The sequence below is a fragment of the Strigops habroptila genome, chromosome 1 (assembly GCF_004027225.2).
Source record: "Strigops habroptila isolate Jane chromosome 1, bStrHab1.2.pri, whole genome shotgun sequence".
Taxonomy (NCBI): Eukaryota; Metazoa; Chordata; class Aves; order Psittaciformes; family Psittacidae; genus Strigops; species Strigops habroptila.
Window position 1 is genome coordinate 54,950,682 of NC_044277.2, and position 72,089 is coordinate 55,022,770.

General features: G+C 36.8%; 1 long non-coding RNA gene across 1 annotated transcript; it reads left to right on the forward strand.

Moving 5' to 3' along the window:
* The first annotated feature begins 17,291 nt into the window (after window positions 1-17,291).
* Window positions 17,292-34,102, forward strand: LOC115613168. The gene is made up of 3 exons (XR_003993295.1): window positions 17,292-17,302; window positions 18,590-18,596; window positions 34,021-34,102. It is a non-coding gene; the product is annotated as an uncharacterized LOC115613168 (long non-coding RNA).
* The last annotated feature ends 37,987 nt before the right edge of the window (window positions 34,103-72,089 follow it).

Here is a 72,089-nt window from a genome sequence, read left to right on the forward strand (position 1 = left end):
GCTCTGCTTTATGACTCTTGCTGAGGAATGAAAATTCACTGTCTCCTAACAACTGTATTTTAGAGAAGGTGCATAATGATTATTAACACTTAAAATTACTGACAATTTACTGCTGAAGACAATTTTGAAACTCCCACGTTAATGCTAATCAAGGGTACAAGTGAGATAGTATGCTTTAATAGTAATACTCAAGGACTGATGCATTTAACTGCCATTAGTGTTAATAGGAGTTATTCACATGAACCCATGCATAGCAAGAAATAAAGTATACATTGTACATGGAAAATTCAGGCTGTCCTATTTAGAGCAAAGAAGATTACTGGGAAACAGCCGATTTGTTACAGGGTGGCAATTCTGGCTTGGGAATCTCTTTTCCAGCTGCAGACTCCCCACTTTTAAAAATATCTGCTGTTGGCTGCTCTCTGCAAAGAGCATCTAAAGATTTTTTACAGGCACTATGATTTATCTGAGTCTGGCTTTTTAGTCAGGAAACAATATTTTTGGTGCCAAAGTGCTGCTGACAAATCTACCTGGTACATTTAGCAGGAGGAATTTCTGCAGCATTGTAGAATTGTGTGGTGTCAGGTTGCTATCTGCATGGTATTAGGGTACATTCAATAAATTAGAAATAAGTTTAAACATTTAAAAAGTTTTGTAAGCATTTTGGGGGGCTAGCATAGAGCCATATTCTTTTAAGGAAGACCATTCTATCATTTTATTCATTTTGATTTACCCAAATCAGTAAAGGCTCACTTTCTGATTTTCACAGCAGAGGTGAAAAAAATCAGTACAGTTTGAGAAATATAAAACACGTTTTAGAATGGAAAGCTACAAATCTAATGCAGATCAAAGATCCTCCTCTTCTTTGCTGCTCAAGTTGTTTAATGAAATTAACAAAGGTGTCAAATGGGGGAAACCAGGCTGCAAGTTTATTATTTGGATTGATGGGTATTACCCATTGCTTCTTATTCAACTGAATTTTCTCCCTTTACGTAAGGCTAATAATACCCCTCTAAAAGCTCTGCTATTTTTGGGAAGAGAAAAAATCCCCCAGAAGAGCATTTCAGAGTGCTTAAACTGGGCTCTGACTCTGAATTGCCATTTTGAGAGTATCTCTATCTTCTCTGCTGACTGCTGATGGAGCCAGTGGAGAGCTAGTGGCCTCCCTAGGCAAAAGTTTATGAAAATACCCTCCTCTGTGTCTTACTGGCTCCCTAAAGGCCTGCACGATACCACCATCCAAGGGAACTAATTTTAAACTGCTCTTGCCTAAAGGCTTCAGATTTTCTATTAAGATTTAGGATTTACCATGCTTGTTCATGTTGGTTTTGCCATTAAAAATATTTCAATGTATTTTTCTTGGAAAATCCAGTTTGCTGTAAGATAGAGCTTTTCTCATGAAAATAAGAGCTCTTGTACTCTGCCAGAAAAATGTTTTTTTTGTTTTAGTGTTTCAGGTAGATGTTAGTACATTCGCTGCACTCTTAGTGATTTAGTTCCAGGTTTGTTAGGAAACATTCTTGGGGTTGAGCATAGGAGAACGTGATACAAATTGTAGCTAGCATTGTTTTACATTACTTTCAGTACAGGGCCCTTGGGAAGTATGTACTAAACAAATACATGACAGGAGCTGTTTCACTGGGTTTGTGTTCTAAAGACAAGGTAAAATAGGAAATTAAGAAGGTAGGATGAAGTAAATGACTAGAGGAAAGCCCCAGCTGATGTAATAGCTCAAATAAATACACCAAAATCAACAACAACCCATGAGGCCTTCAAGAGACCAAATATCTCACTGAAAACTCCATAAATTCTGTTTCTTTCTTTGAAAGCTTCTATTCTGAGCACACTTTCAACCATAGCACTAAAACCATTCTTCACAGCAAAGAGTAATGTCATTTTAGAATCATAGAATCATTTACCTTGGAAAAGACCTTAAAAATCATTGAGTCCAACCTTAAATCAGTGTTTTGATAGACTCTGCCCATTTATCTTTACTAATTTTTCTGGATGAAACTGCCCTGTTTGATACTATTGACCACGAACATTAAACTTTTAAATTATGATTAAGATAATGTTATCTTCTTTGTGACATTGAATATTCTTCTAGCTTCCATTTATTTTTAATTAGGATGCTGACATTTTCCAGTCTGCCAGCCAAATGAACGGCATGAATAACTACTGGTGTGGACATACGAATATTTTGCCTTCTGCTGAGCAAGGCCTAATTTAATCCTTATCATTCAACAAAGGATGAATCAAGACACTTCCATGATGATCAAAAGAATAGTTAGAGAAAGACCTTCCAAATGCACAAATCAGATTTTTTCTGTGTCAGAGTGTCTGTAAGATATTACACCATATTTCATCTGTTCAACCACGTGTTAGTCTGCAGCATTTCTGACTTGTTCAGAGAAGAAACCCAAGTGTATCCAGTCAAATAGGAAATGAATGATTGACTGGAAAATTTTCGGCTATCTGGTAGGATAATAAGTTGTGGTAAACACTTGGTATTGGCTTAATTCTGTTCCCACTCAAACTAGTAAAAAAGTCTTCTGGCTTTTCACCATTGAAATAAGGGTTAAAGCAATGGTAAGACTATTTTGAAAATCCTGTCCTTAACACATAATAAATAATCATTCATTTCTTGCATTCAGTCTGTTTCACTTGGTTATTCACACCTGCCTTTGGTAACACAGTACAATGCAGCTAGCTGGACCAAATACAAAATACCTTTTCCAAGAAGCAGTCAGCATTAGTGATGATTCAGCTGCTATTTCAGGATACATAATACTTGGGTTCTTAGCAACCCAAGTTCTTTGCAATTGGATGTGAAATTTTCATAATTTGTAGACTTCTGTGAATTCAGTTTTGCAAGACATCTTAAAGCACTGACTGGTCTGCAGGTGTGCAGCTTAATTATTGTGGGTATAATGTCCTTAACATATTCTAACTTTGAATGTGTTGAACATTTCAAGAATTCTCCAGTTAATATTTATGTGGCAAGCTGCTAGAGGCTTGGGGAGTCTATTCAAATAAATATCTCAAATCTATCCAAATTCAGAAGTTGCAACAGGAGTACTATAATCAAAAGATCTCTGAAACTCATTAGCCTTCTGCTAGAAAGGAAGTACCACAGAAACAGCATTTCTAATCGTCTTCCATCGCTTCCTAACCACAACGGTTAAGGTACAACAGCACATAAATGGAAGAAACCTTTTCTAACCTTAAAATACTGGTTTTTGTCTGACTCATACACAAAGTATAAATACTCTAATTATACTCTTATTAATACATAAAGTATTAATACTCTACTCTCAAGTATTCCTCTGACCCCAAAATGGTGCCACTGATATATCTTAGAAAATTTCTTCTTTTCACTCAAGTGTATGGGACCTTTACATTTTGAGTGGGAGGTTGCAAATTCTGTTACACAAAGTACCAGCCGATAGTGACAATTTACTCTCAATTATTTTTTCTCTCTATGCCTCTCTGATTCATTATAATGTGTGCATGTCTTCTACACCAGCTAAAAATGGACTATTTTACAATTGTCTTTCAATGAATCTTCCCACATTTAAAACCAAAGAAATAGTATTGTTGCCGTTATGGATGTGACTCATGGGGTCTGTGCAGGAAGGAGATGGCGACATTGCTCCTACAGTGTCTCCCAGTCACTGTGCTAAACTTCCAGGCAGTCAGAAAGGAGAGAATAACAATCTCTTTAGTTCTGTGGCATTGCTTTTACTGCTTATAATGAAAGCTATCTAAAAATAATGACTGGGTGTGCTCAAAGTCAGTTACCTAAATATATATTTAGACTCCTGAAAAACTATTTGTTCTTTGTAGATCCTTACTTTTCAAAGGTATTGTTGTTACAGTCACTTATTATGTATTTAGGATAACTAAATCTCAAGTTTGCATTTGTATACATTGCCTTAATTACTTTCACTAAGTGCAACTGAAGTGGGAGTGCTTTTGTTTGTGTATTGTCTGTATAAATAGGACATGCCAGCGTGCTGTTCCTCAGCACAGGCACAACACAGTGGCTTCCTGCTGCTGTGCGAATACTAAAAAGAAGTCAAAGGAGTTTATTTTTGAAACAAGAGACACTGATCCCGCAATGTCACTATTTTATTACATTGACATGATGTCTGTGTCCTCTTTGCATGACATGCATGTCTACATGTGGGAGTGTGGACAATCAGGTGTCCAGCCTTCCCCTACTCAGAGATAGCTGAATGCAATTCACCTCTGACGTGGACACTGTAGCTGGTAGCACCTCACTCATGACATGCCTTGACCCATCTCTGTAGGCACACATTGAGTAATTGAATGATCTTGTTCCCCTGGAAGACTTAGGTGCAAAAGTTTAACAGCTTGTTCTATCTGTCACTGTCCACAGTATTCTGTTCAACTCAAATAGCAGGGTAGTGTTCTAATTTGCCCAAAACCAGTTGGTCAGAGAAAGCTGCCTTCGTACCTGTGTTTTTTTACAAAAGAACAGACTGCAGGAGTCAAAAGCATGGTTTAGCATTCCACTATACTGGAAGCTGGAACAAAACAAAAGTTCCTTGGTAAAGAGAAATACAACTTAAATTTGGTGTTCTCAGAATTTTGAGTGAGTAAAGGTCTTGTTTGAACAGCTGGGCCAGATGTGACTTGAATTCTATCTACGACCTGTCCATTTCTGAAAATAAAAGTATTTGAGTACTTCAGACTTTTTCACATATCAAAAAGCTATTTTGCTTCATTCTGGAGTATGAACTAATTAAGCTCAGTTTTAGTTCAATTTAGTTTGATAGAAATAGATAAATTACATATTCAACAAGATTTTATTTACTAAAACCCAATTATTGTGAGTGAAAGGAATATGGGGCAACGACTCACTGCATTTACTGCTAGACAAAAATCTCATCATACAATTTAACGTAAAAATCACTGCCTGCTGCCTAGTTGGGATATGAAAAAGCCAATGCACCATTTAGAGCACATCAGAAGCAAAAAGCCAGTATAGCTCAGAAGCTCTGAAAGAAAGAGGAAACTATTTTAGTTGAAGAAATAATCTATATATTTTCATCACATGGAAACTGCAGAGCTTATCAAATTCAAATGTTTTAAATTCTAAATTAGAAAGAGATAGAGTTCAGGCTGATTGTTGACTGCAGGAAATTTTCCAGGCTGTTTTCTGACATGCTAAATATAAAATACATCATGTGAGAAATGTTTGATTCATTCTGAAGCCTGTGATGAATGTTCACCAGGAACCATCGACCACTGCCACATCTCAAGTGGAATCAAATTGGAGATTTCCCAGAGAAAGCACAAATAGACCTCTGAAGTTCAGTGTTTAATCTAAGTTCATTGTGCACCTTTAATCTTGCCTGAACAGATAAAGCAAACTTGTCTTCACAGCTTGGTGAGAAGCGACCACTCACTCATGTTAGCTACACAGTGAGTCTGTAATTGTTAAAATGTAATTGTTGGTAAATAAGGATAGTGGATTGGCAGGAAAGTTGCTTACCTTTTTTATTTTGGGGTTTTTTATGTATTTTTGTTTGGTTGTTTGGTGGGGGTTTTTTTATTCCATTTTTTCATTCATTTTCCACCCTTTTATTTTTCATTCAAAAAAATGGAATAAACCCATCCCAGCCCTCTCCATGTTCAAAAGGCAAGAGGATCCTGTCTCTTGAAAATAGTCTTTGGAAATCTACTTCTTTCCCTGTGCCTTTTTGCAATAGGAATTTCAGATAGAAGTCGAATGTCTGCTGTTGAATGCCAGAATACAACAAATGAAAGGACAGGTGAAAAAGCCCATAAACATACTTTATTTATAGACTGTGTGGCCAGAAAACACACACACAATCTTAAGGTATTAAGAATATTGCATAATACAAAGATAATTGGATTGAAATCCCAAATTAAATGAAAAACCTGTGCTATGAGATTCAAAATGCAGTTTGCATGAAGTTTAAACAACAATAATAGACAAAAGAAACATCTAAATTTGTGATGCTTTTGCAGAAATGTGACCTGGCATTTGAAATAATATTAACTATTAAAAGTTATTCACATCTTATGTTTTTCTTGTTCTTTTGAGAAACTTCTGGGTTTGTTACTGGCTACTGCTCATTTTTTTTTTTTTTTTTTCTGGAACGTCTTTGTGTTTCTTCCAGAAAAACTAAAACATGGGAATTTCAATTTAAAAGGTCAAGACAGTATTTGTTGCCTTTTAACTACAGCTTATTATTATAAATTGTTGCCTAGAAATTAACTGGAAAAAGCCAGGAGGGTATTCTTCATGGCATTATTGCAGGGCGTAGTTTTCAAGCTGTTTACTACAGAGACAACACCACATTACAAGTTCTGTCCACATGTAAGATAGCATGCACTGGGCATAATGATAAGCAGATGGCATTATTTGCAGTGGAAGTAATAGCAACCAGAAGCACTGCTGCCTACATTATTTTGCAAATGCTTTTATATTATGTTGTGTTAAAACGTGGAACTTTGTGTGCTTTCCCAATGAAAGGCATAGGTATTGATAGCAACTGGTGAGAGAGCTTCTGGTGGTAAGTAAGTAAATAGAGAATGGTTATTTGGAAGTAGATGGTATTTAAAAACAACACAACCACAGCCACAGCAGTCACTAACAAAAGATGGAACAAGACAGAACAAATGTTAGTTAAGTATTCCAGGAAATGGAGGGAAGATGAAATTGGATGTTGGTTCTGTCATTAAGGATGTTGTTTCTGAAAGTCTTGATATGAATATGCCATTCAGAAAATCTGAAGCTTCTAACTTTTATTACCAATAATACTGCCTAATTTACCACCACCATCTGCCTGGCAATTATTGCTGGAAGTAGTGCATCCAAGGCGGATAATTTCAGAGAATGACATTATACGATATGAGTGCACTGTGAGATGGAATGTGATAGGGAGATTCTCAGGTTATCAGAGACCTAAGTTGCATATTTTACATACACATATGCACATACAAATATATGCAGGTGTGCATAGGTTCACAGTACATCTCTGTATGGACAGACAAAAAATATTGTGTAATAGTGTAATCTCTGTTAAAAAATAGTGTAACTGAGACTTACACTATTTCATTGTAATTGAGCTTTGCCAGGTTGGTAAATGTTCCCCTCTCAAGTCTTAAATAAAGCTCTGAGTTTGAAAAAAATAAAGTGAACTATTTAGAATATTATTAAAATTATTTCATTTGAAAAGACATCTTGGCATGAACTTGGAGTTATATTTCCTTTAGATATGTGTCCTTATTGCTTTTTGCGCTTAGAGCTAGAGTAAGTTTTTCAGAGTCACCAATACATTGAAAGAAATGGTGCAGAAGGGTCTTTTACATCTGTGGCAAGTCCCAAAGGCATTCAGCCTCCAAAAGCACAAAGGACCATATGCAACAGTGGCAATAGTACCTGCTGGAAGACAGCAGCATGTCCTCCCTCTAGCACTGGCTCGAAACAGCTGGCATGGAAAAGGATGGGCAATGAACACAAGTCAGACTGTTCCCTGCTGTGCTGTAGGGCACAGCTAGCTGCTTTTCTTTCTTCTTATCCCAGCAGTGAAGAACAGAATGTTATGTTAGTGCTGACTGCAATAGGAGGAGAAGTTCAGGCATGGTGAATTCACTGCAACTGCTGGTTGAAAGGACAGAGCTGAGAAGCTACTGTATGTGGTACATACTGCTGTGTTCCAGAAGTGGATATAATCAGAGGACAGGCACCATGCTTTTGGGAACTGAGGCTTTTGGAGTGAAAGGAAGTTTGTGCATCCAGTCAGAGGAATAATAAAATTGTTTCGGAATCAGCTGTGGGAAATGTGCCTTTGTAAACTCTTCTGGTAAAAGCAAACCCAATAGTAATAATAGTAATAATTTAAAAATTATAATAATACATACATGCTTAATTCATTTATAGTATCATGCTTTGGAAACAGTTCCAGAAATTCTTCCACTCAAATGTAATATCCTGGTACCAAAGTAATTCAGTATTCTAATTTATTTTTATCATAGCAAGAGATCTAAGAACATGGAACAGTTACTCAAGTAATGCAGTGTAGGGTGAAGTTGTTGCACTAGATATTTTACAGTCAAAGCAGGTGAAACAGTCAAGAGACAGGAGAAGGAAAGCACTTTCACCTTCATTTCATGAATGGGAAACAGAACCTTTGCCCCAAACCTGGGACTTCCTGATGTCTGCAGTTTGGATTGCAACCTGGAAGGACACCTAAACATGTGCTCAGAGTTATAAGGAAGCTTTCTAGAACCAAAACCAATAGGAACTGCATCCCCAAACATTAGAACCTTTGTTCCCATGAGTTGCTCAAGGAAGCAAAGGGACAAGTTAGAAATTAAACTAGGATCTACCAAGTAGTTTAGCCACAAGATCAACTTCTAAAACCCAATCTCCTTTCTAGGGTTCAGCTAACATTGCTGTGACCGTAAAATGGCTTACACAAATATGGGAGCAATATGTTAGCTGTATTGAGTACTCTTATCTGATTAGCAGTGTCAGCATGGACATCAGCAAAGATAGCATTTCATTCTTCATGTCGACGCTCTGCTGTTCAAAGCTAGACTTTTAGCTGAGCCAGCTAGTGTGAAACTAGCTTGGGTACGTCTGCAGCACACATCTGCCACAGCTTCAGCAGACAGACGCTAAGATCTGGAAAGCAATATCATAGTCAGAAAAGTTATGCTACGAAGAAATACTAACAAAGGTTCTGAGGAAATTTGCAATCATTCATACATCCTAAACTTACATGAAATATTGTCTATGTCTGTGTCTATGTCTGTGTCTATGTGAACTGAAATGTTGCAATCATAAGAATGCTGTAACAGAATGAAGAGAGAGCATTTTTCTTTCTTTTGTGGACTTTTTTTCTTTTATTTGAATAGATGGACTGCTTAATTGTACAGAAGCAACCATGTAAAGCCAAAAGACTGTACTAAAAAATAAAAGTTCCTTTTAAAGTCAAACATCAATGTGTTATACATTTGAGGTACTCTATTTTCATAAACGATCCTGTGTATTTTACACTAACCTAAACATTGCTGTTACATTGAGCCTGAAATCAATGAAGGTGCTTCACTGTAAACAAGGAACAATTTGACCCAGTGAGCACAATTAAGTTTGTTTTAATCTGGAATGTGAACTGAAGTCTGTGTGAAAAATCTTCTCCTCACAAAGCTTCAAACTGCAGTACATCTGTTTCTCTCACCAGCTTACATGAGCCCTGAGTGGCAAAATATTATCTATCAAATAAACAGGAATATTTTTTAACACTTGCTATGCTTCCATGCAATCAGAAAGCTAATACTGTTTTTAACAAATTGATATCTAGCTACTGATCTACACCATGTGATAATGAATAAAATTAAAATAGAAGGTATTAATTCTATTATGCGTCTACATATGTAAGAAATCTACTGCATTGAAGATGTAGCTTTTGTCATACAATTCAGAAAATGTATCGATAATGGCTTTGAACGTAACTGCACATATGTTAGCACATATAACAGTAAGTGAGAAGAACAGAGCAATGCACATAATCCCAAACAGCACCATCATTTTGATTCTTAAAATCTTCTTTCCCTTGGCATGCAATGGTGATACCCAGAAACTTCTTGGTTACCTGTAGGGTTTTTTTTCCACCAATTCTCATGACCTTCAGAGGATCAAGGTTGTACCATATGTTCTTGAAATTTTCACTGCAGTGGTTTTTGCAGTCATAAGTGGAAAATGAATTGAAATGGGTTTTATAGGAGCACGTGGGTTAAAACTGGCTGAAAGACTATAAACAAAAGATTATGATAGTGACTAGGGGAAAAATATCTAGTAGGGTAATGAAGGGTGCAGTTTCAGGATTGTTCCTATTTAACATCTTCATTAGCAATCTGGAAGAAAGAATAAACAGCATGTTAATGAAATGCACAAATGATACTAAATTAGAAAGAGTCACAAATAGTAGTGAGGACAGAAGCATAATGCAAAGGCCCTAGGGAGAAATGTAGGCAGAAAATAACAAAACAAGCCACTATTCAGAAAAAAGGCATACTAGTACATTAAAGTTAGAGCAGAATGAATCAATGTGAGGGAAAATCTGCAGAAGTAGTAACAATAGAAGACAGTTAGTGAGCAACATGTTACATATGTGTTGTAATGTGATATGCTGGCAATAAAAGACAATATACACTGGCCATATATGCAAAGGCATAAAGACACAGACCTAAGAGGCCACAGTTCCTCTAAATGGCTCTCTACTTACTGAAAATGGAATATTCTATATTAATACAGAAAAATATTAATACTGAAGACAACCCCCAAGTCAGCAGAGATATGCTCAGTTGTAGTGGTAGGTGTCTGGGTTAAAAAAAATCTACAAGAAACAACAGGGAGTGATTTATAAATGTATGGAAAACCTCTGATGAGGATGAAGTGGAAAATGGGTTAATAGCAGGAGAAGTAACTAGCAGAGAACAAAGAAATTAAAATATCGCTATTGTTATGGTTTTTGAACAGGACCTAATTTAAGTCTGTATGTCACATGAATAGAGATTTTGTTTTGAACAAGTAAACTGTATCTTTCTTGGCAAGATGGGAGGTTGCGAAGAAGAAGAAGAAAGAACAAACAACAACAAAACCAGTTGTGTCATTGAACTAATTATGCTACATTTGTATTTTGACACTGCATGCATTCCAGTTCTACCCTTGTTTTCCACTGATCATCCAGAATATAGTAAAACTGTAACTGAGCTAAACCATACAGTAAACAGTACAACTAGAATAAAACTTCAATTGAATTAAATTCCCTGATCCTTAGAGAGATGCTGCTTCTACAAAAGGAGATATTGAATAGGTTAATATTCTTCAGTTCATAAAAAATGGGAAAGCATGATTAACATTTATTATAATGCACGTTCATATAAATACGCTCATTAATATGAACAATATGGAAGAGTGAATTATCATTCCTCATTCTTTTTTCTTCTCACAATAAAAGAACGTAAGGGTAGAAAATGAAAAGATCAGCCAGCTGGTGTAAAACAGAAAGAAGTGCTATTCCACACTGTGTATAATTAAACCCCAGAACTCATTACCAAAGGATGAGTGCAAAAGGAGGTCAGAGAGATCACAGAAGATAAGGTTATCAGGGGCCACCAAGAATAAACTTTCACGTTCAACTTGTTTCTCTAAAAGTCCCTAAACTTCAGTTTACCAGAAGCTAGGACTATATGTCAAAGACGGGGGGGTCACTGTTTGCATACTCACTTTCTCACTCTCTTCCATATGTGTTTCTACCAATATATGAGGTATGGTTTAGGCTTACCCAATGAAGCCTTCTTTATGATAAAAGTTACAATAATAATCACAAAAAACCGCAATGAAATACCCCATCTGTGAAGGCAATTTTTTTTTTTTTTAACAAAGGGGCAATAAGAGGATATTTTAAACGCAGATACATATATACACACACACAAAAAAAAAAAAAAAGAAAAACAGCAGAACTAGGAATTATGATTACTTTTTTTGGGGAAAGATCATTATTAGTTGGATGTCATCTTGCCAACAGCTGTTTTGCCATGAGGATCTGCATTATGGTGCCAACACCAAGAAGTCTCTAATGGAACAACTGAGAAACAGTTCACTTTGGAAAATAACCTAACTGGCAAAGCACTTAAAAAAAACCCAGAACAAAACAAAATACTCATTTGTCTTCAGGAGCTTCTCTCCACAGAGGAATGTATATGGACTATAGATTGTTAATAAGAATTTTGTGGCCAACAAAATGTTTTTGTGATTTTTAAGGGTATTGTATAGTGACACATTTGTTAAGTATCTAATCCAGAGTAAAATTATGCTATTTTAAAGAGGTAATATAGAGCTGGACTGTACCAAGAATAGAGTAGTGGGAGGGACCTTGTTTGGCAAAGATGAATCCAGCAGATGTTTTTGGGTGTGCATGATTGCTTCTATAACTTACAGTGGGTTTACTAGATTTATGCATCTGTCTAGCTGCATTGCGGTAGGTGGAGGTGAATATGTCTCACACTGTGCATCAGTGGAAAAGCATAAAACATTGATTGCAGACCTTATATTTAAGGAGCGTTAGACTCCCTTATCCACAACAACTTGTTCAGGTGTTCTTGTACCATCTTCCAATGCTCCACGTGTCGAAAGCTTTGTTAAAAATGTTCAATGTTTTTTGGTAGGTCAAATATATATTTTAGTTGAATATCTATTTCAGTTTTCTTTGCCAGGTGAGGAGAACAATTTTAGGTTTAGAGGTCTTTTATAAGGAAAGAAATAGCAGACATATATAAAAATACATAAAAGGCCTACTTTATCACAATCTAGATTATGTGGTAAGTGTGATCTCACATAGATGATTAAGAAATACATCATAAATCCCAGACTCTAGCTTAATAATAAAAGGTTAGAGACATTACTGGGACATGAGACATGGTTTATTTAATTATTAAACCTATTTGTATTGCCAAGACTTTTGAAAACAAAATGTATTCATAAAATATTTGGGTTTTTTTGAGAGGGTGAACTTGTTTTAGGTGAACTCTGTTAACTTAGTTGAATTGCCTTTTCATAATATTTTCATAACGTATTTAGCTAGGGACCAGTGTAATTATGTTTATTACTCCTATAAAGAATGAAGAATGGTATCTGGGAGAAGAGTCTACAGTCATTTTGTTATCAGATTTACCACAGGTTTTTAGGGGTTATTTATTTCCTTTCATGTACCTGTACAGGTTTTTCCTAAAGGATTTTGGTCCTTGACTAAGAGCATATTTCAGATTGCAAGTATATGATATTGTTTTGTTTACATGAGGAGCAACTCATTTTGATTCCAATCCCAGAAAAAGATCCCCATGACCTTTAGTCGTGGGCTGGAACTTGTCACAAAGACCTACTAATAGAGACAAGACCCATAGACTATAAAAAATGTGCTTATCATTGAAGCCACAGATAGGCATGTTTGGGGAACAGAAGATGCCAAATCATAAGTAAGTAAATTCACCCATTAATTCATAAAATTAAATTGCATTAAATATCATGTTTTTGATCAAGTATAATTGCATCAATTCCCTTCTATTAACTTATCAGCTTTAAAAGTTCATTGAAAGATTACAAAAAAGATGATCCATGTGGACAAGTCCTGCTCTTCATGGTAAGACATTGCAGTTCCGTGTTTTTCTATCATTTTGTGGCTGAACCTCATCACTTTAATTTTCTTTCCAGTTCCTCTGCTCCAAACAGCTTCTGCCATTTCCAGTTCCTCTACTCCAAATTCCTCTTTCTAGGCTTCACCTGACTCCATCTGGGTTCCTCTGGTAGGGGAGGGCTAGAGACAATGGTGCTTGTCTTCACAGAGGAAGCACAAGGCTGGCAGACTTGTAGTTAATGTGACAGATGAATGAAACATACCTTGTCAGCACTGGTGTTGGGAATGGGGAGCTAGAATAACTGTTCTTTGTTTTCTGAGCCCAAATTGGCCCATAATATTTATTCTGTTCATGGCCAGTGGACAGCTCCAACATCTGGCCCAACTAAAAAGAAGTTCTCTAATGTAGTATTCTTTGTTCTCTGTGGCTGAGATTGCTGCAACACACATGCTTCCTTCGCTTAAGCCAATTACTAATACAGTAATAATATTTTCTTGTCACTGATTATTTTTATCTTTTTCTGTATTCAAAACACGTTTCTTGACCAACAAGTCTTGACATCAGCCGTGAAATACCTGTATGCCATAGCAGGTTCTGATTTCTTAGCTTCCTGAAATATTAAAGAATTATGCCAAAAATAGCTGAATGCCTACATACTGCATCTCCATGGCTTTTCCACCCAAGTAAGAAGCAGAAGATTGGCACACTTACATAATCCATATTTATCATTGAGTTGTGATTATTGTAGTACAGTATATGACTTTAAGCATAACAGCCACCACTGTTTTAAAGATAATAACACTCTGGAGTGAATTGATGGTAAACTTAACAGGTAGATGGAAATAAAAAACCCCTGGGAATTAACAGTAGAGGACAGAAGATCAAATTCTTGCTATACTAGCTGTACATCTGTTGATTTTTCTACTGGTGACTAATGTTTTGCTATGATTTCTTGGCGCTTAGCACAGCTCCTCAGGTTATGCCAAGTGCAGTGCTTGATACTTGCCCAGTAAGATCCAAATGGTGCTCAAATATGAATACTTGTATGTGGATTTACATGACATGTAAAACTGTCAATGTAAGTATCATTTTATATTTCAACCATTTCAGCCTGCTTGAGAAATTATATTATGTTTGCTTACTTGTAGTGCTTTTTTTTGTATTGCCACAGTTGTGGAAAGTAGCCATGTTATAAATGAAAATCCCATGGTTTGTGTCCACTTGCTGAGATTGAATTTGCGTATTAAGTTTTACAGTAGCAGAAGATTCAAGACATCACTGTTTCTTAAGGCTCAATAAAGTAGCTGGGCATTTCTTTATTTCCCTTTGGTAAACACATATTGTTCTTGTATCCATACAAGGATTGTCTTTGCTAATTATGCACAGCTATGAATGGGAGGATTGATAAGGACAAGTATTAAAAACACATTATCTTGAAGTTTTGCATATGCTTTGGAAATTTATAGACTACTGCACATGTGAAATTGTAGATTTGTCTTTAGATAGCTTATTAATAAACATAAAGTAGTCCATAGACAAAGAGTAAAGTTTAATAGTTTCCAAGCATTTTAGTTTGTCTGTGGCGATGATATGAGAATATCCTGGGTTCAGCTATAGCAGTCATTTTTCTCCTTCTTAGTAGCTGATGCAGTGCTGTGTTTCTTAACTTTCAGCCTGGGAACAACGCTGGTAACACCGATGTTTTCAGTTGTTGCTAAGAAATGTTTACTCCGACCAAGGACTTTCTCAGTCTCATGCTCTGCCAGGGAGGAGGGGAAGCCGGGAGGAAGCAGAGACAGGACACCTGACCCAAACTAGCCAAAGGGGTATTCCATACCATGGCACGTCATGCCCAGCATATAAACCGGGGGGAGTTACCCGGAAGGCCCAGATTACTGCTCGGGTCGGGCTGGGTATCGGTTGGCGGGTGGTGAGCAATTGTATCCTCTCCCCCTGTTATTTCCCTTATCATTATTATCATTGGTGGTAGCAGTAGTGGTTTTGTACTATACCTTAGTTACTGGACTGCTCTTATCTCAACCCGTGGGAGTTACATTCTTCCGATTCTCCTCCCCATCCCTCCGGGAGAGGGGGGAGGAAGAAGCGGAGGGAGAGTGAGCGAGCGGCTGCATGGTTCCGAGTTATCGACTGGGCTCAAACCACGACAGAGAATATCTGTGAACTTTTAGATATGCCCCCTGCCAGGAAGCAGACACACTAAAGTGTTCAGATAACAGTATCCTATAGCTACGTGTTGTAAGTGTATAAGTGAAAAAACCCACAAGTATATTGTTGCGGGAATAGAAATATATAATATTAATAAATGATATATACATATTACTAATTTGTAGCAAAATTATTCTACCAGTTACCAGTCTTCAGAACTTTAAAAACCCCAAATCACCCTTCTGAATTATATCTAGGCATGTACAGTATTTATTAAAGTTTCATCAAAATTTAGTAAAAAAATAATTATTTCAAGAAGCTTTCTGTTTGAGTAGATGAGGGTTGTTACTCTATATCAACTGAGCTTGAGTCAGCAAGGACTATGCTCATGTAGAGGGCTGTAGCAAAGCAAACATTGCACTGGCTTCAGAGGATGTAAGCACATGCTTTAGAATAAGTATGTTTCAGTACTGACCAAAGTATTGTATTTTCCCTAAAAATAAATTAACTATTTTAAATTTATTAAATGATATAACTACATTGTAAGCTATTTCCTGTTGTGTTCATAGTTTAATGACATCTAATATGGTGCACATATTCAGTTAAAGAAACTGACATTTAACTGATCATATTACACTAAATAATAAATAGTACATTATAGTAAGTTTAGTTTGCAGTCCTGCATAGATACGGTCATATGAGTGGTCATATGGCACTGTGTAATATCAAACAACGTAAGAGTTCATGTTGGTGTGTACACTCGTGAAATAAGTTTCCTTGTTATATACATCTGAAGTGCATAGAGCCAAAAGTAGCTCTCCAGAAAACAAATGGGAAAAAAAAAATCTTTTTCTTTCACTTCCACAACTTCAGAGTTCAGTTTACAAATACAGAATTTTCCTGAACGTAACGTATATTTCCTCTGTTTCTAATGATTTAACATTGCTAAAGACAATTACCAGGATACAGAGACAATCTCTGTTTATTGTTGTATATCTGGGAAATATCCCGCTTATCCTTTTTAAATAATAAATAAAATAGGTATTTAGGAAGAATCCTCTGGGTGACATCCCCTCCTACAGTTCATTTGACCAAATCTTCTTTTCTAGTAGGAAAAAACATCTTTTAATGGTTTCATTAAGAATTACCTGTATGCTAGTGTCCAATCTTCAAATAAGTGTGGTAGCAGTTGGAATTAGATGATCTTTAAGGCCCTTTCTAATCCAAACCATTTTATGATCTATTCTATGATCTAAGTTCATGGAGAAATTGTCAAACACATAATCTAAAAGTTTTTTTCCAAAGACATGAAAAGAGAAATATGAAATAGCCACTCATAGGTATTTTCTATGCAGAAAGACGCAGTTAAGAATGAATGGGAAGATCCTATTCCATGGACCAGAAACACTTATAGCTATTGATTGTGTTGAATACCAATGAATATAAAACTGTAGATTGGGATGCACACAAATGAGAGGTTAATAGATCTTATTTTAAAGACATGAGGGACTCTGATGGGGTAGCAATGAGCAGGTCTGGTTGACCCAGAGAGTGTACCAAGTCCACATGAATGTGAAAGGGTGGATATAGATCATAGCCATAAATAGCTTTGACCAGCTATTTGCTGGGGAAAACACCATAAGAGGGACTGAAGACCCATTTTGTTACTGACGTACAGCTGAGGAGGGAAGAGAGGAGGACTTGGTGCTACTGTCACAATATACCTGGTACTATGTACACACTCATATTTGAGGAGGCTACTCTGTGCTGTGCTCTGTGACTCTCCAGACTAATGGGGAGAGATGGAGGAAGCTGCAATCTCTCTATTTCTCTAGTCGCTTCAGGACAACATGTTGACCTACCTTTAGACTGAACAGAAAGTAATTTTGTGGCTTTAGAGCTTAGAGAAATGCTGGATGAAATTTTGGTGACAAAAGTCCAACTTCTTCCTATTGCTCCAGAGGCACAAATTGTCTCTAAAAGCAAGTACCTGAAGTTTCTTCAAATACTGTGGAAAACCCTAAGCTCAGTGTGTATGGGAAATACACTCACAAAAAACCAATCCAGCTCTGTGGGTTTTTATATAACCAGATAATTGTTATGTTTATTTTTAAAAAGTGCAATATGGTAATTTGGAGGATTTGGTTTAAAAAGAAACACCAAAAATTAAAAACACTAAGGAAAAAAGGAGAAATAAATATAGATTCTTAATAGAGGGCTTTTATTAAAGTTAATGTTGCTGAATCTCAGATCTCACAAACACGTCCATCAGTAAATGTAACAGTAAATGTAACATTAATGAGTTCCTTTACTCTGACTGAGACTGAGGCCTCACTACAGTTATTCCTGTAAATACACTTACGCTGGATGAGGACCCAACCTGTACTAAAGTTATTAAGAAGACCGTTGCTGACAGCAAAACTGCTATAGGCAAAGTGGATTAAAAAAATCTTTCATATGCAATAATTAACATCATCAACACAAAGTAGAATGGATTGAATTATCTGGAACACAACTCTGTAGAGAATTAAAACTCTTTAGAGATAACTTTGAATGGTGGGATCCTTAAAGGATAATTTTCAGCTCACCAAGGACAATTTTCAGCAACACCAAATCCGGTTAATAGAAAATATCACTACAAGGTATCACATGATAACGTGTGATGTGCTACAATGGGAAATGAATTAAATGGTGATTAATTAATTATAAGCATAACAGATGATAGAAATATCTGTAATCAAAAGTGATTACATTATACCAAGATCAAATAACAGAGTGTTGTATTTGAACAAATAATACCGGCTAACATTCACCATTTAATTTATCTGCTGAATAGGGCAGTGCAAAGTGACTGATAAAATACCCTTTCTTTTTTTTAAATGGAAAAATAAGAAAAAATGGGTAAGAAAGAAGCAATGCTGGCAGTCTGAGTTTCAGTTTTCACCATAACTACTCTCTTCCTCAGTTCCTCTAATTTTATTTTTTTTCAAGTTATGTTAGGGTATAAGTCTCTGTCCTTTCCCAGGCCAAAGGTATTTTGTTTGGTTGGGTTTAGGTCATAGCTCAAATTGCTTATGTGCATTTCAAACAGAAAAAAATACGTTTTTGGGGAAAACACATCTTTCACTAAAACTTGGTATGCATTTAATGCATTAAATACGTTAAATACAGGAAGCAATAAGTGTAACTACAATTTTCACAGTGGAAAAAAACCCAAATGAAGGAATTTGGTTTTGAGTTTTATGTAGGTTTCATGAGATATTTGATCAATATTATTTTCAGGTTTCTTGGATTCTTTGCCCCCAACCAGATGTGTGAAATCCCTCCAGCTGGAAATATCATAAAACAGTGTATCTCTCCTGGTTTAAGTTGCTCTCAGCACCTTGCAATCATAGATGCTTTCTTGCCTTTAGCAGTTCAGCCCAGTTATAGCCTTTGGTGCAAAACTTCCTCTAGCACTTTACCCCAGATGACATTTATAAGAAAGCAAGGATGACTTCCAGACAGTAGAATTTTCAGAATACTGGGCCTGAGTAAGTCCTTAATCCTCCTAATTTTTCTTTTCTTAAAAAGGTCCAGATAATTCTATACAAAAGACATTTTGAACCTTTAAAGATTTGTTCTTTTTACACAGCCTCAAATTGTGCATCCCGAGAGAAACATCTAAAATAATTTTTGAATCATTTAGGTCAGTATATAATTAGAGCCCTAAGTTACCTCGGAGTATAAAGTTTGAGCTGTGTAATGTTAAATGCATGCATTGAGAGTTTGGCTACATTTGGTGGCAGTTTGAGCTTTCAGATGCATGCCTGTAAAATAGCAGGGAAAATAAACCTCTAAAAATCACAGAAGACTTTTTCTAGTTATTTTCTTTTCATGCATTTACAGCAAACATGATTTACCAAATACATTTGCTGGATATTTATAGTAAATTTTGTGATCCCGATACTTTCACGCCAAAGTACAAACTTGTCATAGTATCCTCCAAGTGTGAAACTGTAAGTGAGAAATTAAAGAGTAAGGTACTTCTCTACTTGTGTTTCTTTTTAGAATTCACATCACAAAGTGAAAAAAGAAATCAAATAACACGAACAAATTCTCTTTCAATCTCCAGAGATAAAACCACCATTTTTTTTGCTGGAGAAGGACTGTTGCAGCATTGTTTTGTCCTAACGCCACCCCTATGGCCCAAGAGCTCTGGCAATTTTCATGCCTGGAAGACAGAGATCATTGACAAATGGCTCGGGTCTGCCACACAAGTACATCATCCTTCAAGTTCAGATACAAGGAGAAATGCTGGCTATCTAGCTATTCAACCATCTTACTTCTGTGACCACGACTCAAGCATATGCTCATTGCACATAGCTAGCATATAGTTAGACAAACCTGATGGCTTAAAATCTTATTTTAATGCTACTTGGGATTTCTATGGAAGCCTAAGGCACTGCTTACTTAGACAACTCAGTCTAATAGGCATGCTGCTAATCTGCAGTACAAAAGATGTAATTTCTACTTCTCTTTCTGCTGCATGATGGAAAAATTTTCCATATCAGATGCTATTTTTGCAAGAATGAAAGTACTGAAAGTGATATACTCCTTAGAACACTGCAACTTTATCAATGAGAAATGCAACAGACATTCCATGATCAGAAGAATAGAGTGGGTTTCCTATGGATATCTGTGTTGGAGTGGATTTTGGTTTTGTGTAACCAGAAGCAATTGACAGATGAAGTTTTATCTCAGATGCAGTTATATCACCTCTCTCTAGCATAAATATAATCACGGTTCAATTCACACTTTTCTTTAATATGGGCACCAATAGACTCTCTCCACTGTGCTAACTGTTACTATCTACACGCCTGGTAGTTATGCGTAACAAATCTATCCCTCTGCAAAAAAGTGGTGAATCTGGCTAGCTGTCTTAAAATCTTCTAGAAGGACTCACATAAACATGTGCATTCAGAGCAGGATCTCAGAAGTCTAAATTCTGTAAGGAACTGGGCAAAAAAAATAAAACCAGAGGAAACACCATCCCTGATATGTAGCCATTCCTGAACCTAATATGCAGCCTGTCTGTACAAATCAGGTTATCTCATTCCACTGTAAATTTTTTGTTGGCATTCATTACCTTAACAAAAAGAACTGAACCAATTCTCTTCAGTCTGCTTTAAGTATATTGGGAAGCAGAAAATTGCTGCTATTTGCAACTTACTGTAATTTCCTGACATGGTAGATTTTCCACACTTGTGATTCTAGATGCATATATTACACAGCTGTGTCAGTGCTACACACTTCAGCTATCTTTCTTTATGTCCCTATTGCTTTAGAAAGAAAGCCTTTAACACTTCAGGTGCAAACCAAATAATAGCCTCTTAACCAGGAGTTTAAGGTGGTATATATATATTATCTGATAGGTTTCTGAAGTGAGCAGGTACACATGCAAAGTTTCCTCTGGTATAATGCTTTAAATAAAATGAAGGTTACTTTTAGATCAGACATACCTGCATTGCCCTGGAAAGGGTAAGGAGAAGACTACTGCATTAGATGAGCTCTCTTCAGTAGCTGGTTCCAGTCCTGGAGGACAACAATGACCTCTGGCTATATGCCCAAGCACTCTGCTGACAGCATAAATGAAGCAGGTTCAGATTTATTCAAAACTCATCTTTAAATTGCATTTATATGCCCCTGAAACATTCTTCGTAGAATTTACTTTTCCAGTGAGATTCTATATTTACTCACACACATACACACATATATAATGTACTTTATATCACACAAATGTATATATATATTACTAGCAGAAAGCAATTGTCTCTTTATAATTGATGTGCCATCCTCCCCAGTGGCCTAACTCTTTTACAGGAACCCCTTTTATGACATTTGGGCTTTCAGATCTCATGCAAAAGTCTGTTTAATACATACTTGAGGATTCTCCCTTGGCTTCCCAAATAAATTTTAAGAGGAATTACTAGATGTAAAACCGTTTTTATCCACTCTGTGAGGCTATGAATTCTCATGAAAACTGCTTTGAATAGAAAAATAAATTGTTAACTCTAGTGCCTAGGAAAAGCGCATTCTTTAATTACAAGAATCCTCTGGTGAAATTCATCATAGTGGTCCTAAAAGGGGACACTGAATTCATATGAAAATTACTTCATAAAGCTAAACAAGTGATATGGCTGAATCATCCAGACCAAAATCAATAGGATTAATAGATTTTAAACTCCTCCATGATTTTGATACCCTGAAGATCCATCAAAGGCTGTTCTATTCCTAATTTCCTAATTTCTGTTCTGTAACTAATTTAGTTTACAACTCTTTGTATGAAACTGTTTCAGAAAGCTGATCAAAGCCAATTTCAAAGACCACCACTACTAAATAAGCAAAGACTCTGTGTTGCCGAGTTGTTGGGAAAAATATAAGTGAATAATAGCCAAAGGAATTGGATATTTTTCTTCTAGTTTCCAAAGCATATTTTAAAAACTGCTTTGTGCAAATAATTTCTGCTTTAAATATTTTCTTTTGTAACTGGATCTTAGATTCCTTTCACTTTGTCAATCACTTAGGCTTCAAGTTTAAATATGCAAACACAGAGAACACAACAAAAGAACACACTAATCTTATTCTGTCAAAAGCAGATGCTATTTCTTAATTCCCAAGGCCAGCCAAACCAGAGCTGGGGTAAAATATTAAATACAGTGAAGCAAACATACACATTTTCTTATCTTTTGCTAAAATATGGACCTGAAATTTAGGAAAATAATATTCCACTTATTTTTTTGTTTCACACAGCTTCAGCTGATTGAAAAAGCAAACAAGCAATTGCATTCCCTTAATACTTTATGAGCAAATTTTCATAGACATTTCAATGCAACCCTTAATTTTGCAGAAGCGGGTAGAACCACCTGCCATTCTGCTGTACACTTGGCTAGCAACGTGCGCATTGCACAGTCTTATGGAAATCTGTGAAATGGTGTGACCAGTTCTGAATCTAATTGTGTTGTCCACTTGGTAAATGAACTCCTCTGACAAACTCAGGTCCTTTGGACTTTCAGTTCATTGGCTCACTTGCAAATACACTCACATAAACAATTGTGGTTAGAACTTGGAATGTCTTTTTAAAGGCAAAATATTTTCCTGTTAAATACTGCACTTAATACATCTTTTAAACGTGTATTACTTTATATATATATGTATATATATACACACACTACAGCTACATGTAGCCTTGAACATTGGGGCATGCTGGACAAATTTCCTAGGAACTGTAACTGAAAAGCTAGAGTTCTTAAAAACCTATTATCTTCAAAGAGGCACAAGGGTAAAAGAGAAACTCATAATTTCAGCTGAAGCTCTGCAATTTTTTTATTGTTCCTATTCTCCTTTCAGTATAGCAAAGTCACATCATATCCTTTTGTCTTAGTTCAGTTTTCATTATTATTACTTTTTAAGGCCACAGTCCTGTGCATATACATCCAGGAAAATAATATTGCTGTTTTATTAAGATGGAAATGATAAACACATATTATAATGGATGAAGCGTGCCAGTAGGATGAATTTGCTGGTTTTCTTTCGAGGGAAAAAAGAAAATCAAGAGAGGAAAAAGCCATGGCAGAACAATTATATTTGCTCATTCTTCAAGATAGAGTTCTTTAGATTCAAGAAAGACCTTGGTGCAATAGAAACTGAATTAGCAGTACTATTTTGAAGAAGCTGTTGCACACCCCTATCATGAATGTGCTTCTGGTGCAGATGTTTCGGCAGGATTAATAAGTGCTTTCCCTTATTTATGCCAAAACAGTAGCATCAGACCTCAAGAGGGAAAGTTTAATATATACCACACTACACAGATAACTCAGTATGAAAGAGTAAACTAGTCTTCCAAATTAGCCACACAAAAATATTCCGAGGTGCTTCTATCAGAAACACAGATAATATTGAAAGAAATGGGCAGAGTTATTTGGAATGACATTTTTTTGCTTCAACAGCTTATATAGGTATATGTGTATGCAGCAACACATACATGCATTTTTGTACACACCTAAATAAGCAATTTGAGGAGTGTTTCTCACTTATCTAATGTGGCTTCTCAGCAGAAAGAGAAATGAGCCAGTAATACCTTCTGCTGCTTTTTCTGCATGAATAAGGTCATCTTTCCATCCTCCTTTCCCTTCTTCTTGCCTGAAAAATACAGTGCTGTCATTTCAATACCCAGACCATTAAATCAAATAATTAGAAATTACTAAAGAAATTTTTGTCTGAGGCACAGACTGTGTTTGAGTGATTGTCACATTGAATCCTCAATTATTGTCCAAGTACACATCACCAATATATTGCTACTCCAGCATAACTCAAAACTGAAGGAGTGTAAAGTGTCAATTTTATTTCTTTTTTTTTTTTTTTGTTGGTTAAGGAAGATAGGGAAAAAGAGCATGCATGAGGTTGCAAACAGAATAGTATTTTGTTCACAAAATACCTGATGATATGCTGAAGTCACTCCAGTTTGTGCATCTCCTTTGATGAAAATGAAGACAAAAATTTTAAATTCTGTTTCTCAGTGCATATCATTGAAAATCTGATGGTGGCATCGAAACCCTTACAACTAGGAGAATACAGACTGAAAAGATATCTGAATTTATTCAGCTAAAGCTAAATCTTCTTTTAAATTTTACTAACCAAGGTATTAAGCAACAACTTTTAAAGTGCCTGAGCTTTTTTGGAAAAAATGTTTCAAAAAAAATGCATACCATAAATGAAGGCAGATTTATTCTCATTGGAAAAAACATTCATTTATCTGTCAGAGAAAACAAAACACTAAGATATTAATAAATACAGTTTATGCCTATATCCACACTAGGAAGAAATTCTAGTGTGGATCCACACTAGAAATCCACTAGTACTAGAAATTCTTCAAGGACTACAAAAATCATAACGAATAACACAATGTGACTTCAACAATAAAGAAAAACAAGTTCTACATAACAACAGTTGCAGTTTTGGCATGCTTATGGGGGACAGAAGGATCAGAAATCTGCTCTTCATTTGTGCACTCATTTATGACACAGGTTGTTTGGATACTAAAGGTGATCATATACACCTATAAACTAGTAAGAGTTTATAGCTAAGGAATAAGGATATCTGAAAGTCAGATATTGTAAGAAAAGATTGGTTTAATAGCCTCCATTTAGGACTCCAATTAAAATTCATGGACAACACGGAAGAAGGAAAATCTACAACACATTAACAATATTACTTTCCTCTGGTTTGGAATCTCCTATCAAACTGAAACATGAGCCATTCTCCTTTGAAGCTGTTCATGGGTGAATGCATGAAGTGGACATGAACAATTCAACAGATTTTCAGCATAAATGCCAGAGATTTGCAAAGCAAGTATATCTGTCTGAAGGTGAATTAAAAATCTGTTAAAATCTGTAAGCTCGAATCAATAAGCTCTGAAATAACCTGGGGAATAAGACATGAAAGAGCTGTAGTCCTTAGGATGTGTACTATTTGATAGTGGTCTGTGGAGAATTCACAGGTCAGATGGCAGTCTCTCCTCCTTGCTCCCAGTTCACTGAAGGGAAGAGGTGGTAAGAGAATCAGGTGGCGAGGAAGTATGTAGAGGATGTAGCAGAGGAACTGAACAGATGGGCGTGGGAGACAAAAGGAGGAGCAAAAGTGACAGTACAATCATTGCATTCTAGACAACTAAAAATACACAAATACTTTTATATTTATTTCCCTTGCTGCAGTTGCCAGAAAAATGTCACGTAATCACAAGTAAAAGGGGAGGTAGCACATGCAAACAGAAGTCACAGTGAAGCAGATGCATTAACCACTCAGCTTTAAATGATGCTCTTGCATTTGAAAGTCAGAGGGCCTGTAGCTTAGGAAATTTGTGACCACATACAGAAAAGTAGTTCTTCCAGGTTTTTTTGTGATGTCTGAGTGTGTTAGCAGAATTGTCTCAGATTAGCATGGCTGTTGTAACAGGCATAGGGGAAAAAAAGTAGTTCCTAAGGTGTGAGCTATTTAAGATCTTCAAGGTGAAATCTCACACTTCAGCATTTATAAAATATCAAAGTTTTATTGAACAGAACCATTGCAAATGCCAAAGATAAAGGCTTATTTATAGCTACAAGTTTAGTTAACAGAAAACAGCTCAGATGCAATTTGTGTAGTTAATATAGCCTTATTAGTTAGCTATTTCCTGCTCTAATTGGTGCTGTTAGAAGAGGGTGGAGAAACTAGAATACAAGAAAAGCATCTTTATTTTATTCAGTGGTTAAAAAATCCATCTGATAAACTGGTAATGTAATTGTGCTTTCAGGGTTTTTTTGATACATATAATAAACAGATACTAAGTAAAGTATACAAGCATTCCTGGGAGTGAGGACCAGTATCTAAGTCTCTAAATGCTCAGATAAATCTCATCATTTGAGCAACCTGGTCTAGTGGAAGGTGTCCCTGCCCATGGCAGGGATTAGAACTAAATGATCTTTAAGGTCCCTTCCAACCCAAACCATTCTATGTTTCTATGATTCTATGATAATGCCTAAATACAGCCATGGTTTCCCTCCCATCATTTGTTGAATGACATTCTCTGGAAAGGGCCATTGCTTCAGCATGCTTTGAAGAAAACACCCTTCTCTCCTGAAACCTAATGTGGTGGGACTAACCCATCACAGAAAGAACTGAGTGTTCTTTAAAAGGAAAAAAATAAGGACACCAAGAAGAACACTGAAAACATTCATCATAATTTAACGGTAGTTTTATTGTAACTGAGGTGCTATAAGGACATAAGCAGGATAAGCTCCATAGGAAGAGATAACATCCTTTACTGGATCAGCAAATACAGCTGGAAAAGTACATGGATCTAAGGAAAATATACCCTCCTGTAAGTTTAAAATTGAAACAGACAGCTTGTCTAAAATATTTATTTTCAAATTGAATATACATATTGACAAGTATTACATTATAGAATGCTTGACTTTTAACAAAAGAATTATCCTTTCTTTAAAATAAGGACCCATATTCTGGGAGTCTTGATTGCTGAAGGGTTCATCATCTAATCAAGTAAGTTTAAAGCTGTTAGTTTTATTATGTTTAGATGATTTTTGACTTTTTATTTCTGATATTTCACCCAACAAGTTTAAGTTGCCTCATTTAACTAAATCATATTGGATCTCCTCTCAGCTATGTCGCTGCAATACTGTTGTCTAATTTACAGAAATGATGCAAATGACATTTCTCTTTATAACTGCACAGGAACTTGGGCATTCAAATTAATGATTTTGATAATACCTAACTGAGGCAATTTTATTGTTTACATTCTCAATGGAATTGGCTAAAAATAGTTTCAGGCTAAATTAATTTTTTACCACCAAATAGCCATCCCATTTAAGTTATGCATCCAGACCACTTTTACACAACAGCTTATGTTGCCTCTGATTTATTGTGACATCACTTTACTAGAACTGGTGGCTAGAAAAGGCAAGTGTAGGCTTAATGTCAATTCAGAAAATGGGAGCAAGAATAAAGTGCTTTCTTCTTGATGATAACTTAAGTCAGGAATAAAAAAACCATTTATTAGCCTATAGACCTTCCCATGGAAAACATTCTCTTCAAAAATATCTTTTGTGAGGGGATCCTATTTTCTTTTCATTTGACCTCAGCATCTTAGGCATTTCTTAGGAGAACATACATGTTTTCCACAGATTATTATTTATCCAGATTGTGGTTTTCTAAAATGGGTCAGGCATAATCTAAATGCATAAACCACAATCTCTCCTCTCAAGAGACGGCAAGCAATTGTAGCCCTGTAAATGTGATTTCTGCCATGACTTGTAAAAAGCTGCAGACTTTTTTGCTGCCCTGAACCTTAGGGCTCATCCAGGTTCACTCTGCCTGAACCCAGGCAGCTGGGTTTAGCCTGGTTTGGTAATTGCAGCGAGGAGCAGTGCCTATAGGCTCTCCTGTTTTAGCTTTTCTTATGATCCCCAGTATCTTGATTTTTCCATGCAGTACTATAATGCAGCTGAAGGCAAAGACTTGCAGACTGTGCTGACAAACTGGGAAATTTAACCTGGAAAACAACAGCTTTGAAAGGAATTTGAGTGTTCACAGTGGATAACAAGCTAAATATGAGTTCCCAAAAGAGAGAGTTAGAAGTATAAAACGGGAAATCTTGAGTAAAATTAGGGGGCAATATCATCCTAGTACAGATGCAAGCTCTACTGGAATATAGTGCTCTTCGTGGTAGTTGGAATTAAAGAAAGTTTGTAGAAAATACAGCAGAATGATTAGAAGATTTGGAAACAGGCCCCCTTGAGGGTTTTAATCTGCTTATCAAAGAGATAAAAGGGATAAATTTAAGGGGGGTGGTGTATGTGTTTGCATGTGTGGGTGAATGACTGTCTTGCATACTGGAAGTATCTCCTGGCAAACAAAACTTTGATCAAGGGTTCTCTAATATAGTAGACAAAAGTGTAACAAAATTCAATAGCTGGAAGCTGAAGCAAGACAAATTTAGAGTGATAGAATAAGGCTTCAATTTCTAACAGTGAAGATAATTAACTAGTAAGTACCTTCCTGAATTTGTGGTTGATTTTCCCTGGAAACTTCAATAAAGGCTCAGCATATGGTAAATCCTATAACCTTTGTTATTTAAGAGGTCAGATTAGATTATCATAATAATAATTTCTGGCTTTGCCATCTATGTTCAATAACTTATCTCGTGCTCTTGCCTCATACAAACATTTTATTTTATCATTTTTCCCCTACACCCCCTTTTTCCCTGGATATAGCTCGTGCTTTCTAACTCCTCTCTCCACTGGCCTCTGTTCTCTTCTCTTGGATCTGTACGCTGTAGACTACTGTTCACATGTGGATTTTGATTCGTTGGCTCACAAACTAACATAAGCAAGTCGGTAGATTAAAACTGTAAGAGGTCAATAAGGTTTTGTCAAAAACATTGCCTCCCAAAGAGCTAATGGCTAACTTGCATTAGGTAAGATACGTATTATCTGAGGGTAGGCTCGAAATGACTAGAAAAATTATTTCAGTGTGCAAGCCTTTTATAACTTGGATTTTATGAATTGCCATATTTTTTAAAAGGGATGTATCTCTGGAACCTTTGTCTCCAGTGGTCCCCAGTGAAACAGAAAATGTCAATGAATTAGCTTTTTTATTTACCACTCTTAGAGTGGTTTCTTTTTAAACAGTAAGGAAACCTTCACTACAGCAGCAATACTGTTCTGGTATAAGTTTTCTGAACAGTAAATGGATCAGAGTCCAAATTAGGTCTTCACTGTGTCAGGTGTAATGATAGCAGCCAAACAAAAGCATTCCACAGCCTTAGGTCTGGTAGTCTGTTAAATGAATTTGTATGCACACAAGAAGTGTGTTTCTGAAACATGAAGATGCCCAAGAGAGAGACTCTGGAAAGGTTTTACAGACATTTAATAGTTCAAGACATTATTTGTTCAATAACGAAAGAAAAAGGTTTAGAGAGCAATCAGATTTTCATGGACAAAAGCTAGACTCCTGTCCTGAGGGGAGAAAGGATCATAGGCAGTGATTTTTGTACGTGTCAGGAAGAGATGCAAAAAAAAGGGTTTGGCAGCTGGAGAAGTGAGAGAAAAGAAAGAGCTGCTCATAGTCTCTCATCTATTTTGTATGCTTTTATAATCCATTTTCGCTGAGTGTGATTTCTAGCTCTTTCTTCCTCTCTCAATTAAAGTGTTTCATTCACTTTTCACACTCTTCTTAGCACAAAACGTAATTCTTTTTCATGTTCCCACTCAGCGCTTTTCCTGTCCCACTGTCCTACATCACTTTCAACACTGAACCACATTTCCCTAATGTTTTGCAAATGCATCCCCATTTTGGTCACATCTGTGTTCACATGACTGCTGTAGTCTCCTCTGAAATCCACTGCATGTTTTTACTGGCTGTGCAGAAGCTAGTGAAAGAGGATTGCAAGCATGAACATCCACTCCTCTGCCCTGGAGGAAGCAGATGCTTGCCAATAAAAGTAGCTAAATGTTCCCCTAGTAGCATAAACTTTTCTTGAATTCCCCAAAGGATTTGAAACACATTTGGTTCTCCAATTTGGTTCTCTCATAATTTCACCTTGTTTCTACTATTCTGAAGTGCACTAAGAAATCATATAATCACAGTATAGTTTGGGTTAGAAGGGACCTTCAAAAGTCATCTAGTTCATCCCCCCTGCAATGAGCAAGGACATCTTCAACTAGATGAGGTTGCCCAGAACTACATCCAGCCTGCCTTGAATGTCTCCAGGGACGGGGCATCTACCACCGCTCTGAGCAATCTGTTCTAGTATTTTACCATCCTCTTTATTTACAAAGATTTTTTTCCTCATGCCCAGCCTGAATCATAGAATGGTTTGGGTTGGAAAGGACCTTAAGATATCTAGTTTCAGCCCCCCTGTTATGAGCAGGGAGGTCTCACACTAGACCATGTCACCCAAGGCTCTGTCCAGCCTGGCCTTGAACACTGCCAGGGATGGAGCGTTTACCACTTCTTTGGGAAACCTGTTCCAGTGCCTGACCACCCTCACTGCAAAGAACTTCCTCCTTATATCTAACTTGAACTTCCCTGTTGAAGTTTAAACCCATTACCCCTTTTCCTATCGTTGCAGTCCCTGACAAAGGGTCCCTCTCTGGCATTCTTGTAGGCCCCCTTTAGATATTGGAAGGCTGCTATGAGGTCTTCACACAACCTTCTCTTCTCCAGGCTGAACAGCCCCAACTTTCTCAGCCTGTCTTCGAATGGGAGGTGTTCCAGCCTCCTTATCATCTTCATGGCCCTCCTCTGGACTTGCTCCAACAAGAAGAATTGCCCCTCTTTTAGTTTAAAACTGTTACCCCTTGTCCTATCACAACAGGCCCTGCTAAAAAGTCTTTTCACATCTTTCTCACAGGCCCCTTTTAAGAACTGAAAGGCCACAATATGGTCTCTCTGGAGTTTTCTCTTCTCCAGGCTGAACAATCCCAACAATCTCAGCTGTTCCTCATAGGAGAGGTGGTCCACCACTCTGATCATTTTTGTGGCCCTTCTCTGGACCCTCTCTAACAGGTCTATACCTTTCCTGTACTGAGGACTCCAAAGCTGGATGCAGTGCTCCAGGTGGGGTCTCACCAGAGGAGAACAAAGGGGAAGAATCAGCTACATTGACCTGCTGGCCACGCTCCTCTGGATGCAGCCTAAGTTATGATTGGCCTTTTGGGCTACAAGTGCACATTCCCAGCTCATATCCAATCTTTCAACCACTGGTACCCCCATATCCTTCTTCTCAGGGCTACTCTGAATCCCTTCATCCCCCAGCCTGTATTGATACCAAGGATTGCCGGGTCAAAGGTGCAGGACCCTGCACTTGTCCCCGTTGAACCTCATGAGGTTCTCATGGGCCCAACTCTTGAGCCTGTACAAGTCCCTCTCGATGGCATCACTTCCCTCCAGCGCGTTGACTGCACCACTCAGCTTCGTGTCATCTGCAAATTTGCTGACAGTGCACTCAATCCCACTGTCTTGATGCAGATATTAGAGTACTGGTCCCAATACAGACCTCTGGGGGACACCACTTGCCACTGGTGTCCATCCAGACACTGAGCCACCTACCCTAAGATTGACCAGACCAGTATCCATGTGGTAATGGTGTGATCAAAGGGCTAGTGCTGCGTTGGGAAGAATGCCTCGAAGTGACAAGTCCAAGAATTATAGCAGTGCCAGTGCAATGGGACAGATATTAATTGTCGAGGCCTCTTGCTATTTCACTGTTTCTTCCACCTTAATGTACTACTGGTTTTAAATGAAAATGAAGGGACAAGCTGATGAAACACTCTTCATTTCAAATGAGACAAGGCAACCTTCTTTATTTATTCAGCCACAAAGTTGTGTTACACACTGGAGTTAAAGGTGTCACTAGTTTACTTACACCTCTTATGACTGTGAAAAAGCTCCCATATTCTTAATCAGAACAGTGATTCTCCCCAGAAAATAAAACCAGAGATGTAACTGTAGTAATGCTTATTTTGTTTGGAGGATTGGGGTTTTTTTGTGTGCTTTTTGTGTTTTTTGGTTTTTTGTTTGTTTGGTCCATTCAGGAGATGGTTTAAGTCAAATGGTTGAACTGAATCTCAGCTGCTGCCCTGGCATTGCTGTGTATCAGCAAAATCTTCTTAGTATAAATAAATAATTTTTTACAGGTGGGAGGATGATGGAACTGAAACACGACAAACTTTTGACAGGGGTTGGAATGATACTTGTGGCATAATGATTTGTTGGCCTGGCAAAAGATTCTGAGCATCAGCCTTTTAAATGTCATGTAGTTTTCATAAGAAAGATTTTTGTTAGGAAATGTTGTAGCAAATATCTTAGCATGGGATGGCTCAAAGCTGGCTGTCATACATACAGTATTGATGGATTCTTGGCTATGTCTTTTGTTAAGTAAATGAGAATGCTGGCTTCATGAATTCTGGTTACATATGTAAATGCAAGAGCTGCCCACGCAAAACCTGTGTTGGAACTTTCTAAGCTGACATGGTCGATGGAAGTGAGAAGTTCTGATTCAAAATAAAGAATCAGGACATCTGTTTCAAGTTTCATGCTTTTGGAGGGATGTGATGGAGGGGGGAACACAGTGTGGCAAATACTGATCAATTTCTTTCAAACTTTACTTTGATGATAAAGATACAAAGTTAAGATACTAAAATATTTGCCACTTTTCCACAAATGCAAATAATAGATGTATCTTAACCCTTTATTTCAATCTTAGAGTTTAACATTCCTCAGTATAATTCAGGCATACAAAGTGAAACCTGGGAATAAGAAGCAACAATTCTTATGAAAGGTTGTTTCAAGAATATATATTTGGACTCGACGATCATTGTAGAACCATTCAAGCTGAAATATTCTAAGAAGGAGTATTTACATATTTATATATGTAATGGACTTTTTGGTGGTGCTACAAAGAAAGAAAAATACAGCTGAGTACCAACATTAATGTTGATGCAACTGCTTAACTGTGCTTGGTCTTCTGAAGACAGAAGTGTATTTGTTAAGCCTATTTTCCATTTGACCCTTGTTTAGGTGGTATGTGCACCACCAGCAATATGAATTTCTGAAGCAATACCTTGAATATCATCTCTTATGCCACTAAGCTACAAGGCCAGCTAATCAGCATTTTTATCATTGGACTGCCATTCTCCTGATTATCATCTTCCAAGGCATTCTTAAGAAAGATTTCAAATTACACAGTAGAGATATTTTATACAACATTTTTCATAAAGTCAAACTATGAACAAAATTGCGTACAGAAAATAATAGTCATGCTTTTCAAAATAAGGGTGTAACATTATCACACAAATCCACAAAATCCAAGAGACAAGTCTACGATGAAATTCTCAGTGCTGATTGAGATTCTCCTTGACTAACCTTAGTTTGACCTGTTACAGATAGTTACCTTTTTTTCCTAAATGCAAAGGTGCTTATCTCTTCATTACCTATATTTATGCTAGCAAAAATGCTTCAACGATCCTTCAGAACAAGTTTAGGAAGCAAAGCCTAGATTTGCCTATGTTAAAACTTTTTACCAGTTCTTTTTCTAAGAAGTTCTGCTGAACAGATTCTGATAGCGCATGTTGGAATTCCAGTTTAAAATTTTGTGCCAGCAGAATATGGTAAAACTTTATGAGCATGTTCATCAAATCTATATACGGGATAACTGGGAAGCAATAGTCAGCTGACATTGTAAATAAAAGAAATGGTCATGTGACACAGCTAGCATGCAATACTGTAATTAAAAGCTGTGCTCACTGGTTATGTATATGACAAAAGAAATGGCTGAGAAGTACCTTCTAACTTGCTCAGCTAAACTGTTGCACCATGTTACTTGCTAGCTTTAAGTGTTTCACTTTGCCCCTTTCACCGTGGGTGTATTTTTCTTGAGACAGATAAAATTCATATTTTTTGAAAATGAGCTGAGTAACTGAAGTGCTGTGGTGAGTTGACTTTGCCAGACACCCACCCAGCCACTCTCTCAGTCCCCTTCTCCAACAGGACGAGGAGAGAAAATAAGTTAAGAAAGCTCATGGGTCAAGATAATGGAGATCACTTAAGAAGCACTGTCAAGGCCAGAAGATAGTAGATATGCAGAAAATTAATGTAATTTATTGCCAAATAAAATAAATTCATATAGTAAGAATCAAAGAGAAATTGAAACACCTTCCAACTTACTTTTCCCAGGTTTAACTTCATTCCCTCTGCTCTATGTCCCCCTTTCATGTTGCACAGGTGGAATGGAGAACAGGAGAGGGGGGGAGGGGTATGGATAGTCCACAACAGTTTCTCTCTGCTTCTCCTTCCTCTTCACACTTCACCCTCGCCCAAGCATAGGTCCTTCTCATGGTCTGCAGTCCTTCAGAGTAAGCCTGCTTCTGTGTGGTTGTGGTTTAACCTGGTAGGCAGCTAAACGCCACACAGCTGCTTGCTCACACCCCACCCTGTGGGGGGTGGGGGGGAGGGCGGGTTGGAGGAATTGGAGGAAAAAAAGTGAAACTTGTGGGTTAGGATAAAGACAGTTTAATAGGACAGGAAAGGAAGGGAAAATAATAACAATGATGATAAGAGAACATACAAAACAAATGATGCACAATGCAGTTGCTCACCACATGCCAACTGATGCCCAGCCACTTCCCATGCAGTGGTCCCCGGCCACAGTTTATGTACTGAGCATGGCGTCAATACTGAGCATGACGTCATATGGTATGGGAAATCCCTTTGGTCAGTTGGGGTCACCTGTCCCAGCTGTGCCCCCTCCCAGCCTCTTGTGCCCTGTAGCATACTCACTGGCAGGATGGTGTAAGAAGCTGGAAAGTCCTTGACTTAAAGTAAACACTACTTAGCAACAACTAAAACACCAGTGTGTTATCAGCATTATTCCCAGAAGCTGGAATAATGCCAAAATAAAAGCTGGAATTAAAGCCAAAACACAGCACTGTACCATCTACTAGGAGGAAAATTAACTCCATCCCAGCTGAAACCAGGACAATGATCTTCTCCACAGGCTGAAGTGGAAATACCCACCTGCTCTGTTGGGGGTCCTCCATGGGTTGCAGTGCAGACACCTGCTCCAAGTGGTCTCTCCACAGGTTGCAGGGGTGTCTCTGCTCTGGTGATTGGGACACCTTCTCAGTCTCCTTTTTTTCTCATCCTGTGTCTGCAGAGCTGTTTCTCTCATGATTTTTTTCTCATTCCCCGCTCTCACAGCTGCTATGAAGTGGTTTGCCTTTTCTTAAACACGCTTTCCTAGAGGTGCCACCAGCTTGTCTGAGGGGTTCAATTGTGCCCTGTGGTGGGCCTGCTGGATCCGGCTGGAATGGGTTGTGCCCAGTTTGGGGCAGCCCTGGCCTCTTCTCAGTACCTACCCTGCAGCCCCTCTACTGCCAACATTTTAACACCACTGCCCTGTCGAAGCACAAAAAACTCAGTAAACTGTCATCTTTGTCCAAAAATACACAATTTTACAGTATTAAAAAAAAATCTTAATCTTATTAGAGGGGAAAGTTAATTTTTAAAGATGTATTGAGAAATTTCTAGAAAGAAAGAAACATCAATTTCACGTATCAAAAGACAAATCGTAGTAGGAGGCACCAGTGAATCTACATAATGTTTCTGTTTTGACATATTTAAAGTTAATTAAACCTATGATTTCTTGAAAAAGTCAACCCTTTCCCTTCTCTGTACTCAGTTTAAACTCTAATTTGATAAATATCAGGCTTAAACAAAAGCTATAGGAGAATGTCATGATGAGTAATCTCACTTTTTCTCTAGTATTTAATTTATTGTTCCGGTGAGTTTAATTAAAGGCAAACAAGAATATCAGAAAAAAAAAAAAACCCATGTATCAATATTTCTAAATTAGGAACTGTTTAGAGTATCACAGTCCTGGTTTTCTCTAGTAATTTTAAAGATCTGTTAAATGTTTTCTCTCTCCCTTTTGGATTTGTGATTTTATTGGAGATTTTGTTCTGCTTGAAATGTGTACTTAGGTTAGAGATGACTCTGTCGCAGCAGTGGACATAAAACTCACTTTTAAAGGGACATCACTGTTCTTATGTTGCTGCACTCTACACAAACTTCTCAAAAGTTGAAAGTGTGTGTTTGTGTGGCATCAAAGGATACACTAACCATGCTGAGTTAGCGTATCTGTTTCACACCTCAACTGAGAATTTGATAAGTTGCTGTAAAACTTGGTTGCATTTAATTTAGTACCATTTGTGTAAAAGTCATATCAATTCTGATGGGTCTTTGTATTCCACACCTTATGAAATAGACTCGGGCACCCTCATTTCATAAGTGATAAAATATTTCTCTACTGCCAGGCAGAATAGATAGCTACAGTAGTTTTACATCCTATTGAAAATTCTTTTGAGCCATGCTAATTCCCCAAATTTGAGAATTATGTCTGAAATGGGCTCAACAGGCACACACAACTCAGCAACGTGTTACTACAGTGCTATTTTATTTGGCACTGGTGTGGTACCTACTTTGCAGCATGTTGGTGGGGCAGACCAATGAAAATTGTAGGAGTTTCTCTGATCTTCTCCTGCTGAGAAATTCCTTTGAAAGAATTAAACACAGGCAAAACCCAATATTAATTAAGAATGGGCCATTGTTCTTGCCATTCTGTCTCTTGCTGAAGAAATTTTTGCTAGGAAGAGTCATTAACAAGTCAGGAGATTTTAAATTGTCCCCTTAAATCTGTATTACATCTTTAGAAGAGCTTTCAGTGATTTGCAATTACTGTGGTGAAAACTTTGCTAGCAGGTACGTTGCTATTTTGAAGAAACTTTGCAGTGAAGTTGTACAGTTGTATTTCATAAGTGTACAGTAGTGAAGGAATTCAAGAATATTTCAAACTGAAGCTTTTAAGTAATAAATGTCAAAATTCCATTTCCAATATTAATAGTTTATACAGAGCTTTGTATTTTAAGATTACATTTATTTAGTTTTGGTCTGCTGCATGACTTTCATAACTCCCACACTTATGCAAATCTTATCCATGGGATGCAAAATACAGCTGTCATACATATGTTACCCATTGTTCCTGATCTACCTCTGTGTTAAATGCATTAGCTAAACAATATGACAAGCTTTAGTATAATGATGTTAATCAAGTCATAATTTCGAAGTACAAAATGAAATGTGACACTATACAGTGGTGTTTGATTTGAAATATGCCCAAATTGGTATTGCATTGTACTTTTGTAATGATTTAAAAAAAAAAAATCAACTAAAGGCAGAAGTATAAAAAGAGTAAAAGTCCCTTTCAAAATGCAATGTAAAAAACTGGTAAGTATTTTACCTATGGGAATAATAATGTAAAATGATTTTACAAAAAGCAAAGTAAGCCCTCTACAAAAGGCTACTACCATGATGAGACATTGCTTGTCCATCTATAAAGTATCATCCACTATCCTAAAAATTAATCCTTGCATTAATGCTCTTCCATATTCCCCTACTAAGACTACATTTCATATGCGGCTCAGGGAAAGAAAATTGAAATAATTATCTTTTAAAGTGTAACGTAATTAAATGCAATGTATATGAAATACACAAATTTAATGTATAACGGCAAGTATTATAATTTAATTTTTGATGGCACCAAGAAATAGGAATGATATTGCCACTCAGGAGCATTCCTTTTTTTCAAATAAGTATAAAATCAATTTATTGTGTTTGTAAACCCAAGCAAGATTTATTAGGTTTTTCTTATTCATCCTATCATCCTTATTCATCCTTAGGTCATCCTATCTCAAGTAATCATATTTTACCATAGAAATAAACACTCCTCAATCTGCAGAATTATATAGGATGTTGATTGGTTAGGCTTCTTAGTGTTAGCTTATTTGGAGTGTTAATAGGTTTTCTATAAAGGAGAGTTTTGGTAATTGTTAATTTATAATTAGAACTATTGTTTCATGATCAATATTTGTGTACTTGAAGTGGTAACTTTTTAAGATGTAACAGAAATCCAATACCCATTAAGCCTGTGTGACCATGTATAAGAGTTGTGAAAGAGTGCTTGTTAAATATGACTCTGTGGCTTTTTCCTCCAAAGAGAGAGACAATGAACATTCATGTGAGAACTGTAACTCATAAGCTGATTAGAAATCTTGAGCCTGTGAAGTCCGTACTTTGGTGGGATCCCAGGAAGGATTCCACAGAACAAGAAAACAACATTTTAGGCTGGAAAGGTTTCATGTCTCAGAAAGAAATAAAAATATTACTTCTGCTAAGTACTTCATAATAACCTGTCTGTCACCTCCACCATTTATGAGGCACAATAGAGGTAACAGCTTCACAGATAGACTTTAAATGACAATTAATTCATAGAGAATGGTCTGAGATTCTTGGAGAAAAATATAAAAATGCCTTGTACTGCTTGTTTTGTTAATTTAAGTCATTCTGAAGTGTTGCATGAAGCTTTCAGTCTGTTCCCTAAATCAAGGTATCTTCTTTCATGAACACCAATAGAATTTGCAGTGCTGCTGTGCTCAGGAGTGAGATTTCCCAGCTGGCAGATGGTTCACTGCAATTAAATCTCTCACACGGCTGAATGTTGTAATTTAAAGAGTTTTGCTTATCAACAGAATTAGATACCTAATATTCAATCTCTTGGATGTTCAGCTTTTGAAATAGCTTAAAGCAATAAATAAAATACTAATATTTCGTTGAAAAGAATGACCTTTGCTGATCTATGGACCTCAGGCCAAATCTGATTCTTAGTTTTATCTGCAGAATGCTATTCAAGCCAGTGAGGTAATAAGGACATAGCTGAAAGACCAGCTGGGTGATTTTTAAACAGCCAAAGTTCAAGTGAGATATACTTTACAAAAAATTTAAAACTAAACACTTTTTATTTTTTACTGAAGAGTATCTTTCAGTTTTTGACTTTTTTTTTCTACAGACAACCAGTTCTTTCTTTGTTAAGTATGTTGAAAAGTGATTCTTGTAAGACAGAAAAGAAGTGGCTGCAATTTTTAATGAAAATAATGTGAGTTCGTTCTACTTACACAAGAAAATTTACTCATGGAATTTCAGAGGGCACTGAACAAACGCAAAAGTTAGTAAGAGGAAACTGATGTGATAAAAGAAATAAACAAAGCAAAAGTCAAAGTAGTGTCTCACTCTTGCCCCATTAGGTATCAGAAAGTCAGACTTACTTAAGAGTAGAATTTGGTCAATGTCACATTGGTTTTGATATGGTTATCATGAGTAAAACTCCATTTTCAATTCTGCACTATTTTTTTGGTAAGGTTGAAGAATAAATGTAATTCTGAAATATGATCAAGTCCCATCAAAGTGAAAAACTAGAAAAATATCAAATACACACCCTTAATATCTGAGGTGGTGTTAAGAGCTCTTGGGTGGCACATGAGAAAAATTTCACCTGGGAATGTTAGATGAGGAGTCCTTAAATTTATTGGACTTCATTCATGCCAAGGATGTAAATTCCTGGATGACTGGGATCCTGGTTATTCCAACACTTTCACACTTTCACTGTTTCCTGTTAAAGCCATTCTATTTTAGGTAAATAGTATGCATTCTTTGGTAGGAAGCTTTGTATGTGGTTCTCCAGCATCCCTAATCTTTAAATTGAATTGTTCTTTTGTTTCTTTTTCTCGCCCAGTTATAATGTTTTATATAACATGGAAAAACCTCTGACTGAAGGGGGGGTGTGTGTGTGTGTGTGTATAGAGAAAGATTGTCTCCATAGCTAGATCAGCAAAAACTTTCAAGGTGGAAGTTGAAGTTGTTGATCTGGTTAAATTTTCCAAATCTCAAACATGCTTTCTGTGTGTAGTTAGCTTGAGTCCTGCAAGCATTTCTTGATTTCTGTTTTGTTAGTGTTAGAAAGTATTATTTTTTTTTTTTGGGGGGGGAGTAGGGGAGGGGAGCGTGGCGGGGAATTATTCCCTTCTGATAATTTCTGGTTTTCATGTAATTTAACTTTCAAGTGAAAAGTCTTTGTGTTGCAAAATTCCCAAAAAGCTCTAGTTAAAATCTTAGTCTGAGATCAGATGTCTTCTTATCTCTGATGAGGCATTTCAAAACCTTGCTGCAGTATTCAGGAGGATAAATAAGGAATTTGAATCAACAGAAAGGTTATCTTGGGTCTTAATACTTCTTCGGAATTCTGATATAACTTTATACCATCTAAGGTTCGTGTGGCAAAAGAAGCTATTTCTGAATGGTTATTTTTACAGCCCTATACACAGACAAATTTTAATCTGATTATTTTGAAAATGTAATTTTTAACCTTTCATCTCAGTTTACACAATGACATGTCATGATGTTATATTACAGACTCATTGGGGAATACTTGAACTGTTTTGGAAAATTAACAATCCTCACCAAAACACATACAGTGCCTTCCAGATCCAGAATACTTATCTTGGCAGACGGGTCTCTAGATACTTCAAAAAATAATGATGATTCTTTAAATAAAGTACTTTGTTCTATTGTGATTTTTATGATGGTTTCCTTCAGCTATTTCAGTGTTGTATAGTACAGAGCATACCCCCTATAAATGTATAAATTAATAACAAGCAGTGGGATGGGAGCAAAACCTTAACTTGCTGTGCTCTATCTTAGTTAGCCTCCACCTTACCCATCTACTTTGCTCATAACAGATCACAATTTCTTTTAAGTTTCAGGCACTGTGAATGAAATAACTTATTACGTTAACCTGTTAACCTGAAAATCCTAAGAAAATGCTTTCTAAAATGTATATATCTATAAAGTTAGCTGGTTTAGATGAAATATTTCTATTAAGCCCTTGCATAAGAAAAAAAAAAAAGAGCTTTTAATAAACAGTTGTTCTATGTTGCTTGTCCAAGGGCAAGTAGGATTTGTATATGAAGGGATTTTTTTTTTTTTCCCAGTTAGGACAGTGATTTATTAATTTTAATGTAACTTCCCATGCTATCCCTAGTGATATGGAAATGTTTTTGGGTTTATGATATTTTATCAGGTGCTAGGAATTGACCTTGGAGCTCCCTGGTGAATGCCCTGTTTTTCTAGCAGGCTACAGTACTGGACTGCTGCAAAATCAATTGGTAAGAGGAATCTTAAAAGAGGAAGTGCTTGTTTTGTGCCCCTGCTTTTGAACCATCACTACTTATAAATGCACCTAGCCCAAAAGTGGAAATTTATGTTTTAGGTAACTGCACTAGTATCTCGGGGTTATGTTAATGGAAATTGAGGTGTTGTTATATGTTGCTGGTGTGAGTTGTGCCTGTTGCAGAAAAAGCACGCCTTGCCTTAATTTTTCAAATACCAGAATTCTAGGTTTGATTGTAAAGCCCCAGTGGTTTTTTGAATTTATGGGGTTTTTTTCTGTATTTTAACATTTGGGTTCAATTTCTCAATAATTTTATTTTTATCATTATTTGGAGTGGAATCTCACTAAACAACTTTTACATCATACGTATGCAGAACTGACGTTGATAGAGTTCTGTTTCCTTTCCCCTCCCCCCTGCCTTGATCTTTCTCTCTCATCTACCTACTGTATCACACAAAGCAGTGAAGGATAGCTTTTCAAGGACTAAAGTCTTTAAAGAAAAACTTGGAAAGAAGACAACCAATGAAAAAAACAGACCAAGAGTAGACCAATGAAGCTTGAAGAACAATGAGATCCTCTGATTCAGCTCTTACTTCGGATATCACATCTGGCAGACAATCCCATGTTTTCTATTTTTTTTTTCTTTGACTTGCTTTATTTTATAGGGACTAAGATAAACTACTTCTTTGTATTTTACAATCTGCCAGTACCTACGTGCAGATGCACAATTTACCAGAAAAAGAAGGATGCATATTGGAGGTGGTAGGGGAGAAAGGACTTTGACTCCAAATTATGCAAATAAAACAACAACAACAATAATATAAAACCAAAGCAATGCCCCTACCTGGTCTATTGCTTTCAGATGAGTGCCACATTATGCCACAGTGATGTCTTGAAAGCCAGAGCTGGTACTGCTGCAGCAGTACTTCTCAAATTGTACAAAGCATTTTATGGAAGCTGAGACATTGTCCTGAGAGTGTCAAAGTATTTCAGGGTTTGTTCATTTTTTCTTGTGTCTGTGGAACACAAAGAATTGCCACTTGTGTGTGGCTTAATGATTATGCTCAGCTACAAACCAGAACACTAACGTAGCTCAAAAAGTTCTCATACTCTTATCGTAGCTGTATTCAGTATGAGCAGTAATAAAGTTAGTTTTTATAGAGGTTCAACTTCTCAAAGGTCCTTTTCATTCAAACGTTTGGCCCTGAGGAAAAAAAAAAAAATCAAAAGTGAGGCATCTAAAGCTCCTAAATTGAACTGTAAGATGGAGAGAGAGGAGTAGCATGAAATTTAGCAGAGCATGGCTAAAGAAACAAGGACTAAGGCCATTCAAATCTGAATGGATCAAAGTATTAAAAGTCTTTTGCATGAGATGTGCAGTCTTGTAATTGATAAGATGTTTAAGACAATAAAAAAAAATACTTCAATACTGACTAAATATGTTCTGATTATTTCAAGAGATAAAACATGCTATTATATTCCGAAACTGCTTGGCCCTGCGCAATTGCTTTGCAATAAAGGCTGCTAACACAGCAGTGCACTAGTCTGATATCCCATATATGAGTAAGGATGTGCAAACCTTTGCTTAATTGAACTACAAAATGGAATAATGGCTTAAACAATGTGTAAAATCTTGGCCATTAAGAGAAACTCTACTAAAGAAGATATTTCTGTACTCACAACAATATCTACTCGTTTCAGCTGGTTCCTTCAGTAGAATTTCTCTCTGTGTTTTTCTTACTATGTTCCTAAATTCTAACAAAAAATTCTCATTAAGAGAAGGAAACAGAAACAGAAACACAGCACAAGGAATTATTCCAGTTACTTTGTGCTGTTCTATTTATGAAAAAGTAAGACAGTGGGGCTAGGAAAAATGCATCCTGTATTGAATTTTAGGTAGAAAAGATCTAGGGTGAGCATAAAAGTGGAGGAAATAAGCTTGAAAGATAGCTGAATAGATAGTAATGTTATTGACCACTATACTGACATGACTCTTGCTATTGCTCTGCCTCTGTATTTTCTTGACAGTCAGACCAGATTATTAGAGAACAGTATAAACTATACTTCTGAAAAAGAATAATCCAATTTAGGAATTCATAGCCATTTCCAGCCTTAATGCATTTTGACTTGGTAAGAAGGTTGAAAATATACTGTGGAGATACACAGTGTGACAAACCACTCTATGCTAAATATGTTTTACAAAGCAGCCACACAAAACCAACACTTGAAGCAATCCTTTGAGTAAACACCACTATTACTACCGGTTATGCTCAATTTTGTGTATTCAAGCAGCCTAGGGATCTCATGGTCTAAATTGGGGGGTAGGTGTGTGGAAGGGAACAGACAAAAGGAATTATTATTCCTCTTCTATATATGGGGAATTTTGGCAGGTTGAAAGTATGTGATTTGGTGCCAAAACATAAAATAAATCCAGACTACCATGTCATTTCCTCAAATTAAAGCCCACTTTTACTTCCAGTGAAAAAACATCTTTGAATCACATGGATAATTTTGGATGGTGGCAGCATCAGGCTTTATGAGACAGGCACAGAGTGCTTGAAGTCACAGTACTCTGGCTCTATGACTGCCTTGAATATGCATTAATTCTATCCAAGTCTCTCTTTAGTATAAAATACACTTCAGAGCTTGATTAAGACTTTTTCAGCTATGTTTGCTGGCAACTTCTCTACTGTATCTAGTAACAATTCATCCTGCCAGCATATTATCCAAATGCTTGTAGAATGAGCAAAAGCCTACTGGACAGCAGACCTTTACTAGGCAAACCATTCCCTTAGAATGAGCTCATGAACAGCTTTAGTCTGGAAGTAGGAAGGCTTGTACAAACTCTGCACAGACTTTGGTCAGATGGGATACACCGCTTTTCAAAGACCATCCTGATTCACCTTTGTAGTCCGATTTCTTGGCTTACTGGTCTGGATTTTCTACACACTGAGTCAGCAAGGTTTCATGCCAAGTGCTTATACAGAGGGAAAAACAATATTCAGACAAAGGCACACAAGATGACATAGACTGATTTGAGAATGGATTATTTTGTTTAATATTTTGAAGCGTATTTGATAAAAAGTACAGAGAAGAGGATATAGAGGACACATGATATTTGGTGACATTTTTGTGTGAAGAAATCACTCTTTGGTTTGCTAAAACCAGAAAATAAAGATAAAAACCAGATGTGTTGCTATGTCACTAATTAATTTAATCTAGGATCAGAACTGATCGATAAAATGTTCAGCAGAGAGGGAGATACTATTTTCTAGAAGAACCAAGGCTGCTACAGAGAGGCAATGGCACAGCTTAACAAGCAGTTTTTTTCTAGAATTTAGAGAAGATGTAGGGCTGTCTGCATTAAAGGTATCGAACTCCCTGGGTCCCTCAGAAGGAAATGTGAAGGAGAGAGTGAATTAGCAAATGGGTAGATGCAGCAAAAAAAAAAAAATTACTAGATAGCTATTAAAGGCTATGGTGAAGACTAGGGGCTAAGCACTGCCACCTTTAGCACTGGGCTGGATGGCTGTAAATCATGGTTAAAAATTCATCTGGCTAGGGGCCATCGTGTAACTCTTAGATGGAGAAACATTACAGAAGTATTTTTCTTCATAAGATTGCATAACAACAAATTGACAAACAAGTAACTAAGGTGACTTAGTTCCACCTGAGCAATGGAACTTCACATCTGAAGCAATTAAGAGGCAACATGAAAAAGCTTCAGAACACTATCATTTTAACCTTTATTTTTCAGAAACATTATGAATTTTTATTTATTGTGACTGAGCTGTGCATTTCTCACCAGTACTGTCCAATAAGTGGATACTGACACACTGCAGTATTGCTTTTTATTTTGTTTTTTCCGCAGCTTAAAAACCTAGTGAATAAATTTACTGCTTGCGGAAATTTAAGTAAGTGAATATCATTACCATCAGGTTGCTAAACTGAGATATATGCAAAGGGAGCATGTGGCAAGAATAATCTTAGTGAACTAAGAAAAGAAGTGCTTGCTTAAGCAGAAAAATATTTCTCAGTGGAGTACATACTTCACGTCACTACCATTGATGATCAGTGAATATAGACTTGAGCAGCAACAAACCTTCCATTAGGGTAAGTTGATCAACTTTATGTGAATTTCCACTTGCAGAAAAAGAAACCATCTACAGGGGCATAAGTAAGATGTGGGGAAAATTTTATTACATCTCTGGGTGGGATTGGATATATCTAGAACTTTCTTGGTGCAAATGGGAGATTATGGTTCAATTCTCTCAGGCAGAAGGGGAAAATTAAAAGTCAATCTCTCACAGCTTAAGCAAACCATATGATATTCAGGTCAAAAAGAGACAGTTTCTCTTTGAACTTTGCTCTGAATCTTTTGTTACCTTCTAGTTCAAATTGTATCACTTTTAGTGCATTTTGACTAATATATTGCCCATCACAAATCCCTTTTTTTTTTTTTTAAGTTTGCAGTTTGATGAAGGGAAGGGGATACACATATTATGAAAAGAAAAAACCTGAAAATACACAATATTCAGGGTGAAAATAAGCTATCATCATTCTCGAGCAACCTTGCAGTTTTAAAGTATTTGGGTTGAATACAGGATGAAATCTTGATCTTTTATAATTTCTAAAAAGAACTAACAATTTCCACTTGTTCAGAAGCCTCCAACACCAATACTACCTTTTTTTTTTTTTTAAACTTAACAAATGCTCCGTAGGTAAGCACTCCAGTTGTTCTTTTTTAATACTTTGAGGGGAGGTAAGTTACGTCATCTTGCTCTGCAAAGTGCTGTAAGAGATATTTATGATTTATTACAATGAAAAGCTGTGGATGGAGTTGGGGCAAAAAACCCCCATGGTGGCTACAAGTGAATAAAAAAAAAAAGAAAAAAGAGGGGTTTATGCTTTTACTTCTCACCAAAATGCCTTGGACTGTGAAATCGCATACTGCAGCAATCAAATTTCTTGAAAGGAAGTGACTCTTCTAAAACACTGAAAGTCTGAAGGAGTTTACTTCAAGTACCAGTGACTGATCTTATTTACATTTTCAAAGTCAAGAGTTCCAATTGACTGAATTATTAAATTGAAATACCCAAAACAAACACTTCACTAAGGATGCATACATGTACTCTTTCTACTTCCAAGAACACAGACTATATTTTTTAAACAAGACAGAAATGAAAATATTTGTTACCAGGGAAAATTCAGGAGGCAGAAGGGAGATAGAACTACTGAGTTTGTATGTGTATCAAAACCAAACATTGAAGCGGAGTTGCTCTCAGACTCTGAATCATCGCTGGAAGAAATCAGACATTAGCAGAGTCAAAGTGGGTTATATCACCAATTTAATGGAATTCCACGTACCGTAAATTTGTTGTTAAAAGCCTAGGTTGGTCAATGGTGAAACATTTGTGGATGAAATGAGCTAGAGAAATGTACATCCTTTGCAACTTGGGGCTGTTAAATAAACATTCTCACGCACTTATCAGCAAACTGTGCTGCTTTTTCTCTTTGAGAAATCACTATGAATGGACCAACATTTTTTTGAGTTGGATAATGAGTACAGAATACTGGCTGACTGCTGCAAAAATTCTCTCCAGCTTGTTTGACAGCTATTCTTTACCAGTTACTAAGAATTCAAAATCTGCAGCTGTTTTAACTGAGCATTTAAGACAGGTGGGTTTCCTGATTAAGTAAGATAAATAGTGCCATTTGGACCAGCCTGGCACTAGAACTGTTGGACTCGAGTCATTATGTGGTTGAATACACCTGTGTGAAGAAAACGAGAACAAATCTCAGGCATTGTTTAAATTCCGTTTTGAAAAGAAAAGCATATAGATGTCATGCAGGCCTTAAACTATCTTAATACAGAACTGGTTCCCTTGTCCTGTGGAATGCTTTTCGCTGTTTAATTACAATCACTGAGTTGTGACTGGCTCTTTGTGCCTGTTTGTTAGAATAATCACTCAAAGAGATCACAAACCAACCAAAATTGCATCCAACTAGTGTTCTCACCGTCAGGATTTCAGCTCTATTCTAACAGTAACTACTCTGCAAAGGTCTGCCATATGTCAGGTTAATTGTTACATCCTCAACTAATAGTAGTCTGACGACCTATAGCATAGTGGCAAAAGTTTTCACTGTATTCAGTTTATACTTCAGTGCATTTAATACATTAATGATCTTTCTTTCAGTCATTGCTGTGCCAAGGATTTGCAGCAGTAGTAGAAACAGTGCGCATTTTCTCTTGGTTTTCCCAAAGTCTTTGTCCCCTTTAAAAACCCAACTTAGCTAGAGCAGGTTTTCTGAAATAAGTATGCCTACTGCTGAGCTAAAAAGACAAGATTAAAGAAGAAGAAAAAAAAAAAAAGGAAAAAAGCACAGAGAACCAAAACACCATAAGGTTTGTCTGTAGATATCGCAGTCTTGAAGCTATTTTAAATACTGAGGCCTTAAAACCCTAAAGATCCTCAAGTCTGGGCTAAAAAAAAAAAAGTATACATGTGTTTTCATTTGAACACAAGCTGCTGCTGCACCTTTGATTTATCTTTGAAACAGATGTGTTTTGAGTTGAAGTTAGACTTCAAAGGAGAAAGTAAACATTCAATAGAAAATATTTTTCTTATTCAGAGTAGAGACTGAAAGTGTAAATTTTGCTCTGAAAAGATAAAAATGTATCCTAAATGTTCCATTCAGAAGTTCAGAAATGGTTCAGAAATTTAACTCAGGAAAGTACAGAAAATTACAGCTGAGAACCTTAGGCACATTTCTTCAACTGATCAAGTCCACAATGTTAAGCCAGAACACATAATACTTGGCTGTTGTGATAATTACGTATCTTCATGCTTGAAATGCTTGAACAATGTGTCTGCAAAGTTTTTCAACCAGTTTGACTTAATTTTCCCTGCGTGGAGTGCAGAATTAGTCTGATCCTTCTCCCTTGTTCTTCAGATCATACACTTAACATCCATGCGAAACTCTCTGATGTTTTTGCCTTTGTGTGCACCTTTTCTGGTGCACACATATTTAGGTACCTTGCTGAAACCTTCTCTTCAGTTAAGACCTAGGCTAACTCCTACAGAGTTTTCCTCTTGTCCTCCCCTGCAAGTGTGAGGCACCTAGTCTTGCCTTTTGGCTTTGCCCAACTGCTCGGTGCTGCAGCTTTTTTAGTGCTCCTTTCTGCTTCCTTTCTCTGTTTGTGTTTTTTACAAGCCTCCCTTTTGATTTTCCTTGCTTTATACTTCCTCAGCTTCACAGCCAGTTTCTCCTATGCTCAGCCTTGCATTAGGACCTCCTACTTTGCTCTGTTCTGCCAAATGACTTCCCAGTCTTCCACCAGATGGAAAATATACTTCCTCCAGAAGCCACTTTTACCAATAATCTAGTCCATTATCTACAAAAAGGGAAATCTGCATTTCTCCTAAATTATAGTTTCCAGGCACGCATCCTGCTTCCCATTAATAAGACCAATATCTTGTGTGAGCAATGAGCTAGGGGCAGGGCTATGAACATCAATGCTCCATTCCATTTTAACTCTCACAAACTCTCAGATATAAGTGTTATGTTCTAGCTGTATGATCATACATCCTGGTAGACACAGAGAACACTGGAATTGTTTCTGCATGTGAAAGGTCAGCAAGAAAAGATTTATAACCATGTCCTTAATAATATCTGCTTCTCAGTCCCTGTGGCAGCTATAGAAATACTATGCCTATGTAATACTTGGAGAGACCGATCTTACGTTATTGAAGGTCAAACTGGATTATATATTAAGGAAGTGACTGTATGTCTTATCTTTAACTTCACATCTTATTCATAGTGCATTTCCTCCTTTTGTATCTTCACTGTGAAGACAATGCTAGTGATAAAGAACTGGCAGGCATCTATGTTTAACTGTTCTGTCATTAAGCGTGCTTTCAAGGCCTGTGCATAAATGAGCTTTGAAGTGAATTTGACGACCTTTCTTTTAGTATGTATCTTTTTAGTATGAAAGAGTGCTTTATACTAAAACAGGAACAGAAATATTTTACCTTTAGCTATATGTATATAACTATCTATTTCTACATAAAATTGTAGTATATATATTTTATAAATTTAAAACTAAACAAACCTATCTAAAAGTATATGTTCGTGTTTACTGTATGTATAGCTATTTGCTATATTCATCTCCACCATTCAAGGAGTTTAACTATTTTATATCTATAAATAAAGAAGTAAAAATAGAATTCTATTTTATATAAATCTCCACATTTTGCTTTAAACATGAATAAACCTAGACTGAAAAGAAATGAGTTTACTGTAAGTTTTATGTATCTTTTGAGGTTACCATATTGCAGCATACCAGAGGATCATTGAATTCTGCTGCTGCCTCCTACATCTGCTGTGTGAAACCTCCATTTTATTAATGAAAAAAAGAAACAATAGACAAACAAACAAAAAGCCAAACAACAGCTTGTTCTGGAACATTTTTCTTGTTTCTGATTTCACAATCTATCCTGTTTCTACTGCCTGTGTCTGAATGTCTCTTCATTTCTGGACTTACATAGAAGTAGTCTGAATAGTATGACAGATTGTACTTATGGAATAAAGACATTCTCCAAATCATTTTTTTGTTGCTTTTCTGTTAAGATTTCTGAACTTACTGGACCTTTACTGCTTTACACTACTGATAATCTTAGGAGCAAGATCACAGCACAGTCTTCCAAGGCATCAGATTGTGTGTACTTGTACCACAATTAATGTGGAGCATTTGCAGTTGGCAGCACCACTGTGACAAAGTTAAAATGCACTTTTGTTTCTCCTTCTTCCTCACCTATTGCTTTTGTTCCATTAGCATTAATCTCCAGACCCTGGTGTGCCAATGACAGGGAGAAGCCTGTTCCTTAGCCCTCTCTGGAGATCCCTCACAAGCTTGCAGGCTAGTTATGTGTATGTGTTTGGAAAGCATGCTAGAACTGAGCTATATGATCTTTTTGTATGAGCTTTTGCCATGCAACCAGGGTCTAATTCAAGAGCTGGTTTTGTATGTACTTATTCCACATTCTTATCCTGTTTCAAGGGCTGATGAGCTCAGTAAATGACTTTAAAAAGATGCCAGTGGAGTTTGGGTGTTGACACCTGAACGGTGCTCTGCCTAAGTAATGTATATTATCAGAAGAGAATTGCAGTATCTGGTCCTAGCTTGTCATGTCTGCTTTCACAGTGAGAACTGAGAACAATTAAGTGACAGATCCTGCAATAGCAGTTTGTGTATGTGCTTGGGTCCTGTTCCCTACTCATCCTGAGGCTGAATTTGAAGTTCTGTCCTTGAAGTTCCGAAGTTTCCATGGGTTAGAGGATCCCATAGTGATATCAGAAGGGGTTAAAAGTTTACAAAATAGGCAATCATCATGGTCTGTCTTGAGACCTTGGCAACTGGAGCACAGGAGAGGAAAGTTCTTAACAATGGAATACTTACTTTGTGGTCAGCTGTTGTTTAATCAGGACTCACCAAGATATAGGGTTAGATAGTAAGTAGTAGTAGTTGATAGGATAAAGGTATAACCTCTAGTTACCTTAGATGATTATAATCCTAAAACCCATACCTCTAGGAGAGAATTTTATATGCAAATATAGGGCCATCTTGGTATCATGAGCTGGCTGAAAATCAAGACAGACATGCATGTTTGAGATTCTCCTATGCAAAGCATGGGAAACCAATTTCTTATTCCCTCATAGTTAGTATTTTGTATAAAAGGCTTTACCTTTTATACTTCTATCCTAGAAGGTGTGCTGGCTGTTTTAGGTGCCTGGCACCCTTTTCTGAAGAATCATAATAAAAGCAAATAGCTCGACTCAGTGTGTCAATTGGCTTTTGCACACCGGTTAAAAAACCCCTGTTTTTGGGACAAAAGTATTGTTTTAACGAGGTGCTTATTCTGTGAAGGAGTGGAGAGAGGGGTGAAGGAGTTATACAGGTTACAAGGCCTGTGTATGTATTAGCAGGTATTGGCTCACATATGGTCAGAGTTGCATGAAAGACACATGGAAAGGATAAAGTCTTCACACAGGAGAGCTTTTAGTCTAAACTAACAGAAGAAGATTAGACACGGTATTTCATTGTGAGACCAGAAGCTAGATCTGACTTCAGATGTCATCTAATTTCTGATTGAAGTTAATATGCCTTTAAAAGCATGAATCAAAGGAGTATTTCAATTTAGACTGTTATATGCTAGTGTCTCACTGACCTGAAAGATAAAGAAACTTAAATGGTATTCAAACCTCTTAATTGCTGCCAATAGCAATTCTTTTGTTACTCTGCAAAGGAAACTTTAGGGGCATATCTTCTAGAGAACAAAACCCAAGGTAAAAAAGCAGTAAGCACCTCATTAGCAATACTGTGCTACAAGTGTGCCTAAAACGCCCACAGACTTCAAGCCAAGTGTTAAAAACAGGTTACGTTGAATGGATGACTAAATTGTTCCAACGACAGTCACTCTTTGATGAAAGGTGCCTAGAGAGATCAGTTCTAAGGATTGCCTACTGTACCCATCTGTCTTTTACCATTCAATACAGTTTGCTTCTCTCTCAATTTAGTATCTTCAAGGTATTTGAAAGTTGGGAATTAAAGATTATAAAATAATAGCTCTTGCAAGTAACCACTCACAGGTAGGAGACTGTTACAGTGATTGGGTATTTATTTTAGTGCGAATCACAGAGCATTAAAATAAAAAACACATTAGTCGTGAGTTACTGAAGGAGACATTTTGAACCATCGAAGCTGGGTAAATTAAGCCTAGGAAATTTAAAATATTCCCCATGTGTTAGTAGATATATATATATATTACTTTCTAGATATACTCTAAGTCAGACTGCAGGCATTTCCCTTTCATCTTCTGTATACTTAATAACTTTGTGAAATGCATTGAATGCTATGATAAAGAGATGCCATAAAAGAAGTGCCTGGCCAATTCCTGCTTGCTTTGCTCAAGCAGTTAGGTAGTGCCTGCACCAGTAAATCAAACAATGCTTTTTCCCAGAACTAGATGAACTGATTTCTCACCTGTCTTCAGCAATCAAACGAGAACACTTTCAGGTCTCTTCCATCTTAAAAATGCTCTAAAGTAAAAAAAAAAAAGGGGGGAAAAAACCCAAGCAAATAAAAACCCCACACACAAAACCAGAACACCTGCTGAGAGAAGCCACCTTCCTTTTTAATAGATGTAACAAATGATGGGACAAAGGGGTAATGGACAGAAAGGTAACTGCAATTCAGCACAGATTTCACTGAACTAAGTTCTAACAGTTTCGGAATAATTCAAAGCACATGTTTGAGACAATAAATAAAAGTGCACAAAATTGATTCATAAATGTATAACTTAAATCGATCATTAAATCAAATGCAACTAAGTAAAATCCAAGAGCTGGTTTAAAAATAAAACAAACAAAAAATTTGCTGTGTCTCTCAGCAGAAAAGAATGAAGAAAAAGTTCATGTTTGATTCTAGTCACATATTGTAGCATTCAGTTACTGGGACAAGGAATGTAGCTAGAAATCTAATTAGAAAAAATTTTGTCTTGTTCATTTCTTTTTGCTTTACTGCAGTCTTTCACAAGGAAGAACATTTACTGAAGTAATTCAGTGTAAAGTAAGTGGTGTTTAATGAAAGACACCTATTCAAACGTGCATGTGCTTCATACAGTCACATAAGCAAAAGTGTTTGCTTAAAATATCTTACTGCCCATTCCCAAAACATGCTTAACATGGTCTTTCTGGAAGGGCACTGCAGACTAAATATGTCATAGCCTACCTCTACCCCAGTTCTGTCAGTTAGGGAGTTAGGGAGTGCTCCTGCCCACAGGGGCTCCATCCTCTCTGCCATTAAATGACAGCACAGTGCTGGCACCAGATGTAGCTCAGCCCAAGTATAACTCTCTCCCTGGCACCCTTCTGGTGTTTGCATAGTCCAAGGACCAAAAGAATAAAAGAATTTATGGACATGCACATAAACTTTCCACACCAACTGGACTTATCTGCAAAGACTAGCTCATACTACATTTTTTGCTAGTGGTACAGATACAGCTCATGGGATACGACTGTGCACAGTGACTGCTGTCCTCTTGCATGGCGCGAGAACAGGTTTACCCAGGGGAAGCAATGCTTCTGGCTCATGTAGAATAGGGGTTTTGGGAGTGAGTTTGCTACATGTGAAGAGCATCCCAATTAAGAAACATCCAAGGTGTGGTCCTTGGGTCTGCAACGAAGTTCTCCCCTAAAACTTGTCTTTCCTTGGCCAGATTTCTCCTGGTCTGCTGGCTTTGCCCTGTTGCTACAGCAGCAGCTTAACAGCACTTAACATGCAGGTGACACCAACCAAAGCAACCAGCTGGGACAGTGAAGTGGAAAATATTACCTCACTGATGTTCCTCATTCCTTCTTGCCTTCTTACTGGCCTGCTCACCCAGGGCATCATATCTTACTGGCTGGCCAAGAGCTGGCATGCTTTTGAGTCATTTGACCTATGTCTGTGCTTATTAGTAGAAAATCTGGGTGCAGGGAGGAAGTTCATGCCCTCCTACAAGTACTGTGAATTTAAGTACTGCTTAGTTCTAGCTGCAGCCTGTGCTAGGTGGGCTTGCAGAGAAATCCTTTAGCAATAAACTTCCTCCCACGAGCACAACTTTTTTAAACAAGAAGTGTGTTTCTAGTAGAACCAATGTCTGGTCCCTGCATGAAGCACATGATACCAGAATGCTAGTGGGCATTTTGAAATTAAATGATTGGTACTGTTTAAGCTGCTACCAACTTAAGACATGTGCCAAGAAAATCATAACCTTAAAAGTTACTGAAAGCACCTACAGTACATCTGGCTTTTGGGATGCTTTTTCACTCATATATGTGATAACCACTATAAATCACTCAAATGGCCTCTAATCACTATGCTCAAGGCATTTCTCTAAACATGGCCCACCTACAAACTTCCAAAGAAATGTATAACTGGTCTGTTTTGATAACAGGAAGGGAGACAGACGAGGTTGTAGAAAAGTCAAAAAAGAGTGTGGAAGAAGCTCAAAATTTCATGTTAACATTTTGGTAATGTCTTGTTAGAGGTAGATGTTTGGGACAATTTTCTTCAAGTTCTGCTAAAAGCAAGTTTTTTAGTCACCTGGAAAAACATCATGTGATTAACTCTGATGAAAATTGGATTAAAAACAAAGAGTATTTAATTAACTTAGTTTTAATAATAATATAAATAAATTATTGTCTTATTGCTTCATCTAAACAGTTTTCTATTTTTCACTTTTCTACATTATAAGCATTTGTTGAAGATTTCCAAGCTCTTTAATTATTGCCAATCAAAATTATGCCAATCACCCAATTAACCCAGCAGTTTATGCATGGAAAAATAAATAGACAACTCATGCAAAATAATTAGTGAGGGATCAATAAATATTTTCTCTTGAAGACACCAAATAATTTCCTCTTTAACATCACACAAGCATGACATTTTTAAAAGAATTATCAGTCAGAATCTTAGTTGTAGAAAAATACTATATGGTTCTGAGACAATAAACTAAAAAAAACCCCAACCAACAAAACACACAAAACAATCTCATGAATTACATATGACCTGAAATTAGGTCTTTAAAATAGGAATTTCTGTACATCTTTATTTGGTATAATATGACTAGATGATACTTAATACAATGTCATTTTTATGCATACAGCTTTATTTCATAATGGCAGCTCATCTGTTCTGAGCCTGGCCAAGAAATATATTAGCTGGTAAATAGATGTTTACAATATTTTTTATCCTGTGCATGGTAAATTGGTCCTAATTAAGCAGGGTTAGAGTGGTATTAATGCTTCCATGTGAAATAAAAACCCCTCACCACCAAGGGCCAATTTACATTCTTATTATTCACCACATGTGACAATAAAATAGCTTTGGCATGATAAGTGAGGATTGTTTGTCAGCAATCCAGTGTCTACAATACATTTTGAACTGGTTCCTTCGCTCAAATTGATAACAAATATCTGATCTGAAGAAAATGCTCTCTTTTGGTTTTTCAACATGCTATGCTTGTTCACACTGAATTATGTTGCATTAGATCATGAGCCAAGCAGTGGGGGAGGAGGGAAGGAGGAAAGGGAGGTGGAGAGGAGAATGAATGTGTGATATAATCTAAAGAGTGCTTTAAAATCGTTGGAAGTAGAGAGGAAGCAGCAGTGTATCAAGAGCCCCTGTTAAGTGCTGTAACTTGGGTTCAAAATGGCATAGATCCCGACCCTTGCCTTCTTCATCACTTATTTATAGCTTTCAGAAACACATTATCATGTAGGAAGGCAGTGAGACGACAGAGATGAAGAAGAGCAGCAGCTGCATGGCTGGCAGATCCTAAAATCTCAGTCACGGGGAAGTTCTTAGTACAAGAAGCACCATTATAAAACAAAATACAAAATCCCTGACAGCCCCACCTCCCAGCAACACGCATTAGACTAGACGGTTAGTACTTAAAAAAATGATAAAAAAGTACTACCCAGCACTTAGTAATTTACCAGTGCTTTATTATGCTTTTACATGATATGACACTTCTGTCATTTATTTTTTCTTAAAGTATGTAATGAAACACTTCATTGTAAATCTAAGTTGTTTTCTTCCTGCAGAAAAGAAGAAAAAAATGTCAGGCTAAAAGAGTCTAAAAAGGTGTTTAATGCAGGTGGCAAGAAGGAACGATAATAGAAATAGTTGTGGAAACTGGTGGAACACACATCTGCTGTAGAAATCTAAATTTCTTTGTATTCTAATGGTTGAAAAAATATTTAAAATGCTAGTGCAGACACCTATTACAGATTCAGAATGATAGTCAACAATAAGCGCACAAGGCATAATTGGTACATTGACTGGGGAGTCTGATGAGGTTGTAACAGTCTCTCTTTGCCTAGACTCTTCTGATTACATCCTATTTGCTTTCCCTTTTTACTGACAAACTTGGCTTCCAAATTATGGTAATGTTATCATGCTCTTTCTCTAACTGGTTGTATTTACATTTTTTATCTCAGGATGAGTTTAAGGAAATTCAACTGAAAAAGAGTTTTCCTTGTTAACATTTTTCATCATCCAGCCAGTCTCCGAGACAGTCAACTGCTGGCCACGTGTTATTTGTTATTGTTATGTCCTTATTTGCATCCAGACTTCTTCCCAACAGTATTTAAGAAAAGTTAGACAGAAACCTAGACTTTAAGTGCTATTGCATGTGAAGCAAGAGAGAAATAGGTCGGAAGCCTAAGACCTGCAGCTCAATTTAAACTAGTATTGTGCATTCAATCTATTAGAAGTCTGAGACAAATTGTTTAAAACACTGGGAAGTGCTATGCACCTGATCTAGAGTATTTATTGAGGAACAGCAAAACCAGAGGTGGTCTTTGGACCTGAGTCTGATTTTCTGTTTCTGTAGCTTAAAGGTAAGGTTTCTGAATGTTGTAAAAACGGAAAATTTCTATACATCTTGAAAAACACACTAATGTACCATAATATCTTTCTGCAAGATAAAAAAACCCCAACAAACCTTTTTTCTGCACTGCAGAGTGCCTTAAAAGACAAAGCCTGTTTTGAAATCTGCAGAAAAGGCTGCTGTTGGATCAAATTCTGGTGAAGTTCTGTGAGACAAACTCCATCTCACAGAAATAGCTCTTCTGCTATTTTCAAATTGGCCTAAGTGACTGAGGGACCTCAGCCCTACTTTTTGAAATAATTTTAGAATTCACGTTCCTTGAGTGCAGATGTCTGAAGACATAGAGGGACCCTTTCCCTTTCAAAAAGCCAAGGCTAAATCAATGGCCCTGGAGAAGTAAATGACCCAAACCTTAGCTGGGGGGAAATGAGAAAGCCAGTAAAGAAAGCCATGCTTATCCAACAGGGAGACAGAGCAGGGGGGAATTTTCTTTCAGCTAACACACATTTTAAGCTGTGGTGGCAGAATACCTCCAGCACGCAACTCTTTCAGACCCCAAAAAGAAAAGAGTGCTGGGGAGAATAGATTGAGTAAAAAAATTTGCATCATGGAGACTTCTATGTTTCATGTTGATTTGGAAAATCCAACCTTTTTCTGTTTTAATGCAGACATTCTTCACAGCATGAATATTCTGCCCTTCAGTGAGCTATGTCAATCCTTTAGGAGACTTTCCAATATACCCTCAAAATGCAAATGATGTAATAAAACTCATTTTGCGTGAGTATGCAAATCTGGCATATATCAAATAATCATAAGCCCGAAACGTATTTTCTCTGAAATGAGAAAATCTGTCAACAATGTAGAGAAAGCAAAAAAACTGATTTAGGTCTAGTTGGCTCTAACTGTGCAAGACCAAGCTCTGCACTGGACTGGATTTCTCTGGATTCCTGTCTTCTGTTCACATGCTATTTACTTTGTCTATTTAATATTATGCTTTTATTCTCTTACCCTTCTGCCGTTTCTGGCTTCCACTTGTGTTATGGATTTTATCAGACATTTTTGTCACACTGGTCTTGTTTCATTAAATCTTTCTGATTTTTCCCTTGAAGCCTGTGCTTTTTCATACAACAGAAATACATCTAGAAAACAACATCTGGAGACTGGTATCGCTATATTATTATCAATTAATGTGAATGTTATTATCTCATTGTCTTCTTGATCTCTCTTATCTGGGATTCCTTACTTTGTGTCTTATAACCATCTCAAGAATAGCCACAGTCTTTGTTCCTAGGGTCCATTTTTGCCACCAGTTTGCTATTTAAGGCTCAAACTAATAGTCAGCTGTTTCTTCTCCAAGGTAAAGAGACACGGAGCCTTTAAATTATACGCCATATCAATTTGAGAAAACTTTTTATTCTGTTTCTATGCAGCACTGAACTCAGCAGTGGGGTTCTTAGGCATATGACATACAGAACAGTAAATGAAGGAATAACAAATACAACTATAGTCTAGGATTTATGGCTTGAAATTATGGTGCAGAAAGTTGTCTATCATTATCTTTTGGTCATCAGAGAGATCTATGACTATATAAAGTGTTTGTATGTTCAAATTCATATCAGAGAAGCTCAGTACAGAGTTTTCTGGAGTTGCTGGATCTACATAGAGATAGATTCCAGTTTGCTGAGAGTGAAAGAAGGGGAAAGATCTACTGTCATGCCCTCTTGGACATGAGACGTAGCCCCCTTACAAGGGCTGGCTCAGGTCCCATAGGCCACTGATCCTCCCCACTGAAGCATGAGCAAATTGGAGAGGAAGTGAGGAAATAATGCAGGACTGCCAAGATGGATGTGGCTCTGTGGTTAGAGAGGATGTCCAGGTACCACAGGAGCAGATCTAAGTGAGCCTTGGGGCTGCTAAGCTCAGTGCAGGTGGAGTGAGAAAGTTTTTTTGGAGTGCTAGGGAGAGTCCTGCCAAGGCCATCCTGAGCTGGGGGATGCCTCCACTGCTGGCATCAAATGCCCTTTGTATTTTTATTTACCGTTATATACATCTTTCTGCATGTTAGTCTGAAAAGGAATTAATAGCTTTTCTATTAATTTTGTATGCTGCTTTTCCCTATCACCACAGTTCCCTGTGAATAATTCATGCAGTCTGATGTACTTCCTTTTTATTCTATAAGACCAGGACATTTAATTTATGTACAAAACTATAAGAAAGGAGATTCCTTTTATCTGATCAGTGAATTGGGTCTGAATGGAAAATCATCTCACTGGTTGGTGGATTCTCACTGCCGCTGCCTGCTTATGAAGAAATAAAAAAAGGCTTTTTGTTGTTGATGTTGGGAGATTTTAGGGTTTGGGGGATATATATATATTATTTTTTAATATAGGCTAGTCTGTAATAATTTCTAATGAATAATTCAAATGTCCTGGGAAACCAAAGCTGTTAGAGACTCATTTTCTCATTATTAATTGTGGATTTCCTCTTCTATTAGTAATACTGCACTGAAAGTTTGCACTGAAGAAATCTAGTGACTTAGAGCATTTTTAATTCTTCATCCTCTATCAAAGGTGCAATGAAAGTACCTTGGGTTATATGCACAGACTTTCCTATGAAACATAAAATTAAAAAGATTTCTTCTGTTTCTTAGAGAGATTTTATTTTACTACAGACATGAATAGCAACACCAGGGATTTTCCTTCTTCCTCTGTAAAAACTAACCTGACTTTCTTCATGTGATTGCATGATGATTAACTTCAGCAATAAAAGACCATTAACCTGAGAACATGAATAGCACACGTTGATGTTACTCTTGGTCAAAACGCACCACCATTCATTTAAATATCACAGGAAAAACATCTACTTTGGGGAACATTTGAATGTTTTTCTCTGAGTTATTGTAACAGGTATAAGACTTTAATGAGCTTTAAACTTCATTTATTTTAGATAAATAATTCCGAGACTTCGGTTTTGGAAGATCAAAGTTCTTTGCATACCCTCATATTCATGTAATCTCACAAACAAACATTTTCATGGCAATGCTTTTTTAAAATTTTATTTTAAACCCCAGACAAGTATTTATATCTGAGAGAAATTCCAGAAAAGTGTACCAGTCTTCACACATATGAGAGGGTGCAGATCCTCACAAACTATAAATTGCCATAATTTACTGCAATTTTGCACCAGCTGAGGACTGGGTATAAAATAAATCTGTGTTTATCTGACAGCTTGAACTCAACTTTTCCACTAGTAATAAGTGAATGACTAAAATTTTAACAATGATGTTACATCTATACTGAAACACATGGAGGAATATAGGAATGAGATAAGATGAAATCCCACCCTTCACTCTGTGTTTGAGTGACAGCAGAATAAAAAAGGCGGCCAAACTCATACTTGTTATGTCGCTATCAGTTAGACCTCTTAGGTATTGATGGTTGAGCTGAATCTTTTTTCATGCAGCAGTAGCTTATGAGTTTAGGCACAAAGATTTCAAGTTTGTAGTTGATGGCTCATCCTGGGACATAATATGGTAAAAAGTAAATGTGTGCAGCCAAAGCTCAATGCACAAGTTGCCTTAGAGAATATGATGGACATAAGTTGTAGCAAAATAAAGCTACACAAAGTTTTGAATGCCCCACAGCAGGGAGCTGCAGCCATACTCCAGTGTCAACTATTGTGAGAACAACAATAAGGCTAGAATGGGAGATATTACTAGATTTAGGTCATAACTAAAGTAGTACAGAAATAAGCCTTCTCTGCCTGTTGTGTACTCTATAAATCATCTTATATACTAAGCACCGTATACAAATGTAAACATTTTCAAAATTGTGTTTATTCAGAACTCATATCAGCATTAGAAGCAGTTCTTAGCACTATATAACAATATTTTGAATACGAACTTCTAACATTATGAATTTTTTTTTAAGAACCTATCCTGGTTTCAGGTGTAACAGTTATTTTTCTTCCTAGTGGCTGGTGCAGTGCTGTGTTTTGGCTTTAGCCTGAGAACAAATGCTGATAACACACTGATGTCTTTAGTTGTTGCTAAGTAATGCTTGCCCTGATCAAGGACTTTTCAGTCTCATGCTCTGCCAGTGAGGAAGGGCACAAGAAGCCGAGAGGAAGCAGAGACAGGACACCTGACCCAAACTAGCCAAAGAGGTATTCCATACCACAGCACGTCATGTCCAGTATATAAACTGGGGGGAGTTACCTGGAAGGGTTAGATCACTGCTTGGGTTGGGCTGTGTATCAGTCAGTGAGTGGTGAGCAATCGTATTGCGCATCACTTTTGTTTATTGTGGTTTTTTCCTTTCCCCTTTTAGTTTTATATTCTGTCCCCTTGTTATTTCTCTTATTGTTGTTATTAGTAGTAGGAGTAGTATATTGTACTTTAGTTATTAAACTGTTCTTATCTCAACCTGTGGGGTTTACATTCTCTCAATTCTCCTCCCCATACTGCCTAGGGTGGGGGAAGTGGAGAGGTGAGTGAACAGCTGCGTGGTACTTAGCTACTGGCTGGGCTTAAACCACAACAGAACCCTAATTGAGCACAAAATTAGAATCATAGAGTCATAGAATAGTTAGGGATGGAAAGGACCTTAAGATCACCTAGTTCCAACCCCCCTGCCATGGGCAGGGACACCTCACCCTAGACCATGTCGTCCAAGGTTCCATCTAACCCGTCCTTGAACACTGCTAGGGATAGAGCATTTACCACTTCTTTGGGCAACTTGTTCCAGTGCCTCACCACCCTCACAGTAAAGAACTTCTTCCTTATATCTAACCTGAACTTCCCCTGTTTAAGTTCGAACCTATTTACCCCTTGTCCTATCTTTATAGCCCCTGATGAAGAGTCTCTCTCTAGTGTCCTTATAGGCTGCTACGAGGTCTCCACGCAGCCTTCTCTTCTCCAGGCTGAACAGCCCCATCTTTCTCAGCCTGTCATCATATGAGAGGTGCTCCAGCCCCCTTATCATCCTTGTGGCCCTCCTTTGGACTTGCTCTAACTACTCCATGTCCTTATGTTGAGAACACCAGAACTGTACACAGTACTCCAAGTGAGGTCTCACGAGAGCAGAGTAGAGAGGCAGGATCACCTCCTTTGACCTGCTGGTCACGCTTCTTTTGATGCAGCCCAGGATACGGTTGGCTTTCTGGGCTGCAAGCACACACTGCTGGCTCCTGTTCAGAAGCCCCAAGTCCTTCTCTGCAGGGCTGCTCTGAATTCCTTCTTTGCCTAACCTGTAGCTATGCCTGGGATTGCCCAAGCCCAGGTGTAGGACCTTGTGCTTGGCTTGGTTGAACTTCATGATATTGGCATTGGCCCACCTCACAAGCGTGTCAAGGTCCCTTTGGACAGCATCCCTTCCTTCCAGCGTATCAACCGAACCACACAGCTTAGTGTTGTTGGAAAACTTGCTGAGGGCGCACTCAATCCCACTGTCTATGTTGCTGCTAATGATGCTGAACAGGATCGGTCCCAACATCGAGGAACACCACTCATTACCTGTTTCCAGTTGGACATTGAGCCGTTGACCTCAACTCTCTGCATGCGGCCATCCAGCCAATTCTTTATCCACTGGGTGGTCCATCCATCAAACAGATGTCTCTCCAGTTTAGAGACAAGGAGACAATTGCTGGCATTTCTTTTTACATATATATGTATATATATTTTTTATTTTTATATATATGTATGTATAAAAAAGACTCTAGTACTGCATTATTGATATAAGATGAAGTAAATTAAAATTAAACTTCATAAATGGTAAAATTATGGTCAAGAATCCTGCCTCCAGGTCTGCTACTCTAATAGATCTCTGAGAGTGTATTATAACTGATTAATTTACAAAAAAAGGCAGCAGGCTCAAGTCATTTTCACTGTGTACTGTCATTATGTGTGCCAGGAAATTACAGCTTACATGAACTAGAAATATTGCCCATATTATGCATGAAGGGGGAGATGCAGGAGAAAGATTGTTTAGGTAAGCTGTAAAATGACATGATTACAGTCTATGTTGAAGCAAACATTATTAAACACGTATTTATTTTATATGTTAGTTGTTTTGAATTTTTCAGAAATGTTTGTGGTTACCAGGACAATTCAAAGTTTTAGACATTATCTTTTCGGCAAAATGTACCCTGTAAGCTCATGGGAAGCTTACCAGAAATCACTGGTCTGCCCTAGGGTATTGTGCAAAATATCTGTTTTAATAGCTGGAGCTAAGAATCTGATCCATCATCTAATTCACTATTCCTAGACACAATGAAGTTTATGGCCTTCAGAGGGTACTCTGAAATTTACTTTCCAGCAATTATGGATACTCACATCTTCTGTAGCTGCCTGCTAGGATACTCAAAGACATCCAGAATCTTTCATATGAACATGTCCTACACTGTGAGCCCTGCTATGGGAGGTTTAATGTGACATGACAGGATGTCATACCCTCAAGGTGAACTGCTTTGCATTTACAAGCAAATTTTCCAAAGGAGTCACACGCACCTTGAAACTCAAATCCAGCTTATGAATTTAGCTGTAAAATCCCACTGAGATGCACACAATAAAGTGCATTAATAAAATGTTCTGGATAGCAAAATAGATCATGGAGAAAGGTATTTTATCCATCTATACCAGTCTCTGTTTAGAAAACAACATGATATTCTTGGAATTGTAAGTACAGCAAATCAGAAGAGGACTGGCTGTGTTGTAACCCAGTGATGGAGGATTTAGCTGTGGAGGGTTGGATCCCAGTACATTTGAAATTCATATCATTGAATGAAACTAGAAAAAGTTTTGGGAAAATGAACTTCAAATCTTTTACTGTAATTCTCATAAGCCTTCTATTTGATCTGAGCCTTAAGTAGTGTTTAATATTTTAAGAAGCATTTTGGCAAAATATATTAGTTCTGCACTGTTAGCACTGCTAGCATCAGCTGACACTAGAAAGTAATATGATCTCTAGCAGCATTAGTTGAAGACTTCTGAAATATTCTAATGTCTATTAAAAACTGGTGCATTCACAATGCACTATAAAAGTGCTTATTAGTCTTAGATATGTCTAAATGTATAAAGATTCAGCATTGTCTCTAAGTTTGTGGCTGGCATCACAGCTACATAAGACCACTCCTGCTTCAGGTCCAGGTAGCAGCCATTATGAAAGAGAGATTCAGGTTGCAGGAAGAAGTAATGGTGGATTGACATTAGCTAGCAATAGTGCACACAGATTAGCACCTCTAAGAAGTTTCTGTCTTCCCAAAGTTTACTTAATAGTCAAGTATCCCACCAGATTAATAAAGAAGAATTGATGATGAGAAGTGTCTGGGAATGTGCTAAGAGAAAAGGTATATGGACTACTGAAACTAGTCAGGACTTGTTAACACACAGGCCAACACCCCCAAAATAGCAAAGAAAAGCTCTGACAGAGGGAGGAACATGGAAATTTTTAATTGTTTTTTCCATTAGTGACAAACTATAGCTCACTTCAGAAGGCTATTTAAAACAACGGAAACCATTAATTTTGCATACATTTGATAAGGTCCTTATTTATCTTTGCTAGTAATCATCAAATAAAAGTTGCTTAAACTCATAAGAACTTTGTACTGACAACTGTCCTCAGTAGAAGATTTAAGTTCTTCTGGAGCAACATTAAACGTCCTTTCAAAATTTAGTTCACAGAGATAAGCAGAAGCATCGGTGATACAGTTCTTTGTATGAAAAATCAAGAGGCGCATGTAGACTCTCAGGGGATACAGTCAATCTGCAGATGACCATACGCAATCAACTGTTCCATTTTCAAAACTCAAAACAAAATTAATTTTGAAAATCATTGGGAAACAATCTCCCTACATGAGACCTTTGAAAAGCTGCATTTCTTTTGGTGGGTGTAAAATGGTTCATGAGAAATCTTACAATAAAACCCTAGGAATGTTAAGTAATTTGCAGGAGTCTCCCAAACCAGCCTTCAGAGGGTTACGGGTGGGTAAAATTCTTGTTCTGCTCTGGGCAAAGCTGTGAGTATGTTCTTCCTATTGATAACATACTATGTTGGCAATTCACCTACCATTAAATAAATAAATAAAAACCTTTACCTCTTTCCCAATGAATCAGTTCAAGATTTGTGCAAAAAAAAAAAAAAAAAAAAAAAGACCTCCCAGAACATCCATATTTCCAAAGGAAGAGTTATGTCCCTCACATCCAAGATGGAGTTAAAAAAAGGCACAGGTGTCACATCGAGCTAGGAATAATCTGCTTGTGCTTTGTTGCATGCTCTTCTGTTAAACTTCCCTGTTAGCAAGCACTGCTGTATGGGGCAGGTTAACAGATCCATGTTGTCTTGTTACGCAGCTGAGATGCTGTGCCAAAAAAGCATTTAGTTCAGATACAAAAGTTAAAAGCTCTGTCAAGTTATGGTGTTTCATGTTGTGTTGGAAGAAAAAGAATTGTACAGAAACTAAGAAATCTACAATTTCATCTTCCTGTATGTTCATATACTGGATATACAACCACCTTATTTATACCTACTCCATAGTGGTTTAACACTTACATATAAATTCGTCTAAGAGAATTAGGGAATTCTCATAAACATGATGTTCAGATATATTTTGAAAAATGACAATGCAGTAACCATTTGAGCTTACTTGTGTAAAATGTTATGCTGTTGAAACCATCTGCTTAGAAGTAGATCAGAGGGGAAATATAACTGTGTGACTTTAAATCTACAGAATACAGCTCCAAGAATTCAGGATCCATCAATCAGAAGCTTGTATTGCTACCTAAAATGTCTTTAACATATAAAGAATTTTAGGATAATTTTGTTGGCACTAAGCCTGTCTTCAACACAATGCATCATCCGTAAACATGCAAATTACTTGGCTTCCAATCAATCTCCTATAGAAGGTGCATTCTAATTAAATTTAAAGGCAGACTGGGTTTTTTCAATTAAAGTGAATTATAAAAATGTTACTGTTTATGGTAGTGTTCTTTATGCTTTACAGTGTAAAAATGCATTGTGATTTCTAAAATTACTTCAAACACTGCTAGCACATTTTATTTATGCTTCTGTACTGCATTAAAACCATAAATGGTTGGCACTGTCACCAGAATGAGAAAACTATAAACACTAGTTAAATTAGAATATAGTAGAGTGTGAGAATGTGTGTGCGCATGTGCGTGCGTGTATGTGTGTGTGAGAGAGAGCAAGCGAAAAGTAGTAGCTCTAGGTTAAAATGACTTTCTTACATAAATAGCCAATGCCATATTACATTTATTAAAATGTATTTATGGAACATTAACCATAATACTCATTTCTGATAATTAAAATAAATGAAAAATTGACCCAGGCTACCAATCAAGAACACTTCTCATGACTGTGAACTGTAGAGTGTATTCTAATCCCTATTACACTGGTCAAATTCTACCAAATCCAGTGAGTCATTTGGTATTTGAACCTGGGTGATGAAAGGCAAACTTTTAATATGGCCTTATAATACTATCAGTTTATATATACCTAGTCATTGAAGTTCACGATGTTTCTCTCTGTACACAGTTTCACCCATTTCAAGATGTTAAACAACACATGGTATATTTAAAGCAGATTACCTATTAATCATATTCCAACAGTGACCAAAGGAGAAAAAAGTGAGAGGGAGTGGACATTGTGGAATCAAAGCAAAACAAAGCAAAGCAAAACAAAGCAAATCAAAACCCAAACAACCACCTTTAACCATAATTTGGTAAAATCCATCAATGGAAAGGCCTGTCAGGATCTTCCCTGCCACTTAGACTCTATAACAGAGCTGCAGGGAAACTGGTTCTGTAGCCATCACTTCCACTGACAAGGGAGATAATGTGAATTGCTGGCAAGAAGTCACAGCATTGCTGCAATGGCTATAACATACTGCTCCAGAGATATGTCATAGTTTTGTCATGAAAACTGCAGAGAAATTGCATAGTCTGGTCCAAGGTGGACATGTGAATATAGTCCAACTTAGTTACTGTTCAGGTAGAAGTAAGTGGGTTTTAAGCTTAACTAACTGGCTTATAGATTGAAGATATGAGCTTATGATGTGCTGTATTACTTTTCCATTCTGCCATTTATATCCCGCATCTTTTGTTCTCATCTGTTACTCAGTCTCAGACAGTGCACACACTGCAGAGTTATCACCGAACAATACATTTCTTTAAATTTTCTTTAATAATAACTTTTCCTAGAGCTTGTTCATTTTCTCTTTCTTGAGTCCTTTGGTGGTTGTTATATTTTCATAGTTGCTTTCATACTTCAGTTAGCACCTCTGTTAAGACTCTCAAACAAATTCAAATTCCTAATCCTCATCTTCAGGTTTTTTTTTCCTGGGCTATTTCATGTGTTTTCCTTTAAGCTCTTTGACAGAAAGAACAATGAACAGCTTCTCCTTCCTGATGCAGTCTACCTTTACCCTGCTATGGGATTGTGCTGATTGTGACAGAGCTCAGTCTTCTCAGCTGCGGGTCCCAAACATGGAGCTAATTCTTCTACAAAGTGCTCTCAACTACTTCACTGTTTTCTGGCCCCTGCTTAAATTTTTTCTCTCTGGTCTTGCCCTTTGTCAAATAGCAATTTATGTATTTACAACTGAAACCCCAGAAAACATGCTGCAGCAAGACACGCCATGTAGTATGTCGGTATGCGGTTCTCCCCTGGGGCTGGAGATAAGAGAGGAACCAACATACGACAGATGCGACATTGCTTATTGGAAGTTTCTTAGACAGAGCACTGATAAACACTATCTAAATCTGTATAGAAGAGAAGGAGTAATCCTGAACTTTAACTAATCTCTTTTTTCATCTTGTCACTAATTACTCTGCACAAACGTTAACTCATTCTTATTTAAAACCCATAATGTTTTAAATCTAGCTGAACACCTGGAAAAAAGTACAAGGATTACGAGATGCTTTTGTTTTCAGTGAATTTTGATCCTCTGCTATGCTAGTCACTCTCTTGCTCCTTGTGATTATTACATTTATATATTTATAATATTTTAGGTTTAGTATGTAATAATAAAAGATTAAAAAATTGTTTTGAAATCCAATAGATTGGTCAACTGGAAGAGATTACTCAAAGATGTAAATGAAGTGGATGGAGAAGTGGAGAAAGTGTCAGAAACTACTAAATGGCATCTTTTTTTACCAGTCTCAATTACCAAGGCATGCTTACATTACCAGACCTCAGTTACTGGGGGTCTTCCTTCTTACCCTTGGAAACAGAAATTCTTACAGTTCAATGGTTTTTATTACGATAATTTTACTCCCCTTAAAAAAACTATTACCAAATTATTGATAGTAACAGCCTAAAAAACCCTCCAGAATGTAAGGCACAACAGAAGCACAAAGGCAGGTACAGAAACTGCACTTTCACAGAAAGACCCTCCTACTCAAAGACAGAGATGAAGAGGGGACACAGAAGTGCAGACGCAGTTGCCAAAGTGCCAAATAAGAGAGGAAGAAAGCACTTTTATTGTTTTGTTGTTATCCTTGGAATATAAAATACAGGAGAACACTTCACAGAGGTAAAAAGCTGACTGCACAACCCTGGCAGAAGTCCCAGATTTCCAGGTTAACCTCTATGTAATATGAAAACTGCTGAGTTTGCACCTGGTCACTAACAGTCAGGTTTTATTATCTTGCAGTAAATGATCCGGATTTTGAAGACCAGATCTCCCATAACTCTATGAATATTTCTGACTTTTCTTCAATTTGCTGTTTGATACTGTATTAGGCACCACTGACATTTCGTTCAGGACTTCTTAAAGGCCATACCCTTGACTTATGTGTAATTTATTTTTGTTGATGCATTTTCTTCTCAGAACCACAAAAATATTTCTGATAAAACATCATCACTAGGTGACCTGAGCCATTGTAGGCTGCTCTAAGTCCAGGACATTACAATGGAGAGACGTGTCAGAATAGAGCAAACTAACTGTCTTGTCTCACATTCCCTTTGCGTTTGTGCCTGGGAAATTTTTCTGAGCAACTTTAAAGTCACCTCTATTCACCATGCTTTGTGACTTGTCTTTATTTGTCACATCTCACTATCTCACAGAAAGATTAATATTTAATAATCTATGACACTTTGCATGTGAGTGTAGGCTTTGTGAAGTTGTTGAACAATTATTGTTAATGACAGTTTCCCTTTCGAAATATTTTTTTTGTGCTGTAACACAGAATATTTAGGTTCCATACAAAAGTAAATTAACTGAAAGGCAAAAGCAAGTACTGTCCTCCTTTATGCTTTAAAATATTGGCTGAATCTTTCTGTTGGTATATATAATATCTAAGATGTATCAGGTAAACTAAAGGTGATATAGGAAACTTAAGGAATGGATATTCAGAGATGTTTCTATTATCTATTACCATCAACAGAATGTTCAGTAAAAGCCATGAAGTCTTACTTCAGATTTTTTTCCCATTTTACGTATAATTATTTTACTCTTTTAATTTTTCCCAAGTTCTCAAAACCTTTTCCTGTATAGAAGGAAAACAAACATTTCTTTTCTCAGTCAACACAACCTTATGTATTACTTTCTGAAATGCCAAGTTAAAATAATGTTCACTGTGGACAGAAATCCCACTCATTAGGAAGCATAAAAGGATTTTGCTGAAGTGCGATCTTCCATCATTCTGACACTTTGAAATTGTTGCAAGTTCACAGCTGGACTACCACAATCCAAAGTGCATTGCTAAGTGAAAGGAGAAGGCAGGTGACAATTACATGAAAAGTGACTACAAGTAATTATGTTAGGAGTAAGCTGCCAAATATAAAGCAACACTTAAAGTAAAAAAAACCACAACAAAACCAAAAAAAACAAAAAAAAACCCCAAACCAAAAAACGCCAAGGCAGAAACCCTCCCCTCTCTGAACTTTCCTTAATCCTCTGCTAAAAAAGTCTCTCCTAGTATCAGGCAAAAAAAAAGAGATATTCATAAATCAGCTTCTAAACAAAATAAGCAAACAAACAAAAACCTCCTGAACTCCCACCAACACTCCAGGAAGCTGGAATAGTGAATATAGAAGGATTGCCTTGAGTTATACATTTCACTGAGGCTGAACTGTCTATGCAAATACTTGGTAAGTAAGCATAAGTAATGTCAGCCTGCACGTCCAGTACTTTAGAGCCTGTATTCAATAAATACATTGTACAACATAGCCAGAAATTTCATATTATTTGAAAGTGTGTATTTAGACACACTCAATAATTTATAACCCCCACTACTACAGGCAAAGGTATCCTATCTTAATTGTTTCGTCAGTTGTTAACAAGATCATTGAGATTGGTTGAGGCAATATGAATTTTAAATATTAACGATAGGAATTTTTTGAACTTTGCCTTCATATAACATCTGCAAGTTGTATTTTTTTCTGTGTGACCAGGATATTTATCTGAGATATGCAGTATGTTAATATTCCGTTTATTATTGTTCCTATGCCATGTGATCTCAATCTGCTCTCAGAGCTGAAACAAATACTTTCTATGTAAAGATGATGCTGTATTATTACTGTTGACTCCAGCACCAACCCATAGGGGTAACATAACTTTTAGATGTTTCTAGAGTTTTACATCTGTGTCTCCCTGGAGATATGGTTGACAGGGCTGAGGAAATGGTGCTTAGCTAATGTCTAAATTCTAATGAAATCTAGACACTGTAACTCTTTAAAAGTCACCTGGGGTCCTGATTCTGTATGTGGTTTTGGAGCAATTTTAACATAGTGGCTTACAGAATACAGCCTCTATGCAATTCTGCTTGATCTTTCCATACTGTACAGCTCTCTGTAGTTACCTGACACAGTGTACAGAAATACAGGATCACATGGCATTTTATCATAGATTTTTTTTTCTTTTTCTCTCTCTGATTTTTGCTTGACTTCTGTGTTTCTATATGTGCCTTCTAAAAAATGCACGTATATTAAGAATTCTCCTCAGTTTTCTCATTATTTCATTGTGGTTTATGCTTTGGATACCAAAACTAAATCATAACACAAAGAAAATACACAGATTCTTAATATTTGGATCCATTTAATTAATTCGAATTCCAAGGACAGATCAGATGTAAAGATTATTTGTTTCTTATCCTTATTCCTTATTTTTATGGGTCTTTTAAGGATTGTAAGGTACAGTTAACAGGAATAAAGCTAATCCATCTTTCTTCCTTGTGAATAAAGGAAAACTTGAGCATACAGCATTTATTTAAGTGACTACAATAAGAAAGGCTGATAAGAAATTAACTACATTTAATTCATTATATCAAATTTTCAATACTTCCCACAAATAGTTCTATTCTTAGTCTTACTATGTGTGCAAGCACATTAATGTTGGATATGGAAGAATTTATGACCTTACTCCTTTAAATACCAGAGACATGTGGATATTTCCAACAGCTAGCCTCTTCTGCTCTGTGTGTTTAAAAAAGTTGACTGGCTTAGCAAAGCCCAATTCCAGCACACACCTGCACATAAAATTGCTCTGTCCCCCACTGTGGACTTACCTTTTCTCCAGCCTTTCAATACAAAACCATCTTTGTAAAATAAGTCGGGAACTTTTCAATTTTTCAGGCTTAACATCCATAGATTCAACAATGAGTTATAAGTTGAGTAGTTTAATATCATCATACATAACTGCATTTAAAGGATGGAAACAACTACATATTTGGGGTGTGTATGTGTATGCATATATATCTTTCTATCTATATATATATCTATACATATATCTTTTCCCCCCATCTTTTAGTAGTTCCTTTTCCTCAACTGTTATTGATGGGATGGGAAGTGGCGACAGTCATTTGTCATTATACTTGTGGAGTGCTGAGTGTAAGTCTGAATTCTGGTCGTCTAGATGTCATATGGCCTATTAGTAATGAATGTTATTAATGGCATTTTTTGAAACTTCAGAATAAGTAGAATGTTAAATAAAGACATTAATTTTTCATGTCCTAGTCAAGAAGAAAAAAAAAGAAAGTGGATCCTAATCACTTAATCTCAAAGCCAAAGACTTTAATGACTGTTTAAAACATATGTATAACCAAAGATAGAAACAGTCCAAACTTTTCACATGCAGAGAGATACTTGTTTTGAGGTAAAAGAAGAAAATAGCACCAGAACCCTATGCTCTTATAAGCATATGGCTTCTGATTTTTTTCATTTATATATATATATACAGATATATATCTATGAGATATATATATATAGAAAACAAACAGTTCAATTGGAGCATGCAGTCAACTCGGATTCAGTTTACGTAGACTAGAAACCAAGATGACACTTGGACTGTTAGCTATTTGCACACAGGTCATCTCTTTTTGTTACAGATTTAATATAAAGTCTACAAAGGTAGAACTGTGAACTTTCTCTTTTTTTCCCGTTTTTTACTGTGAAGGAACAACAACAAAAAAACCCCAAATCCTGTTTCAAAATACGTACTGACATTCTCTCCCTCTTTCACGTCTGACCTTCTCAGAGCTGACAGGACCCAGAGACCTCTAAAATGCATGGGCTTCATCCCATCAGCTAACCTGGATTTACTTGCAGTGCTTACTTGAATCCCTTGCTTTATTCATGGGTCAGTGAGTGCCTGCTCTTCATTTTTACCACGTTATTAATTTATGTTTTCTGCAAGTTGTGAATGCTGGGGAAAAGATTTTGTTTTAGGAAATAATCAATTAAAACAGCATCTTGCTTGCAAAAATTCATGACAAACTGTTAACTTAAAAAATAAAAAAATAGAACAAATATAATTAACTGTTTGGTTTGAATGCACTACATGACTGTTCTTTCAATGTATAGAAACCAAGAATGGGATTAACTCCTTATTATGGGAAAAAGGAAGAAATAGGATGTTCAGAACAGGAATCCAACTGATTGGAAATCAAGTTTCATCCTGACCTTTCAGAGCAACTAGATTTTTTTTTTTTTGTTTTATTTCACCCCTCTGTGCTAGAATTTTATCAGCCTTCTAAACTGTATCCTGATACTTAGATTACTGTAGATTATCAGAATGCACTGTAAGGAGCACATTTGAAATACATCAACAAACTTCCTGGGGTATACAGAGTGATCAGTCTAATATTCTTTCCAAGAATAATCTTGAATGATTAAAATTTT